This window comes from Oryctolagus cuniculus, chromosome 12, assembly GCF_964237555.1.
Source record: "Oryctolagus cuniculus chromosome 12, mOryCun1.1, whole genome shotgun sequence".
Classification (NCBI taxonomy): Eukaryota; Metazoa; Chordata; class Mammalia; order Lagomorpha; family Leporidae; genus Oryctolagus; species Oryctolagus cuniculus.
The window spans coordinates 55,511,506-55,583,337 of record NC_091443.1 but is presented as its reverse complement, the minus strand read 5'-3'; the positions used below and the strand labels follow the sequence as shown (position 1 = coordinate 55,583,337).

The following is a 71,832-nucleotide window of genomic DNA, read 5'->3' as shown; positions in this document are numbered from 1 at the left end:
CAAGAAAATTAAATAGACTCTGCAAAGGCCACAGTTGAATCAGAAAATCTGCCTCAATACCTAAAAACTATTATAAAGATTTGTTTGGCAGAGTATCAGATATTTAGAGGCAAAAGCATTGAGGAACACTCTTAAAGAGGTGGATTCAGGAATGAAGTCAAAAACAAGGAGTATTATTTCTGGTAGCTCTTTTTCTTGAATACTTACTTTATTTCCCAGACCCTAGGGTTTGCTTGTTTTCCTTTTCTGAACCTGCCCAATGCATATATCTAGAAAATAATAAATATTCATTATACATTTTAGTCTGTTTTGTATGTGTGTAAATGGCAGAACAACAAAGATGATTTCCATTAAAATAATTAAGAAGATATTTTCATAAACTATAGAACTTCATCTTTGTCTCAGATCCTGAGGTATGGAAATAACACGGTAAAGCTTATTTATTCCTGATTAATTTCTCCCCAGGTGACCCATTAACTGCCTCCTCCTATGTTGCTCTGGGAAAACAGTATCACTCTAAGAGACCGCTCCTAGCAGACTGGCATAGACTGGCCTTTCTTGTTCTATCTGATACCATTTTTGCTACTATTTGTGTTGCTCATTACTTACATCTTTTCTCTTCTGGGATAATTTCAAATAGTTCCATATACCAGGTGTGATTTCTGGAGATGCTGTTATCTCAGATCTGCTGGAGAACAGGTGGGTAAGAAGTACAGGAAGAACAGACCAGGTCACGATGTTATGTTTTGTGGACTGAGGAGGGGATTAAATAGATTTCCTGGTAATGAAATCACAGTTTGAAATTGCCATTGAGTATAGCAGAAGAGGGTGCCCAGAGGAGAAAGTGTTGGGAACAGAAGTTGAGTTCAGCCAGCAGAAATTGACAAATACTCGGCAAAGAACCCATCATGGTGTTTAAACAGGGAGAAGGAGAGCCCAGGTATTTAGGGATAAGAACCACAGGGAGGGTGTCAGGTACGAGCCAAGAGCACACAGGGTAGTAAGTCACGTTAAGACATTTGGATTTAGCTCCTGATTCAGTAAGCACCCACTGCAAGTCAGTAATTGTATCTGGTCTTGAAGACAGCTTCTACGTGGCTCATAAATGGAATTACAAAAGTCAGGCAATGTTTGCCAAAGCAGCAGAACTGTATGTTTTTCCTCTCATGATGATCATTTAGTCAGTCTACGTAGTAAATAACCCGAGAGAACAAATCTGAAGTGATTGCTGAATGCAAATACTTTATCTAAATTTCTTATTGGGACCTCAGTTTTTATGAAATTTTCAAGAACCTTGACATCTGGATTAGGTTCACTTTTATTTGTACACCCACTATTTAATCCAATAAAGCACTTCTTCAGCTCCTATTATGTTCCCAGTACTGTGCTGGGTGCCCAGAATACATAGAAAAAGAGATTCTTCCCTCCCTGGGCTCATAGCCTGTTGTGGCAGGGAGAAACAGAAAGCTACATTGCCTTACTGTACAGACAACAGGAACAAATGAGAGGCAGGCAGTTAGTAAGGGAGGAATGTCCCTTAGGGAAATGTCCCATTAGGAAAGATGCACAAGAAATGGGGAAAACTTAGGTTTCAAATTAAGGAATGCCATTTTGTATCCCACAAGGTTTCCGATGGATGCGATATATTGTGTTTTCTGAGAAGGAAAAGTCAGATCTTGTCTATATGATTAGCTTTTCCCTCTGAAAATGTTCACTGGGTGTGTGGGTAGTGCTGTTTGGGATTCTGAAGATATAACTTGTTTTAATTACTGTGTTCTATTTGGGAATGTTAATCAGTCTCAGAACTTGAGGAAAATTTTGTTTTCCTTTTTAAAGATTTATTCATTCATTTAGAGAGTCAGAGTAACAGACAAGTACACAGAGAGAGAGAGAGAGAGATTGATTGATCTTCCATCTGCTGGTTGGATTGGAAGTTGATCAGACTTGAATCTCGCACTCCAGTGTGGGCTGTGGGCATGCCAAGCAGTGTCTTAACTACTGCACCAAATGCCCACTCCGAATTGTTTCATTTTACACAATTCACTCAAGATTTCAAAGGAATTAATTCAAGTTAAGTAAGCATAAATATGGACTTCCTAAAACCGTTAATTGTGTCCTCTAAAACAGTCCTATGATTGGAGGTGAAGACAGAAGTGATAATACAGGAGCCCTGTCTGCTGGCGCTCAGAAGCAGAGGAAATAAGTCATGCACATGTAGCTCAACACCACGGGTCAAAGGTGTTAAATACAAAGTGCTGTGGGAACAGGGGGGACACCTTTTCTTTTTTTCTTGGCTAGGAGAGTTGAGGAGGTTTCAAGAGGTGAGTAGTTTTTAAATGGGGTTATGAAAAATGGGCAAAATTCAGAATGGATGGGGCAGGCTATTTTTTGTAGAAAGGATAGTTTGAACCAAAGGGGAAGAGGCAAGTTTTACAGATGGCTCGAGAGCTGGCTGGGTCTAGAGTAGCACCACTGTTCTTGAGCCAGTGTGGAACCATCAGCCACTGGGGGATTATTTGTGGTAGTAGAGAGGCATGGCTTGTGTTTTCAGAATATTAATCTGTTATGGAATGGGCTGAGGGGGGCACAGGCTTGGGACTGTGTCAGGCACTTTGGGTTTTTCAGAATTCTTATATTTCTCAACTTTGGGTTTTTCAGAATTCTTATATTTCTCAATTCTGGCTGGCTAATCATTATTTATTTATTTTTTTTGACAGGCAGAGTGGACAGTGAGAGAGAGAGACAGAGAGAAAGGTCTTCCTTTGCCATTGGTTCACCCTCCAATGGCCGCCGTGGCCGGCGCGCTGTGGCCGGCGCACCATGCTGATCCAATGGCAGGAGCCAGGTACTTATCCTGGTCTCCCATGGGGTGCAGGGCCCAAGCACTTGGGCCATCCTCCACTGCACTCCCTGGCCACAGCAGAGAGCTGGCCTGGAAGAGAGGCAACTGGGACAGAATCCAGTGCCCCGACCGGGACTAGAACCCTGTGTGCCGGTGCCACAAGGCGGAGGATTAGCCTATTGAGCCGCGGCGCCGGCCCACAAGAAAAATTTTTTTATATAAAATATTTCTTTGTATTTTCATGTATACTTTTTCTTTTCCTTTCTTGATTCAGAGTAACATACAAACCCTCTTATTTTGCAAGGCTAAGTCTTCTTACATTTTTAAAAAGTGTATTTAGTTTTTATTTTATTTTATTTTTTGACAGGCAGAATTAGATAGCGAGTGAAAGAGAGAGACAGAAAGGTCTTCCTTCCGTTGGTTGACCCCCCCCCCCCCAAACAGCTGCCACGGCCAGCGTGCTGTGCCGATCTGAAGCCAGGAGCCAGGTACTTCCTCCTGGTCTCCCATGTGGGTGCAGGGCCCAAGCACTTGGACCATCCTCCACTGCCTTCCCTGGCCACAGCAGAGAGCTGGACTGGAAGAGGAGCAACTGGGACAGAATCTGGTGCCCCAACCAGGACTAGAACCTGGGGTGCTGGTGCCGCAGGTGGAGGCTTAGCCTAGTGATCCGCAGCGCCGGCCAGTTTTTATTTTATTTATGAGAGAGAGATAGAAAGAGAGAGAATGTGAGAGAGTAAGCTTTACTATTCAAATGCCTATAATGGCCAGGGCTTGGCCAGGCTGGCAGCTGGCAGCCAGAGACTTAGTACAGGTCTCCCAGGTAGGTGGTAGGGTGAGGGGGTGGGTGGAGGGCTCAAACATTTGGATCATTACACACTGTCTCCCAGGGTGCACCTTAGCAGGAAGTTAAAATGAAGAGTGGAGGTGGGACTCAAACCCTAATGCTCTGATGTGAGATGTGGATGTCCCAACCAGTGTTGTAACTGCTAGGCTAGATGTCCTCTCCAATTCTTCTTATCTTTATTTTTGATTTAACTCATTTCTGATATTCCATAATCTTAAGATAAATTAACTCTTTGGCCGGTGCTGTGGCTCACTAGGCTAATCTTCTGCCTGCGGTGCCGATACCCCAGGTTCTAGTCCCACTTGGGATGCTGGATTCTGTCCCAGTTGCTCCTCTTCCAGTCCAGCTCTCTGCTGTGGCCCAGGAAGGCAGTGGAGGATGGCCCAAGTGCTTGGGTCCCTGCACCCGCATGGGAGACCAGGAGGAAGTACCTGGCTCCTGGCTTTGGATCGGCGCAGTGCACCAGCCATAGCAGCCATTTGGGGGGTGAACCAATGGAAGCAAGACCTTTCTCTCTGTCTCTCTCTCACTGTCTAACTCCGTTTGTAAAAAAAAAAAAAAAGATAAATTAACTCTCATTCCTATGCTCTTTCATATTCTTTCCCACTGGCTCCTAAAACATGCATTTCTCTTGTTTGAGTTGCTAAAATGTTCTGTATCTTTCTTTCAGTTTCTAATTGTATGGCCTTAATAGGCCAACTCTCTCTCTCTCTTCTTTTTTTAAGATTTTCTTTGTTTACTTGAAAGTGTTACAGAGAGGCAGAGGCAGAGAGAGTGAGAGAGAGAGAAAGAGAGAGAGGGAGAGAGAGAGAGAGACAGAAAACAGAGAGGTCTTCCATCTGCTGGTTCACTCCCCAGATGGCTGCAATGGCAGGAGCTGTGCTGATCTGAAGCCAGGAGCCAGGAGCCAGGAGCTTCTTCCAGATCTCCCATGTGGGTACAGGGGATGCAAGGAATTGGGCCATCTTCTATTGCTTTCCCAGGTCATAGCAGCACAACTCTCTTAACAATCACTTTTTCTTTAACCCTGGGCAATCCAAGTTTTTATCATCATCATTCATTCATTTATTCCATAGATATTTATTGAAGATATATGATGTGTTAGGTACATTCTAGGCATTGAGAACACATAAGTGAGGAATTCCTACAAGGTCATTGTCTTCGAGCTCATTGTTTCTTATTAATAAGCCTATAAACACTGAATTAATCCTAATTCTTCCCCTGAAACACTCTTTACCTTCTTGACATAATTGGTTTTCCCTAGATTTCCTTGCTTAACTAGGATAGGCAGCTAGAGAGAGATTCTTTTGCAGGATTTGGAGGACAGAAGCGGAGCAGCAGCTGGATCAGTAGCTCACACATGTTGCTATTTATCTGCTAGCTTGTCTTACTGGTGTGAGGCGGTAGCTGGGCCTGCAACTGCCACACCTTCCTTTGGGTTCTCCCTTACATTCATTGACTCATAGACCAAGGTGAGTGCTTCTTCCTATGATCAAGGATACTGGCTTTTGCAATACAACTATATCATCAAAATCAGGAGCAAGATTTGAAGAGATTTGAAGTAGGTTTCAGTCTGTCCTTGTGGACTTCAGTTCTTGATTGTGGGTTCCAGTTTTTTTTTTTTAAGATTTATTTATTTATTTGAAAGTCAGAGTTACACAGAGAGAGGAGAGGCAGAGAGAGCGAGAGCAAGAGTGGGAGCGAGAGGTCTTCCATCCGCTGCTTCACTCCCCAATTGGCTGCAACGGCTGGAGCTGCGCTGATCCGAAGCCAGGAGCCAGGAGCTTCCCCTGGGTCTCCATGCTGGTGCAGGGGTCCAAGGGCTTGGGCCATCCTCCACTGCCCTCCCAGGCCACAGCAGAAAGCTGGATTGGAAGAGGATCAGCCGGGACCAGACCGGTGCCCATATGGGATGCTGGTGCTTCAGGCCAGGGAGTTAACCCACTGCACCACAGCACCAGCCCCTCCAGTTTATTCTTAACTTTCCCCAACTTTACATTCACTTTTCTTTTCTGAATGCCTGACCTGAGGACTTCAAGCTACGACATCCAATATAAGAACCTTGACCTGCTGAACCAACTTCTGTGATTATGTAAGGTCAACTTCCTATAACAAATCCATTAGTGTAGTATATCCAAGTTGTTCGCTAATGGAACCCTGAATTTTACAGCCAGTAATTCCACGTTCTTACTTCTCCTGTTCTTTCAGGAAAATTTGGAGCCAGAAATGATTGAGACCGTAGCGGGAGGAAATGATTCAGTGGTGTCTGAGATTGTGTTGGTAGGACTCACCCATTCTTTGGAGATGCAGCTTGTCCTCTTTCTGGCCTTCTCTGTGTTCTACACAGCAGGTGTTTTAGGAAATCTCCTCATTGTCCTCATGGTGACATCCGACTCTCATTTACACTCCCCCATGTACTTCCTGCTGGCCAATCTCTCCTTTATTGACATGTGGGTTTCCTCCATTACAGTTCCCAAGATGATTTCTGATCTTTTCAAGGAGAAAAAAATAATCTCTATCAAAGCTTGCATTACGCAGATGTTCTTCATTCATGTTACGGGAGGAACTGAGATGGTGCTGCTCATAGTGATGGCCCTTGACCGATATATTGCTATATGTAGGCCTCTCCACTACCTGACCATCATGAACTTCCGAACTTGTGTTATACTTTCAGTGGCTGCCTGGACTATTGGAATCATCCACTCAGTGATCCAACTTGCATTTGTTGTAAAACTACCATTCTGTGGTCCCAATGAAGTGGACAGCTTTTACTGTGATATTCCTCGATTTATTAAACTTGCTTGCACAGTCACTTACAGAATGGAGCTCATGGTTGCTGCCAACAGTGGGTTCATCTCCCTGGGAACGTTCATCATTTTGATGATCTCCTATATCTTCATCTTGGTCACTGTCTGGCAACACTCTTCAGGTGGCTTGTCCAAGGCTCTCTCTACATTGTCTGCTCACATCACAGTGGTGGTCTTGTTTTTCGGTCCATGCATCTTTGTGTATTCATGGCCATTTCTCACAGTGCCTATAGATAAATTTCTTGCCATTTTTGATGTGATAATTACCCCATTTCTGAATCCTGTCATCTACACTTTAAGGAACAAAGAGATGAAGGTGGCAATGAGGAGAATATTCAGCCAGCTGCTGTGTTTCCAGAAGTTGTTTTAACTTAGTGATATCAAGAAAGAAAACATCTCTAACATTCCCTGTCCATGCTACAAATACAAATCCGATGAAACACAGTACTGTGAAAGCTTTACTTACTAGTTCAATGTGCAGAATTTTCTTAGTGTGCTTTCTGACCCTAACTGAGGAGGAGATACTATTCTTTCTTCTTCAATGTGTTAAAATAGGAAGTATTAACATAGGACTGTTTCCACATTTTTCTGATAAGGAGGATTCTGGACAGGCCTGAAAATCCTTCTGTGTGTTCTGAGGAGGATCTTCTCTTGTCATACTGATTTTTGGGGCTTTGTGCAGAATCTGAAGAAAAGTGCTTTGGAAATATGTAAACATTTACTGTTCTTAAGGATGACTTTTGTTTTTTCAGTCTTGGGGTGAGATATGAGGGAACACATGTAATGTGTGAAGAAAACAGATGAAATGTAAAGAGGATTTTAAAGAGAAATTGTTTGTATATTTTTACACTATCACATTTATTACCTTTCAATAAATGAGAGAAAAGAGCTAAGGTTATTTTGAAATTATTTTGAATTTTTATCAGCCTAAAATTGGATCAGTGGGTTATGCCTTCTTATGCATTTCTGCTAATATGCCCAGTAACTATAGATAAAGCCCTGTAATTATTCCCGTTTTTCCCAAAAATGTGTTTCTATACTGTTAGGAGACTTTTTAAAAATTTATTTATTTTTGAAAGTCAGAGTTACAGAGAGAGATTGATCTTCATCTGCTGGATTACTCCCCAGATGGTCACATTGGGCTGGGTTAGGCTGAAGCCAGGAGCCAGGAGCTTCTCCCAAGTCTCCTACATGGGTGCAGGGTTCCAAGCTCTTGGGACATGCTCTGCTGCTTTCCCAGCATGTAAGCAGGCAGCTGGATTGGAAGTGGGGCAGCCGGGACTTGAATTGCTATGCCATAATGCTAGCCCCTAGCTTAGCTGTTACATCACCTGTGCCTCACATTATACCTGATTCTGGATTCTGATTCCAACTTTCTGCTAATGTAGATCCTAGGAGGCAGTGGTGATGGCTTAAGTAATTAGATCCTGCCACCTATGTGGGAGACCTGGGTTGAGTTCTTGACTCCTGGCATTGGTCTTGGCCTAGCCCATTGCTGGCATATGGGGAGTAAGCCAGCATATGGTAGCTGTCTCTGTCTATCTATCTCTCTAAAACTAAAAAAAAAAAAATAGAAAAAGAAAAAAAGAAGTAATACTTGCTGTTTTCCTACTAGGACTAGAATAATAAATTATTTCAAATGACTAAAATTTCTTAATAGAGAGGCTACAAAGTGTCACAATCCAATTTACTTTCTCATATGCAAAATCATAATTCTATGATGCTTTTTACTGTGTAGAAGTTACAAGCTGATTAGGTTACAAAATCTCATGGAAATTTAGGTGATGTAAAAAAATTGCATGCTCATTATGTTTTTTTTTAAGATTAAAAAATTATTTATTTGAAGCAGAGTTACAGATAGAGATACAGATATAGATAGAGAGAGAAAGAGAGAAAGGTCTTCCATCCACTGTTCACTCTCCAAATAGCTGCAGTGACTGGAGCTAGGCTGATATGAATCCAGGAGCCAATAGCTTATTTTAGGTCTCCCACCTGAGTGCAGGGGCCAAAGCACTCGGGCCATCTTCTACTACTTTCCCAAGTCACAGTCAGAGAGCTGGATCAGAAGAGGAGCGGCTGGGACATGAACTGGTGCTCATATGGGATGCCAACACTGCAGGTGGAAGCTTAGCCTACTATGCCACAACATCAGCCCCAACTGTGTTATTTTTTCTTTCTTTTTTTTTTTGATAGGCAGAGTTAGACAGTGAGAGAGAGAGAGACAGAGAGAAAGATCTTCCTTCTGTTGGCTCACCCCCCAAATGGCTGCCATAGCCGGTGCGCTGCGCCAATCTGAAGCCAGGAGCCAGGAGCTTCCTCCTGGTCTCCCATGGGGTGCAGGGCCCAAGCACTTGGGCCATCCTCCATTGCCTTCCCGGGCCACAGCAGAGAGCTGGACTGGAAGAGGAGCAACTGGGATAGAATCCGGTGCCCCAACTGGGACTAGAACCCAGGGTACCGGCACTGCAGGCGGAGGATTAACAAAGTGAGCCGTGGCGCTGGCCCCAACTATGTTGTAATTCTTGTGCCAACAGCTTTAGAAGACTGTGTTAAAAATCTACAAACTGTGTGGTGTGCTGCTGTGTTGAGTGCATTACAGTGAACTCTTAATGTGGAGTGGTGAACTGTGTGTGGTTTTACTGTTATTTGGGGATCATGCAAAGACCTTTGCATCTCAAGAGGGTGATGTACATGTTAGCCACAGAGCCAACCCCAGGCATATGGTGCTGGCAAGATAAGGACCAAGTGGATGATCTGCCAGCTCAAATACTAGGTGGATCTAACACACCTTATGAGAAAGGTTTCAAGCTGGAAGTTATTATTCCTGAGAAGTTTCCTTTTGAACCTCCTCAGATCTGATTTCTGACTCCAGTCTATCATGTGAACATTGATTCTGCTGGAAGAATTTGTCTGGGTGTTCTCAAATTGCCACCAAAAGGTGCTTGGAGACCATCTCTCAGCATTGCAACCGTGTTGAGCTCCATTCAGCTGCTCACATCGGAACCCAATACTGATGAACTGCTGGTGGTTGACATTTCCTTAGAATTAAACTGTAATATGCCATTCTTCCTCAAGTATGCCAGGCCATGGACAGAAAAACATGCAAGACAAAAACAGAGTCAAAGGAAGACGTGCTTGATAATCTACAAGAGGCAGATGACTCTGAAGTGCACAACTCAACACAGAAAACGAAAACCATGCAGCTAGAAGGGATAGAAAAGAAATTTCACTTTGATGTTTTGGGGATTTGTCCTGGTTCATCTTAGTTATAGTTAATATATTCTTTGATGACATGGTCTAATTTACTTAATTCTCTTGAAATTTTTTTTTTAAATCGAGAGACATAATTTTTGTATCCTGTAAAAGACCCTGTGTATTTTTGTATCCTACTCTATGGTGATTCTCTGTAGTTTGTTTCATTCATCTTGTGCATACATATTTTGAAGCCTTTTCAACATGAAAAATAAATTATCATTTAATGTTGGAAAAAAGAAATCTACAACATGTTTGTAGGAAGGGATAGTAATAAGGGATAATCCCTGAGATGAAAAAAATTATTGCAAATAGTTAAGGGGTAAAATTAGATGGGCAGACTAAAAAAAATGTTTTGAGCAGAGGGGGTTCATGGATTGGTGAATGTTACAGAATGGGGCTAGAATTTATCCTGACCATCTGAGACAAGTGCATACCTTGATAGGAAAGAAGCTCATGGCAAGCTCTGGAGGCTAAAGGTAGCAGACACCATAGCCTGCTGGGGAGATCAGATGCCTACGCTACCTCATTGTCTTTGCCAAGGTCCCTAAAAGCCTGTCACGCTCTGGCCCCACCAATCTCACTGAGCTTTTCTTCATTTCACTCTCTTCCTTGCTTGCTGTGCTTAACCATCTTGGATTTTCTGTTATTGTGACACCAAGCTTGTGGCCTCCTGAGACTTGAACGCTGGCTCTTCCTTTTCTCTGCAGAGCACTTTTGCCAATGTGTGCAGGTTAGTCTCCTCACCATGCAGGTTTCATTGTGTGAAGTCCAACGAAAGACTTCCTAGACGACGACATCCCCTCGTGTCGTTCTCTATCATATACTTCAATGTCTTCACAACTCTAGTCTCCATTTAAAAAAAGATTTATTTATTTGAAAGGCAGAGAGAGAGAGAGAGAGAGAGAGAGACCGACCTAGTGACTGAAGAACTCTCTCTGTCCTTCTTTGCTCTGCCTTTCAAATAAATAAAAATAAGAAAATAAAATTTAAAAAAGTGATATTTGCTGTAGATTTTTTTCTTTTTTTTTTAACGTTTATTTAATGAATATAAATTTCCAAAGTACGATTTATGGATTACAATGGCTTCCCCCACATACCGTCCCTCCCACCCACAACCCTCCCCTTTCCCACCCCCTCTCCCCTTCCATTCACATCAAGATTCATTTTCGATTATCTTAATATACAGAAGATCAGCTTAGTATACATTAAGTAAGGATTTCAACAGTTTGCTCCCACACAGAAACATAAAGTGAAAAATAATAGATGATTTTTTTTAAGTGATGATGAAATCAGATCAGACCTATTGTCATGTTTAATCCCAGTGAGAGTCAAGTTGGGAGTTGATAGTTTCTTTTTTTTTTTTTTTTTACAGAGGATCAGTTCAGTATACATTAAGTAAAGATTTCAACAGTTTGCACCCCCATAGAAACACAAAGTGAAATATATTGTTTGAGTACTCGTTATAGCATTAAATCTCAATGCACAGCACATTAAGGACAGAGATCCTACATGAGGAGTAAGTGCACAGTGACTCCTGTTGTTGACTTTACCAATTGACACTCCTGTTTATGGCATCAGTAATCTCCCTATGCTCCAGTCATGAGTTTCCAAGGCTATGGAAGCCCTCTGAGTTCTCCGATTCTTATCTTGTTTAGCCAAGGTCATAGTCAAAGTGGAGGTTCTCTCCTCCCTTCAGAGAAAGGTACCTCCTTCTTTGAAGACCTGTTCTTTCCACTGGGATCTCACTCACAGAGATCTTTTGCCAGAGTGTCTTGGCTTTCCATGCCTGAAATACTCTCATGGGCTTTTCAGCCCAATCCGAATGCCTTTAGGGCTGATTCTGAGGCCAGAGTGCTATTTAGGACATCTGCCATTCTATGAGTCTGCTGAGTATCTCACTTCCCATGTTGGATCACTCTCCCCTTTATTTATTCTATCGGTTAGTGTTAGCAGGTACTAGACTTGTCTATGTGCTCCCTTTGACTCTTAGTTCTTTCATTATGATCAATTGTGAACTGAAATTGATCACTTGGAATAGTGAGATGGCATTGGTACATGCCACCTTGATGGGATTGAATTGGAATCCCCTGGTATGTTTCTAACTCTACCATTTGGGGCAAGTCAGCTTGAGCATGTCCCAAATTATACATCTCTTCCCTCTCTTATTCCCACTCTTATGTTTAACAGGGATCACATTTCAGTTAATTTTCAACACTTAAGAATAACTGTGTATTAATTACAGAATTAAACCAGTCATATTAAGTAGAGCAGACAAAAAAACTACTAAGAGGGATAATGTATTAAGTTGTTCATTAACAGTCAGGGCTATGCTGATCAAGTCACCATTTCCCATAGTGTCCATTTCACTTCAGGAGGTTTCCTTTTTGGTGTTCAGTCAGTTGTCACCGATCAGGGAGAACATATGGTATTTGTCCCTTTGGGATTGGCTTATTTCACTCAGCATGATGTGTTCCAGATTCCTCCATTTTGTTGCAAATGACTGGATTTCGTTGTTTCTTACTGCGGTATAGTATGCTAAAGAGTACATATCCCATAATTTCTTTATCCAGTCTACCGTTGATGGGCATTTAGGTTGGTTCCAGGTCTTAGCTATTGTGAATTGGGCTGCAATAAACATTAGGGTGCAGACCGCTTTTTTGTTTGCCAATTTAAATTCCTTTGGGTAAATTCCAAGGAGTGGGATGGCTGGGTCGAACGGTAGGGTTATCTTCAGGTTTCTGAGGAATCTCCAGACTGACTTCTATAGTGGCTTGACCAGTTTGCATTCCCACCCACAGTGGGTTAGTGTCCCTTTTTCCCCACATCCTCGCCAGCATCTGTTGTTGGTAGATTTCTGAATGTGAGCCATTCTAATCGGGGTGAGGTGAAACCTCATTGTGGTTTTGACTTGCATTTCTTTGATTGCTAATGACCTTGAACATTTTTTCATGTGCCTGTTGGCCATTTGGATTTCCTCTTTTGAAAAATGTCTATTGAGGTCCTTGGCCCATCTCTTAAGTGGTTTGTTTGTTTTGTTGTTGTGGAGTTTCTTGATCTCTTTGTAGATTCTGGTTATTAACCCTTTATCTGTTGCATAGTTTGCAAATATTTTTTCCCATTCTGTCGGTTGTCTCTTCACTCTCCTGACTGTTTCTTTTGCAGTACAGAAACTTCTCAATTTGATGCAATCCCAGTAGTTAATTTTGGCTTTGACTGCCTGTGCCTCCCGGGTCTTTTCCAGAAACTCTTTGCCTGTGCCAATATCTTGAAGGGTTTCTCCAATGTTCTCTAATAACTTGATGGTGTCAGGTCGTAGATTTATGTCTTTAATCCATGTTGAGTGGATTTTTGTGTAAGGTGTAAGGTAGGAGTCTTGCTTCATGCTTCTGCACGTGGAAATCCAATTTTCCCAGCACCATTTATTGAATAGACTGTCCTTGCTCCAGGAATTAGTTTTAGATCCTTGATCAAATATAAGGTGGCTGTAGATGTTTGGGTTGATTTCTGGTGTTTCTATTCTGTTCCATTGGTCTATCCATCTGTTTCTGTACCAGTACCATGCTGTTTTGATTACAACTGCCCTGGAGTATGTCCTGAAATCTGGTATTGTGATGCCTCCGGCTTTGTTTTTGTTGTACAAGATTGCTTTAGCTATTCGAGGTCTCTTGTGCCTCCATATAAATTTCAGCACCATTTTTTCCAGATCTGAGAAGAAGGTCTTCGGTATCTTGATTGGTATTGCATTGAATCTATAAATTGCTTTTGGGAGAATGGACATTTTGATGATATTGATTCTTCCAATCCATGAGCATGGAAGATTTTTCCATTTCTTGGTATCCTCTTCTATTTCTTTCTTTAAGGTTTTGTAATTTTCATCGTAGAGATCTTTAACGTCCTTGGTTAAGTTTATTCCAAGGTATTTGATTGTTTTTGTAGCTATTGTGAATGGGATTGATCTTAGAAGTTCTTCCTCAGCCATGGCATTGTCTGTGTATACAAAGGCTGTTGATTTTTGTGCATTGATTTTATACCCTGCTACTTTGCCAAAATCTTCTATGAGTTCCAATAGTCTCTTAGTAGAGTTCTTTGGGTCCCCTAAATAATCATATCATCTGCAAAGAGGGATAGTTTGAGTTCTTCCTTCCCAATTTGTATCCCTTTAATTTCTTTTTCTTGCCTAATAGCTCTGGCTAGAACCGCCAGAACTATATTGAATAGCAGTGGTGAGAGTGGACATCCCTGTCTGGTACCAGATCTCAGTGGAAATGCTTCCAACTTTTCCCCATTCAATAGGATGTTGGCTGTGGGTTTTTCATAGAGTGCTTTGATTGTATTGAGGAATGTTCCTTCCAAACCCAGTTTGCTTAGAGTTTTCATCATGAACGGGTGTTGTATTTTATCAAATGCTTTCTCGGCATCTATTGAGATAATCATATGGTTTTTCTTCTGCAGTCTGTTAATGTGGTGTATCACATTGATTGTCTTGCGCACATTAAACCATCCCTGCATACCAGGGATAAATCCCACTTGGTCTGGGTGGATGATCTTTCTGATGTGTTGTTGCATTCTATTGGCGAGAATTTTATTGAGGATTTTTGCATCTGTGTTCATCAGGGATATTGGCCTGTAATTCTCTTTCAGTGCTGCATCTTTTTCTGGCTTAGGAATTAAGGTGATGCTGGCTTCATAGAAAGAATTTGGGAGGATTCCCTCTTCTTCGATTGTTCTGAATAGTTTGAGAAGAATTGGAGTTAGTTCTTCTTTAAACGTCTGGTAGAATTCAGCAGTGAATCCATCTGGTCCTGGGCTTTTCTTTGTTGGGAGGGCCTTTATTACTGTTTCAATTTCTGTCTCAGTTATGGGTCTGTTTAGGTTTTTGATGTCTTCCTGGTTCAATTTAGGTAGGTTGCATGTGTCCAGGAATCTATCCATTTCTGATAGGTTTCCCTGTTTGCTGGCATACAAGTCCTTGTAGTAATTTCTGATGATTCTTTTTATTTCTGTGGTGTCTGTTGTTATGTTTCCTTTTTCATCTCTGATTTTATTGATTTGGGTCTTTTCTCTTCTTTTTTTAGTTAGTTGGGCCAATGGGGTGTCAATTTTGTTTATTTTTTCAAAAAACCAGCTCCTCGTTTGGCTGATTTTTTGTAATGTTTTTCTTGATTCAATCCTGTTGATTTCTTCTCTGATTTTAATTATTTCTCTTCTCCTACTAGATTTGGGTCTGGTTTGCTGTAGGTTTTCTAGATCCTTGAGGTGAATTGAAAGCTCATCTATTTGGTGCCTTTCCAGTTTCTTGATGTAGGCACCTATTGATATAAAATTTCCTCTTAACACTGCTTTTGCTGCGTCCCATAAGTTTTGGTATGTTGTGCTGTTATCCTCATTTGCTTCCAGAAAGTTTTTTTTTCTCTTTTGATTTCTTCTATGACCCATTGTTCATTCAGGAGCATGTTGTTCAATCTCCATGTGTTTGCGTATGCTCTAGGGATTCCTGAGTTGCTAATTTCCAATTTCATTCCTTTATGGTCTGAGAAGCTTCATGGTATGATTCTAATTCTTTTGAATTTGCTGAGACTTGCTTTATGGCCTAGTATGTGGTCAATCCTAGAGAAGGTTCTATGTACTGCTGAGAAGAATGTAAAATCTTTAGCTGTAGGATTGAAAGTTCTGTATATATCTGTTAGATCCATTTGGGCTATAGTGTCGTTTAAATCTACTGTATCCTTGTTGATCTTCTGTCCTATTGATCTGTCTATTTCTGAGAGTGGAGTATTGAAGTCCCCCAGTACTATTGTATTGGGGTCTAAGTCTCCCTTTAAGTCCGTTAACAAATCTTTTAGATAAACCGGTGCCCTGTAGTTAGGTGCATATACATTGATAATTGTTATATCTTTCTGTTGAAATGATCCCTTAATCATTATGTAGTGTCCCTCTTTGTCTCTCTTAACAGTTTTTGTGGTAAAGTTTATGTTGTCTGATATTAAGATGGCTATGCCCGCTCTTTTTTCATTTCTGTTGGCATGGTATATCTTTTTCCAGCCTTTCGCTTTCAGTCGGTATGGATCTTTGTTGGAAAGATGTGTTTCTTGTAAGCAGCAAATAGATGGGTTTTGTTCCTTAACCCAATCAGCCAATCGGTGTCTTTTAACTGGACAGTTCAGGCCATTCACGTTCAATGTGACTAATGATAAGTGGTAACTTTGCCCTGCCATTTGCCAAAGATAAGTTCTAATATATGCTTTGAATTCCCTGTGATCTTTTGCTGTGAGGTTTCCTTCCTTGGTTTCCTTCCTTTACCTTCTTTCATATTGATGACCATGTTTCTTTGTTTCTGTGTGTAACACATCTTTAAGCATCTTTTGCAGGGCTGGACGAGTGGCAACAAATTCTTTCAATTTCTGTTTGCTATGAAAAATCTTTATTTCACCTTCATTCACAAATGATAGCTTTGCAGGATATAATATTCTGGGCTGGCAGTTTTTCTCTCTTAGTACCTGGGCTATATCTCGCCATTCCCTCCTAGCTTGTAGAGTTTCTGATGAGAAGTCAGCTGTGAGTCTGATTGGAGATCCTCTGAGAGTAATCTGATGTTTCTCTCTTGCACATTTTAGGATCTTTTCTTTATGTTTCACTCGCGTTCCAGCGCTGGTGTGTTGAGTCTGCCGCTGGTGTCCCGAACTGTGGGCTCCCACGCTCTCCACGCAGGTCTGCTCCCCTTCCGATGTGTGGACTCGGAGCCCTGGACGTCCCAAGTCTCTCCGCTGTTGTCTGTGTGGCACGCACTCCCCTTTGAGCACTGGCCTGCTGTAGACTTTTTAGGCTAATGAAATTCTTTTTATATACTTTAGCTATTTTTCCTCCTTTAAATCACGAATAGGTGTGAATTTTATCTAATGCTTTTTGTTTGCACTTACAAGATGATTTTCTTTTTAATCTATCAATATAGTTGCTTCCACTAATATATTTTCTAACTTTATGTCAGTCTTACACTCCTGGCATAAGCACAGCTTATTCATGATGTATTTTTCTTCTTATACACGACTGGATAATCTGTGTTTATGATTGAGATTGGCTTATCATTTTTCTTTTTCATATTCTCTTTGGTGTTGGTAAAAAGAGTGGGAATAGGAGAGGGAGGAGGATGGGTGGGAGCATGGGTGGGAAGGAGCATAGGGTACGAAGTATATGTAAATATATATTTCAAGTATATGTAAATACTTGAAATTTGTATACTTTAAGTAAAATTTAAAAAAATACAGTAAAAAAATTCAGCTGCTGTAGCAGAGCTGTACAATAACAAAATAATGTGAGGTACATACACCTATGCAATTAAAATTTTTCTATTAGCCATGAAAAATAGAAAATGGGTGAATTAAAACAAAGTCATCTTTAAACTACTGGTAATTTACTTTTTAACAATGTTTATCTTTATTTAGAAGTTATTTTTGTTTTATTTGAAAAGCAGAGAGACAGAGATAGGCACAGAGACAGATGGGAAGAGATCTTGCATCTGTTGTTTCACTTCCTGAAAGTCTGCAATAGCCAGGACTGGGCCAGGCTAAAATCTGGAGTCTGGAACTCCATTCAGGTCTCTCATGTGAATGGCATGGACTCAAATACTTGAGCTGTCATGTGCTGCCTCACAGGATGCATTAACAGGAAGTTGGATTAGAAGTGGACTCAGGACTGGAACTAGGCATTCCGATAAGGAATGTGACCAACCCAAGTGGTGACTTAATCCCTCTGTGAACTCCTGCCTCCTAAAATGAATATTTATTGAGTATTGACTGTGTGCTGTGCATTGTGGACCATTGCATACTCGCCTTTACTGATCAGGTGATGGCAGTGTGTGGCAGTGATGTTGGAGTTGATCAACTAAGTTTTTTGTAACAGTTAAGTGAGAAAATAATATCTGAAGAATAATGACAATAGAAACAGAGATAATGATCACAGGAGTATGAAAAAAATAGGAGAACGTTTATTAAATGTGGTAAAGGAAGATTTTCTGGACAAGCTACATTGATTGGAAACTTTCTGGCACAATTCTTCTACTACAGTAATTCACACTTTTAACTTGACAGCACCCGCTAAGATTTCTGTGGTTTAAGGTCCTGGGGTTTGAGCCTCATGGGGTTGCAAAGCATGTAGAAAATCAAAATGGCTAACGAAGCAGATGTTCTATGGCTTCTAATTTCCCATTACCTCCTGGTCCTCATCAAAAAGAATTTTTTTTCCCCTCCATGAAATCTCTACTTAGTACTGGAATGGAGGTGCTGTTCTCTGTCCTTCTAGTTTTGCTTCTCAAGAATCTTAAAGTGTTGGATTTCCCAGTTAGATTCTTTATTTTTTCATTTTAAAGTAAAGACCCATCTAAAGCACCATTACCTTAAGTACTCCGAAGGTACATTTCTTTCTACTGTTCCCTTGTATTTTTATTCCCTGGGTGAAAATCAGTGTGGACTCTGAGGTATTATTCCCAGGAAAATCTAATCAAGGAAGGACCGGCTGTTCCCCTGACTCAGTACTGTCATTGGTCACCAGTACCAAAGTTCCTAATTAGAATCTGATTTACTTGAGAAAAACAACATCAGCCTCTTTGTTTTGGAGGAGTTTGCAGTGTCATTCAGAACGTGAAATACTTTTTGGAATCTGGAAAAATATTCCTGCTTCAAGAACTATCATGTAAAATATATGTAAAAGAAATATTTGACAGTTTAGCAGACTGGACATTCATCCAACATCTCTTGGTATAGTTGATATCTTCAATCATTGCTCAATAATTATTTCCCTCTCTTAATTTAATCTGCAATTTTGCCCATTTGTTCTGGACAAGTCATGGAGAAGAGTATAAAGAAAAGTAAGATACAGATTTTACTAATGATATTAAAGAAGACATTTTTTGGGAGCAGAAAACAGTAAATAGAATGTTGAATGAAAGGTGGAATTTTGACCAGAAGATGATGTTTTAGGAGGAGGAAGTAATGCATTTTTTCTCCATAATTTATGCTGCTTTTTTTTTCATTTTCAATTCTCTTTATATACAGAAGATCAGTTTAGCTTTTTTGCACTTATATTCTGCATTTTCTTTTAGTTTTTCATGGTAAATAAATTCCCAAGTGATGTTTTCATTTTCTGTTTTATAAACTCAATGTCTGTCATTTGGTTCTCAGCATCACTCCAATTCTTATCTTTCTTTTTAGAAATGTTAGTTTCCATGTAATTGAAACTTTTTATCTTCTCACAAAATTTGGAGGGGATTGATCCATCATGTGATGAGAACCGATTAGATGCTTTGGTCTAATTCAGGTAAGAGGGAGTTCTGGTTCTTATTGCTTTTATTTGGCAGCAAGATTATTGAAATTTTTATCATTGAGCATGAGTCATTTCTAAGGCTCAGAGGAGATTCACCTTTTTTTTCCCTCTAAATTTAAGCAACATTGATGAAGCATGCAACAAAATACAGTAAACTGGATTCTCATTTGAAAATTTTGCCATAGAGGGCTAAATTAGATACTGGTAACATTTTAGAAACTGAGTGCTAAATTGTTGATTTCCTTCTTTTTGGTGTGCAAGGAAGGCAGGGTGAGACTTGGAGAGTTGTAGCTGCCTGGAATAGTCAAGAAGTATAGCACCATTAGGAATATCTGTAATTAAAATAAAAGTATGATGGCAGTCTAATTTATATAAAATCGGGGAACTGTATGGCTTTACTCCTAAGTTCAGGTAGAACTGGTTCAACATGTAAGCAGTTTGATTGGAGGGGGGTCTAGAAAGCATAATTCTGTAGGCTAGAAACTTGGAGAAGACTACATCCGTGAAATGAAGAGGACTTCAGACCACCAGAGGGACACCTGAGTACCACTTGATGGCAGTATGACAGAGAAGGTATAGGAAGAGGTCTGGTGTAGATGTCAAAGAATCACCTTATCACCTATGAAATTCAGATATGTTGACAGTAAAAGATATTTCCCCATGAACCTGAAAATTATCTTTTCTTTGAAAGATTTGTTTCAGAGCCAGATAGATAGAGAGAGACAGACAGACAGACGAGTGAGAGATTTTTCAGCCATTGGTTCATTCCCAAAATATGTGCAACATCCAGGGCTGGGCTGGGATGAAGCTATAAAACTCCATCAGGGTCTCCCACACGGTAGGCAAGAGCGCAAGTATGTGGGCTACTATTTTCTGCTGTCCTAGGCACATTGGCAGGGAGCGGGATTAGAAGCAGAGTAGCCAGGACTCAAAGTATGTGTTACAGTGGTGGCTTAACCTGCTGTATCAGAACTCTAGACACCTGAAAATTATCTTTGATTTAGTGTTGTCCATGGCATACAAAATAGTATCGTGAAGAACACTTGGGTGCTGATGTCAACTTGTCTTTTAATATATATTAAAAGATGTACATATAAATAAAAATAAATATAAAATAAAAATTTCACATTTTTTTTCAGCTACTCTCTTACTCACTTGTATTTAAAAAATAATTGCAAGATTGGGTTTGAATTTGTTACTTCATTGTACAAAATCAGGCAACTCAATTAACTTCTATGAGTCCTTCTTTTCTAATCTGTGAATAGGGATCATATCATCTTTCCTACACTCTTTACCAGATGCTTGCCACAAAAAAAAAAAAAAAAAGAAAGAAACTTTTGTTAAGCTTCTATGGAGTGGCAAATTAATGTTATAAGTAGTGGTGTTTCTATACTAGAGGATATGATAACTAAATAAGAAAACAAATATACAGCAGCATTTATGGTAGGAAAGAGGTCATAGAAATTGTCTCATTTGCAATTATGTAGGAGAAAGGGAATATTTTCAGTTTAGTTGACTTTCTAACTCATAGAGGTAATCATCAGGCCTGATGCTAGCCTGACATCTGATATTCTGATTTACACAGAAGATATATTTCATCTATATTATAATGTTTTGAAATCCAGTATGAAGTCAGAACTAACAGAAATATTACCTGCAAAACTCAGGAAATAATTGAATTGTGTTTGTAGTTAGACTGGTCTTTATTAAAGTTTTTTAACCCAGACTCATTAGCACATTAAGGAAATGATATATAGGATGTGAAGATGGTCAGAGAAGAATCATTAGCATGTTAAAGTTTGAGAAAGGAGTGTCATTAATAATAAAAATTTTGTTTATTCTGGATATCATAAATTAAAGAGAGATGAAGATATGTTTTGAAAATTAAATGACTAGGGTGGGTGTTGGGTCCAGTAGTTGAGACCGTGGTTAAGATGCCCATGTGTAGTATCTGGGTTTCATATCTGTCTCCAGCTTCTGAATCCAGCTTCTGATAATGCAGACCCTGAGAGGCAGTGATAGGCTCAAATGATTTGAATCCTGCCACTCACATGGAGGCCTGTGAAATGTTGCTTAAGTGTAGAGCATACAGGGGAGTAATACTGGAAATACAGTAAGGAGCAAGATTATAGCAGCATAGATTGTATTAGGAATTAGTACTTTTGGAGGCACTAAGAACCACTCAGCATTTTTTGGTGTTGCTACTTATATAATCAAAATGTTCCTTAGAAAGAGTAATTTTTTTTTTTTGACAGGCAGAGTTAGACAGTGAGAGAGAGAGAGAGAGAGAGAGAGACAGAGAGAAAGGTCTTCCTTCCGTTGGTTCACCCCCAAAATGGTCGCTATGGCTGGCATGCTGCGCCGATCCTAAGCCAGGAGCCAGGTGCTTCCTCCTGGTCTCCCATGTGGGTGCAGGGCCCAAGGACCTGGGCCATCCTCCACTGCACTACCAGGACACAGCAGAGAGCTGGACTGGAAGAGGAGCAACTGGGACACAATCCGGCGCCCCAACTGGGTCTAGAACCCGGGGTGCCGGCACCACAGGCGGAGCATTAGCCAAGTGAGCCGCAGCGCCGGCCCAAATGATAGACTTTTCAGAATTTATGTTGTCTTTCACATGGTGGTCAAACTTTTGGGGAAGGGAGAGTAGTATCAAAGAGAGTCCTTTAGGTGAAGAGAAAAAGGCAAGGTCCTAAATAGGGTTCTTATATATATAGTGGATGAAGGATGAAAAACTGGAATGGCAAAAGGAGGAATCTGAGAATTAGATTTACCACGAGAATTTAGGGAACTTCTATTTCTTATTTTTTCCAGAATTTTGAGTTTTTCATATGACTGAAACATTTCATAAGATTTAATTTGCTTTAACACATAAGTAAGACAATTAAGTAAACAGTACTTCCCTTATTAATACATACTAAACAAAAAGATAAGAATTAAAAAAATCATAGAGGCTTGGGGTCTTATAACTAGTTCTAAACCAAAAGAAATAAAATTTAACTTTAAAATTTTTCTTTTAAAATATTACCTCATTTAAGATTTTATTTTTTTAAACACTTGCTTATTGATCGACGGAGTACCTCTTCCAAAGTTGGCACCCTTTTCTTCAACAATATGATTAACTGGGCACAACCCTTAATTCAAGCTAAGCCTCTGCTTCCATTCTAAATTAGTACAATTCAGAGCTGTAATCCAATAGCTACACTTTGAAAATATTCCAGGAGAACCAAACTATGTAGCAATGAATGAACATGCGTGAAAGAATTTGTGTATTCAACATATCTGGCAGGAAAACTATAGTTAAAATGCTGGATATTGAAAATTGATCTTATGTTTTTTAAAATAATTTATTTTGCTTAAGGAATACAACTTCATGCATTTAATATATGCAAATTTGGGAACGTGATGCTTCTTCTCCCTTACCTACCTCCCTCCCATACGCCCACGCTTCTTCCTCCTCCCACTTCCCTTCCCGTTCTTATTTTTTATAGAGATCAATTTTCATACCCATAAGATTAGCCCCATGGCGGGTGCCGCAGCTCAATAGGCTAATCCTCCACCTGCGGTGCCGGCACACCAGGTTCTAGTACTGGTTGGGGTGCCGGATTCTGCCCCAGTTGCCCCTCTTCCAGTCCAGCTCTCTGCTGTGGCCCGGGAGTGCAGTGGAGGATGGCCCAAGTGCTTGGGCCCTGCACCCCATGGGAGACCAGGAGAAGCACCTGGCTCTTGGCTTGGGATCAGTGCGGTGTGCTGGCTGCAGTGGCCACTGCGGGGTGAACCAACGGTAAAGGAAGACCTTTCTCCCTGTCTCTCTCTCTCACTGTCTACTCTGTCTGTCAAAAAAAAAAAAAAAAAAAAAAAAAAGATTAGCCCTACACCAAGTTGAGAGTTCACCATTTTTTTTCTTTTCTATATCTGTTGTTGGTATTTTGATTGAGAACCCATTGAATCTATAAATTGCTTTTGATAGTATGGACATTTTGGAGATATTGATTCTTCCAATCTATGAACAGGGAAGGTTTTTACTTTTTTTTATGTCTTCTTCTATTGCATTAATATTTTGTGATTTTCATTGAAGAGATCTTTGACATCCTTGGTTAAATTTATTCCAAAATATTTAAATATTTTTGTAATTTTTGTAGTTATTATGAATAGGATTAATCTTAGAAGTTCTTTCTCAGCTATGTAATTATCTGTGTGTACAAAGGCTATTGATTTTTTTGTGTGTTGATGTTATAGCCACCTACTTTACCACTCTCTTTTATGAGTTTTAGTAGTCCGTTTGTGGAGTCTTTTGGGTTTCCTATGTATAGAATTATATCATCAACAAATAGGGATAGTTTGTATCCAATTTTGTATCCCTTTGGTTTCTTTTTCTTGCTTGATTGCTCTGGCTAAAGCTTCCAGGATTAAATTAAATAGCAACGGTGAGAGTGAGCATCTTTGTCTGGAGCCAGATCTTTTTTCTTCCTTCCTTCCTTCCTTCCTTCCTTCCTTCCTTCCTTCCTTCCTTCCTTCCTTCCTTCCTTCCTTCCTTCCTTTTCTTCTTCTTCTTCTTCTTCTTCTTCTTCTTCTTCTTCTTCTTCTTCTTCTTCTTCTTCTTCTTCTTCTTTTACAGGCAGAGTGGACAGTGAGAGAGAGAGAGAGAAAGAGAGAGAAAGGTCTTCCTTTTCCGTTGGTTCACCCCGCAATGGCCACTGTGGCTGGTGCGCTGTGGCCCATGCACTGCACTGATCTGAAGCCAGGAGCCAGGTGCTTCTCCTGGTCCTCCATGCGAGTGCAGGGCCCAAGCACTTGGGCCATCCTCCACTGCACTCCTGGGTCACAGCACAGAGCTGGACAGGAAGAGGAGCAACCAGGACAGAATCTGGCGCCCCGACCAGGACTAGAACCCGGGGGTACTGGTGCCGCAGGTAGAAGATTAGCCTATTGAGCCATGGCGCTGGCCTGGAGCCAGATCTTAATGGGAATGCCTCCAATTTTTTTCCATTCCATAGGATGTTGGATGTGGGTTTGTTATAAATTGCTTTGATTATGCTGAGGAATGCTTCTTCTATACCTAATGTGCTTAAGATTTTCATCTTAAAAAAAGGTGTTGAATTTTATCAAATGTTTTCTCTGCATCTGATGGGATAATCATATGGTTTTTGGACTTCTGCTCATTAATGAGGTTAATCACGTTTATTGATTTTCAGATGTTGAACCAACGCTGCATACCAGGGATAAATCCCATTTGATCTGGGTGGATGATCTTTCTGATGTGTTGTTGGATTCAGTTGGCTAATATTTTGTTGAGGATTTTTGAGTCTACATTCATCAGGGATATTTGTTTATAGTTCTCTTTCTTTGTCTTATCTTTTTCTTGCATAGAAATTAAGGTGATTCAAGCTTCATAGAAGGAGTTTGGGAGGATTCCCTTCATTTCAATTGTTTTGAATAGCTTGAGAAGAATTTGAGTTAGTTCTTCTTTAAATGTCTGATAGAATTCAGCCGTAAAGACATGAGGGCCTGGGCCTTTTTGTTGGAAAATTCTTTATTACTGATTCAATCTTCATTTTGGTTATTGGTCTCTTTAGGTGTTCTGTGTCTTAATGACTCAATTTAGGTAGGTATATATGTCCAGGAATCTATCCATTTCTTCTAAGTTTCTCAATTTGTTGATATACAGCTTTTAGTAATTCCTGATGATTCTTTTTTATTTCTGTGATATCTGTTGATATGTTTTCTTTCCCATCTCACCACACCAGTTCAAGCAGTTTTGTCATTTGGGCCATTATTATTCTATAGCAAGTATGTCTCTTTCAATTAAAATATTTTGTTTTGTTTTTTTCCTCTCGTGCGTTGTTTAGGTAACTTCAGGTTGAACTTGCATATGAAGTTGATGGATGGAGGAAATCACTCAGTGGTGTCTGAGTTCTTGTTGCTGGGACTCACCAGTTCTTGGGAGATTCAGATTCTCCTCTTCCTGTTTTTCACAACATTTTATACAGCAAGTATGCTGGGGAACCTTCTCATTGTGCTCACAATCATCTCAGACCATCACTTACATTCCCCAATGTATTTCCTGCTGGCGAATCTCTCATTCATTGATACAGGTGTTTGCAGCATTGCAACCCCAAAAATGATCTACGACCTTTTCAGAAAACACAAAGCCATCTCCTTGAAAGGGTGCATCACTCAGATGTTCTTCATTCACACTGTTGGGGGGACAGAGATGGTGTTGTTGATAGTCATGGCCTATGACCGATACGTGGCTATCTGTAGGCCCCTCCACTACCTGACCATCATGAGCCTCAGAATGTGCACTTCTCTCTTGGCTGTTGCTTGGACCATTGGGCTCATCCACTCTGTGGCCCAGCTGGCTTTTGTGGTGAACCTCCCCTTCTGTGGCAGCAACCAAATGGATAGCTTTTATTGTGATTTTCCTCGGTTCATCAAACTTGCATGCACAGACACATACAGGCTGGAGTTTCTGGTCACTGCCAACAGTGGTTTCATCTCCATGGGCACCTTCTTCATCTTGATTGCGTCTTACATCTTCATCCTGGTCTCGGTTAGTAAGCACTCTTCAGGTAGTTGCTCCAAGGCCCTCTCCACACTCTCAGCTCACGTTACTGTTGTGGTTTTTTTCTTTGGACCTTGCATTATTGTGTATGTGTGGCCATTCCTTACCCATAGACAAATTTTTAGCTATATTTAATGTTGTTATCACCCCTTTTATGAATCCTGTCATTTATACATTTAGAAATAAGAAGATGAAGGTGGCTATGCAGAGACTGTTTGTTAAGGCTTTGTATTTTGGGAAGAGTTCTTTCACGCATGCTGCAAGAAATTCAGTGTCATCTTGAGTCTTCTGGAAATTAATGCCTTTAACAACAGTTCATGCATGTTTTCAGTTAAGCTAATGTTTTAATGTCCACTGTGAAATCTGTCTGTGAAGTCTCTTCTGATCTGGTGAATTCATCATAGGGAACCCTTGGTAACCTTGAGGAGTGAATGCGACCTGGAAGTATCATTTGTGTCTTTGGTATTGCAGACTTTGTTGATGGTGTTGGCTGTAATCTCGTATACTAGTCATGTTTCCTATCAAATGTCTAACGTCAAATGTTAGACACTACTCTCTGTGACACTGGGTCTCTGAGACATATCTCTTCTAATTCACCTGTGTACCTGTATTCATGCCTTCTTAGTTTCTCAGCGTCTGTATATGTGGAGAAATAAACAAAATGAAGATAATTACCTAGGCAGCTTTGAGAATTTGAAACTTTTATCTTCTGAATTTGCTCACTGAGTTTTAGTTAGTACTAGCTAGTTAAGGTTTTGAGATTTTATTAGATGTGGAAGATGAAACTGGAGTATATCATAGAGATGCCTCAGGAATTTTATATGGAGTTAAAAAGGCAAGGCATTAATTTACAAATAAATGAATAAAAATGCAAAGTCTTATGTTTCATGTGAACCAGATGTATGCCTAAGTAAAAACAAGTATAAGGTGTAGAAATTAAAATTCTTTTATAAAACTGTCTATAGGGGCCGGCACTGTGGTGTAGCAGGTAAAGCTGCTGCCTGCAGTGCCAACATCCCATATGGGCACTGGTTCCAGTCCTGACTGCACCACTTCTGATCTAGCTTCCTTCTAATGTGCCTGGGAAAGCAGTGGAAGATGGCCCAAATGCTTGGGCCCCTCCACCCACATGGGAGACCCAGAAGAAGCTCTTGGCTCCAGGCTTCAGCATCACCCAGCCCTGTCCACTGGGGTCATCTGGGGATTGAACCAGTGGGTGGAAAATCTCTCTCTCTCTCTCTCCCCCTGCTTCTGCATCTCCCTCTCTGTGTAACTTTGCCTTTCAAATAAATATATAAATCTTTTTTAAAAAACTGTCTATACAGAAAGGGTTAGAAATTTATAAAGAATAATTATATTTTTCTTTTTTTAACTTTTATTTAATAAATATAAATTTCCAAAGTACAACTTTTGAATTATAGCGGCTTTTACCCCTCATAACCTGCCTCCCACTCGCAACCATCCCATCTCCCACTCCCTCTCCCACCCCATTCTTCATCACAACTCATTTTCAATTATCTTTATATAGAGAAGGTCAACTTAATATATACTAAGTGAAGATTTCAACAGACTGCACCCACACAGACATGCAAAGTATAAAGTACTGTTTGGGTAGTAGTTTTACTGTTAATTTGCATAGTATAACACATTTTTTTTTGTTTTGCTTTTTCTTAAGTATCTTTTCAAGAACACTGAATGAAGTGGTTGGGAAGCCAATCAATGAATTCAGCAGTTCCGATTTATAAATCCTTACATATTTTCTAAACCACATGTGGGACTGAAAAATGTGAGCAAGAACAAAGATGTCTTACCCCCTGCAATGACAAAATGGCTTAGGGCATTTTTATTTCGGTACACATTTAGACTAGTGTTCACTGTGTTGAATATGGTCACGAACACCGCGGGTCTCCAGCTCCAGCGCCAGCCGTACCGAACGAAACCTTGCGTGGCAGCGGGGTGAGCACTTTGCACAGCATCAAACCGGTTGTGATAAATTTGTGCCTGGCTCTGCTCAATGTAGCATTTTTTTAGCATGAATAAAAGCTGGTATTCTACCATAAGCCCAGCCAATGATGCCTGCTGAAATTGCCGCCCTATAGATATTCTCAAGCTCCTTTGACGTCCTCTGCTGTTCATTTTACTCTTTAACAACAGCTCCCGGAGACGGTCCCATCCGGTTCCGGGTAATAGCGTTCGGGGACGTAGGAAGGCAGCTTCCCATTCTCTGCCAGGGCTTCCGAATCGGCAGCCACATTCTCAGCCGCAAAGACTCGGGGAAATGGACCCAGGGTTCGGTAAAGGAAGCTCCACGGAGCCGGCGGCGGCACCTCCATTGCCCTCTCCCGATCTTGGGGCAGACACGCTTGGGCGCTCAAGGCCCCAGGACCGCCAGCAGGTGACATGTGATGGACTGAGGATAACTGCAGGAGTGAGTGAGTGACTCATGCACGAAACCCGGGCTAATCCGCTGGCACAACCGCCGCAACAGTACTGCACATGGTTGTCCTCATGACAGGCTCTCACTTTGGAAGCCCTAGGACACCAGTATAACACATTAAGGACAGAGATCCTACATGGGGAGTAAGTGCACAGTGACTCCTGTTGTTGATTTAACAATTGACACTCTTATTTATGATGTCAGTAATCACCCTAGGCTCTTGTCATGAGCTGCCAAGGCTATGGAAGCCTCTTGATTTCACCAACTCTGATCTTATTCAGACAAGGCCATAATCAAAGTGGAAGTTCTCTCCTCCATTCAGAGAAAGGTACCTCCTTCTTTGATAACCCTATTCTTTCCGCTGGGATCTCACTCACAGAGATCTTTCATTTAGGTCATTTTTTTTTTTTCTTCACCAGAGTGTCTTGCCTTTCCATACCTGAAATGCTCTCATGGGCTTTTCAGCCAGATCTGAATGCCTAAGGGCAGATTCTGATGCCAGAGTGCTGTTTAGGGCTTTTGCCATTCTATGAGTCTGCTGTGTATCCTGCTTCCCATTTAATTCTAACAAGTATTATTTTCAGACACTGGCCTTATTTATGTAATCCCTTTGACACTTAATCTTAACTTTTTGATCAATTATGAACTTAAACTGGTCACTTTAACAAGTAAGATGGCATTGAATTGGAATCCCCTGGCACATTTCTAGCTCTACCATTAGGGGTAAGTCCGAATGAGCATGTGCCAAACTGTATATTAACCCATCCATATGATATATGTAATAATTAAAAAATCATATTTATAAATAGTGTTAGTAAGTATTCAAAGAGTTATCTTCCTATTCTCTCTGAGTTATGAAACTTGTGCGGGCATGTGCCACACGAACATACTGTTATTTAAAGGTGGGTTATACAATGTGTTAGGAAACTGTCGGTCCACTCCTGAGTTCTAGCAATCCTTGTGATGGCTGCAATAGATTGTTAATAAAAGAATAAGGCAAAAAGCAGAAATTAATATTTCTGACAAAGCATTCCCTTTCCCCTGTGCAAATCTGCTACTGACTCTTAGCTAAAAGGTTGTGGTAGCAACTATTGTTGTTGTGGTAGCAACTATTGTTGTTCTTGCCTTTAGTGTTAAATATTTTATCCTAAGTATTGCATGTCATGAAATATCCTTCCAAATTTCAAATACTGGTCCTGAATTCTCTGTTGAACTCCAAATGACATAACTGAAAGAGAAAGTCCACATATAAGTTTTATGTAACTTATTGCTTTCCCTTGAAACTGTTTCTTCTGCATTTCTTCCCTAAATTTGAGGGTGCCATCCAGTCTTTTCAAGGTAGGACTCTGGAAGATATACCTAAATTCTGCTCCCATCCACTAAAATCCAGCCTACTCTTCTTTTCAATATTGCATTTACTTGTCCCTTCCTTTCCTATTTCAGTGGCTTATCCTTTGTTTTATTCCTCACCTGCTAATTAGTCTCTGGGCATTGAGCCTCCTCTTCCCTCCAGAGTCTCCCTCACAAAGCCTTTCTTTAATGTGCATCGATGATGTGCCTGTTCTCAGGAACCACCTCCTGTATGGGGGTTGGACTTCTTTTCTCTCCATATTTCTCGTATAGAGGTGATGAAATCTTGATGTTTGTATTATCTTGGGTATTTTGATTTCACATTTTGGTAAAACTTGTAAACTCTTTTATATCTGACATGCATAGTGACCTTTAAAAACTGACAGTTCTGGTCTGTATCATAGCATGGAGTGGCTGCAAAGAATTTCAGGTCACAGAATGGAACTTTGGAGTACAAGCACAGAAAATTAACTTTACGGGGGCTGGCACTGTGATGTAGTGGGTAAAGCTGCTGCTTGCAGTGCTGGCATCCCATATGGGTGCCAGTTCAATTCCTGGCTGCTCCACTTCAGCGGGAAAGGTCATGATTATGAAATACCAATGTGGTGCTCGCTTCGGCAGCACATATACTAAAATTGGAACGATACAGAGAAGATTAGCATGGCCCCTGCGCAAGGATGACACGCAAATTCGTGAAGCGTTCCATATTTTTACTGTTGAAATCTTTACTTAATGTATGCTAAACTGATCTTCTGTATATAAAGAGAATTGAAAATGAATCTTGATGTGAATGGAAGGGGAGAGGGAGTGGATAAGGGGAGGGTTGCGGGTTGGAGGGACGTTATGGGGGGGAAGTCATTGTAATCCATAAGCTGTACTTTGGAAATTTATATTCATTAAATAAAAGTTAAAAAAAAAGAGAAATACCAATGTGAAGACCTCTTATTAAAGTTGGTGAAGGGGCCGGTGCCGTGGCTCACTAGGCTAATCCTCTGCCTGTGGTGCCGGTACCCCGGGTTGGGGCGCCGGATTCTTTCTTGGTTACTCCTCTTCCAGTCCAGCTCTCTGCTGTGGCCCAGGAGTGCAGTGGAGGATAGCCCAAGTGCTTGGGCCCTGCACCAGCATGGGAGACCAGGAGGAAGCACCTGGCTCTTGGCTTCGGATCAGTGCAATGCTTAACCACCACTTGGGGAGTGAACCAACGGAAAAAGGAAGACCTTTCTCTCTGTCTCTCTCTCACTGTCTAACTCTGCCTGTCAAAAAAAAAATGCCCATAAAATTGGTGAAGGAAGGCTTTTGTGACGGAGATTTACTTATTTAAAAACTTTCTGACATAATTCTACTATAGGGAGGGGGGAAGAGAGAGAGAAAGAAAGGGGAAGAGAAAAAAAGGGAGAGAGAGAGAGAATGAATCCCTTCCATTTTTCCGGTTTACTCTCCAAATGGACACAACAGCCAAGCATGGCCAGGCTGAAGCAAGGAGCCAGGAGCTTTCTCCAGGTCTCCTACGTGGGTGCAGGGGTCCAAAGAGTTGGGCAATCCTCCTTTGCCTTCCCAGCACACTAGCAGGGAGTTGGATAGGAAGTAGAGCAGCTAGTACTCAAACTGGCACTCACATGGGATGCTGGTGTTGCAGGTGGCTTAATCCGCTATGCCCCACACTTTTAACTTGACAGTGCCTTCTGATATAAGATTTCTGTAGTCTGTGGTCCTATGGTTTGAGCCTTGTGGGGCTGCAAAGCATGTAGAAAATCGAAATTGCTAAATTTAAAGATACATTTCTTTCTTCTGTTCCCTTGTCCTTTTTATTCCCTGGGTGAAAATCAGAGGGACTCTGAGGTATTGTTCCCAGGAAAAATCTAATCAAGGAAGGACAAGCTGTTCCCCTGACTCAGTAGTATCATTGGTCACCAGTACCAAGGTTCCTAATTAGAATCTGATTTACTTGAGAAAAACAACATCAGCCTCTTTGTTTTGGAAGCAGTTACAATCTCTGTCAGAATGTGAGATGCTTCTTGGATTCTAGAAAAACACATGTGATTCAAGTGCTATCATGTACAATGTATGTAAAGGCAATGTTTGACAGTTTAGCAGACTGGACGTTCATCCAGCATCTCCTGGGATAGTTAATGTCTCCAGTCATTTTCTCAGTAATTATTTCTCCTTTTAATATAATCTGCAGTTTAATTCTTATTTGACATGTTTTTGTATATGTATTCTGGACAAGGAATGGAGAAAGAAGTGTATGAAGATGAGGCGGTTATGGATTTTGCTAATGATACTAAGGGAGATTTTTTTGAGAGAAGTAAAGACTAAACACCCTAGAAAGCAGGGTGGAATTTTGACTAGAAGATGATATTCTGGGAGGATGGATCCGCACAATATTTTCATCCTTTCTGTTCTTTGCTGTAACCTTATTCTGCATTCTCATCTAGTTTTTCATGGCAGATAAATTCTGAAGCTTTCAATTCCTGTTTTATAAACAGTTTCAACTTCTGTCATTTTGCTTTCAGCATTTGTCCAGTGAATTCTTATCTTTCTTTTTAGAAATGTTAGTTTGTATGTGATTGAAGCTGTTTATCTTCTGGCAAAATTTTGGGGGGTTGATCCACCATATGATAAGAATTGATTAGATTCTATCATCTAATAACTCAGGTAAGAGAGTTTTGGTTTTCATTGCATTTACTTGGCAGCAATATTAATGAAATTTTCCTCATTGATCATGAGTCATTCCTAGGGCTCAGAGAAGATTAGACATTTTTCTTTATCTAAGCAACATTGAAGGATGAAATACTAGAAACTGGATTTTGATGTGTGAATTTTACCAGAGGGAGCTAAATCAAGTACAGGCAATATTTTGGAATTTGAGTTGCTGATTTCCTCCTTGGTGTGCAAGGAGGGCAATGTGAGAATTGGAGTGTTGTAGTAGCCTGGAATAGCCTGGAATAGTCGGGAAGCAGCATGGTTAGGAATATCTGTGACTAAAATATAAATTTGATGAGTCTGTTTTAGATAAAATCAGGCAACTGTACTGATTTTTCTTATAACCCCTTATATTGAACTTTCTCAATATGTAAGCAGTTTAATTGGAAAGGATCCAGAAAGGATAATTCTATGGGCTAAGAACTTGGAGAAGACTGTATCTGTGAAAAAATGATACAGAAGAGGACTTCAGACAGTCAGAGGGTGGTAGGAAGGTAGAAGATACCTGAGTAAGAGTGGATGGCAGTAAGTCAAGAGACAGTAGAGGAACTAAAGATGAGGTGAAGCCACCAAGGGACCATTTTACTTCCCGTGAAATTCAGATACTCTGAGAGATAGAGAAACTTCCTCATGTCCCTGAAAATTATCCTTGACTTTAGGTTGTCTGTGATTTACAGAACAGTGTAATAAAGAACACTTGGTAGCTGGAACCAACTTGTCTTTTAATATTTTCCCTGAAGAGAAATGCATGTGCCCAATAGAAAATTTATAAGTAAAACTTGAATGAAAAGAAGATAATCACCCATAGTCCCTTCATAAAATTTTGATATCTTTTAAGGCCTTTTTTCACTCACTTGCATTGAAAAGTAATTGCAAGACTTGGGTTTGTTTTGATATTTCACTATGCAAAATCAGGTGAATCATTTAACTTCTCTGAGTCCTCTAATCTGCAAAATATGAATCATATTATCTTTCTTACATTCTTCTTCAGCTATTTTTCAGGAAAGATACAAAAATTTTTAGAGACTGTAGATTTCTAGGGAAATGGCAAATTAATGTTATAATTTTTGATATTTCTATACTGGAGAAAATGATGAATAAAAAATAACAAATAAACAGCAGCATTTATAGTAGGAAAGAACATAAAGAAGTTGTCTTAATTGCAATTATGTCAGAGAATGGGAACATTATCAATTTATTTTTTAATATGTATTTTTATTATTTATTTAAGAGAGGTACACACAGAGATAGGAGAGGCAGAGAAAGAGGGAGGTTTTCCATCTGCTGGTTCACTCTCCAGTTGGCTACAATGGCAGGAAATGGGCAGATCCGAAGCCAGGAGCCAAAAGCTTCTTCCAGGTCTCCCACGTGGATGCAGGGGCTCAAGGACTTCAGCCATCTTTTACTACTTTCCCAGGCCATATTGGAGAGCTGGATTGGAAGTGAAGCAGCCAGGTCTAGAACTGGTGCCCATATGGGATGCTGGCACTGCAGGTGGCAGCTTTGCCTGCTACACTACAGCACTGGTCCCACATTATCAATTTAGATGATTTTATAACTCATAGTGCTAATAGTCAGACCCTTAGATTTCCAATATATGATATGTTGATTTTTAGAGGATATAATACAACTGTGTTATAATATTAATGTTTTGAAGGCCAATATGAGATCAGAACTAAGAGAAATATGACTTAGGAAATAATTAGATTATATTTATAGTTAGACATGCCCTTATAAAGTTTCATAATGCAGATTTATTAGCACATTAAAAAACTCATGTGTAGCTAGTGAACTTGGTCAGAGAAGAACCACTAACATATTAAAATGATTTGAGACAGGAGGTATCATTAATAATAAAATTTTAATTATTTTATATATCATAAACTAAGGAGAAGTGAATTGTTACTTAAAAAAATTATGTGGCTGAGGTTGTGTTTGGTTTAGTGGTTGAGATGCTGGTTAAAATGTCCACATCCACATTACAGTGCTCCTGCTCCTGAGTGCAGCTTTCTGCTAATGCAGACCCTTAGAGGCAGAGGTCATGTCCAGATAATCTGGTTCCTGCCACATACAAGGAAGACCAAGATTAATTTTTTTTTTGCTCTTGCCTCTGGCCTCAGTCCTGGTCCAGCTGTGGATTTTGGGGTCATTTGGGGATTGAGCCAGCAGATAGGAGCCGTCGTCTGTGTGGATTTTTCATTTTCTCTGTTTCTCTGCCTCTCAGGAAAAATCATGCAGCTGGGCTATTGATCAGTAGATTCAGGTGATCGCTCCTTTGAAATGCCTTCACAAGTACAGAGATCAGTATCTAGTAGATAATGATTTCACCTCTCCAGAGGATTTAGCAGAAGTTAATAGTGTTAAATAACCATCCTAAGTTAATTGTATCTGAGGGTTTGGAGAGGGGTGAAGGAAACCATTTAAACCATTTATGAATCACTCAAGAGAATGCCAAAGCAGGTTTTATTTGCATATTTAAAGTTAAGCTGTGCACTATACAATAGTCCTTTCAGAAGGATAATAAGAAACTAAATAATTTAAACAGGGAAGTGAGAATATTCTTAAGGTTTTATCTTAGTTGGCATTGATAAAAAATAGGAAGGCAATAGGCATGATCTTCCCTGTAGTCTCTAAGCTATGGTCATTTATGTTTTTCCTTAAGTTAATGACTCTAGTTAGAATACTTTGAAGAAGTATCTTCTTTAGGTCCAGCCTGTGGAATATATATTGCCAATAGCCAAAGATGACAATGCCTTTGCACCTTCTGTTTGGAATGTTTCTCAAAGTAGGAAATAATGAGCAGTGAGAAGAGAGGTTATGAGGATGAAGATTTAGCTGCTACCAGATTTTGGTGATTCTCCTGAGACCAGTTTTGCCAGGGAGAGGGGACAACTGTCAAGACTGCAAAGAGTTAAGGAACAGGTCACTGATGGAGAGTGAAGCAGATACTATTATGGGGGATGAAATATATCTTAAATGTAGGAATATATAAAGATTGAATACTGGAAATACTATATGGAGCCGATTTATAGCAGTACATTTTCTAGATTAAAAATTTATAATTCTAGAAGCAATAAGATCCATTTAACATTTTTTGAATGGTACTAGTTTGTGTGTGTATGTGTATGAGTGTGTGTGTGTGTGTGTGTGTGTGTGTGTAAATGATCTTTGCTACAGGCTGTGAGAAGAAGCAGATGCTAATCTCAACAAAATAGAATAGTAGCATGTAATGAGATTTAAGACCTTCTGGATCTGAACAATTCAGAAGATGAATTTAAAAAGAGAATGATAATTCTTGAAACTCAAATTTGAGTCTAGAAGATGTGAAGTAAAAGATATTTGAAAGCAGGTATAATAAATAAATAATAAAGCAAATGAGATATAATTCATGAAAGAAAAGCAAATAGGATAGATTCAATAGGCATAATGTGTAAAACCAATAGTACTTTTAGGAGGATAATTAGGAACTAAATTAATTTAAAAAGGAAGGCGGGAGTATTCTTAAGGTTTTATCTTAGTTGGCATTGATAGAAAATAAGAAGGAAATAAAACATTTTGATAGGGGAAATAGCTATTATCTTACTGTAAAATAGGAGTGAAGAAATATGTCAATGGAGAGGGGATGGTAACCATGGAAATAATAGAAAAGCATAGTAGGACTTCCATGTTAATAAGGGAGTAATGAAGTGAATACCATCTTAATCAAAGCAGCAATTTAAAAAAAATGTAATTAAGGTATACAAATTTCATAGCGATACTTATCACCCTACCTTTTCCCTCACTCACGCTTCAACCCTTTTGGTTTCCTTTCTCTCTTATTAGTCTCTTAGTTTTTATAATTATCTACTTTAAGTTTACTTTATACTCATAAGATTAATCTTACACTAAAAATGAGTTCAAAATAGTATAAAGAAAACAACACTCTTCCTCAAAGGTAGAGACAAGGGCTGTAAATGATCATTGAATCTCAAAATGTCAATTTCACTCCAATACATTACATTTTAGGTACTTTGTTAGTTACCGCAAATTAGGGAAAACATACAATATTTGTCTTTTTGGGACATGTTTATTTCACTAAGTATAGTGGTTTCCAGTTTCATCCATTTTGTTGAAAAAGACAGGATTTCATTTTTTAAATCACTAAGTAGTATTTCATAGTGTAATATACCATAATTTCTTTATCCAGTTACCAGTTGATGGATATCTGGGTAGATTCCATAGCTTAGCTATTGTGAATTGAGCTGCGGTGAACTTGGGACTACAGATAATTCTTTCATCTGTCGATTTCATTTTGAATTGGTAAATTCTCAGGAATAGGATTTCCAAAGGAGCAAAAATTAAAAAAGAAAATGTTACTTTTTTTTGCTAATGACAGTTTGGTAAACCTAGAAACTCAGAACATTTCAGTAAAAAGCTACAGAAAATGTGGCTACATATAGCATACAAAAATAGATAACTTCTTCATTTTATTACATTTGTCTTCTGTGGCATTTTTGCATGTAGAAATTAGGAAATATCAGTCTTTCCTACCTTCTGATATACCTCTTCTTAAAATCTTACAAGCCTTTGTTTACATCTTCCTTCTTCATTGTGCACTAGAGCCAACTAAATTTGAGACTACAGAATTAAATACCAAAGGTCTAGGGCCGGCGCCGCGGCTCACTAGGCTAATCCTCCGCCTAGCGGCGCCGGCACACCGGGTTCTAGTCCCGGTCGGGGCGCCGGATTCTGTCCCGGTTGCCCCTCTTCCAGGCCAGCTCTCTGCTGTGGCCAGGGAGTGCAGTGGAGGATGGCCCAGGTGCTTGGGCCCTGCACCCCATGGGAGACCAGGAAAAGCACCTGGCTCCTGGCTCCTGCCATCGGATCAGCGCGGTGCGCCGGCCGCAGCGCGCCGGCCACGGCGGCCATTGGAGGGTGAACCAACGGCAAAGGAAGACCTTTCTCTCTGTCTCTCTCTCTCACTGTCCACTCTGCCTGTCAAAAAAAAAAAAAAAAAAAAAAAAAGAATTAAATACCAAAGGTCTAGACATGGAAAAAATTCTGGGGATGATTCTTTGAGTTTTGTACCATGTAAACCCTGTGTGACATGGCATGTAATCTTTAGCTTTTGACATTGAATCATCATTCTACAGCTAGGATGACTCTTGAAATTAAAACTGTTTTTTCTCTCTGTGTTCAGGGTGAGCTTACATATGAAGTTGATGGATGGAGGAAATCACTCAGTGGTGTCTGAGTTCTTGTTGCTGGGACTCACCAGTTCTTGGGAGATTCAGATTCTCCTCTTCCTGTTTTTCACAACATTTTATACAGCAAGTATGCTGGGGAACCTTCTCATTGTGCTCACAATCATCTCAGACCATCACTTACATTCCCCAATGTATTTCCTGCTGGCGAATCTCTCATTCATTGATACAGGTGTTTGCAGCATTGCAACCCCAAAGATGATCTACGACCTTTTCAGAAAACACAAAGCCATCTCCTTGAAAGGGTGCATCACTCAGATGTTCTTCATTCACACTGTTGGGGGGACAGAGATGGTGCTGTTGATAGTCATGGCCTATGACCGATACGTGGCTATCTGTAAGCCCCTCCACTACCTGACCATCATGAGCCTCAGAATGTGCACTTCTCTCTTGGCTGTTGCTTGGACCATTGGGCTCATCCACTCTGTGGCCCAACTGGCTTTTGTGGTGAACCTCCCCTTCTGTGGCAGCAACCAGATGGATAGCTTTTATTGTGATTTTCCTCGGTTCATCAAACTTGCGTGCACAGACACATACAGGCTGGAGTTTCTGGTCACTGCCAACAGTGGTTTCATCTCCTTGGGCACCTTCTTCATCTTGATTGCGTCTTACATCTTCATCCTGGTCACGGTTAGTAAGCACTCTTCAGGTAGTTGCTCCAAGGCCCTCTCCACACTCTCAGCTCACGTTACTGTTGTGGTTTTTTTCTTTGGACCTTGCATTATTGTGTATGTGTGGCCATTCCCTACCGTACCCATAGACAAATTTTTAGCTATTTTTGATGCCCTTATCACTCCTTTTATGAATCCTGTCATTTATACATTTAGAAATAAAGAAATGAAGGAGGCCATGCAGAGACTGTTTGTTAAAGCTTTAAGATTCAGAAAGAGTTCTTTCATGCACAGAGCAGGAAATTCAGATTAATTTTGACTCTTCGTGGAAATTAACCCATTTAAGCACTCCATATGTATTTTCAGTTAAATGAATGTTTTCAATATCCACCGTGAAATCTCTCCATATGGGCTCTCTTCTGATCTGGCAAGTTTATCATGAGGAGCGCTTGCTCTAATGGCCCTGAAAGCATGGAGATGAGTCAACTCTCATTAGGAATGTTCTGTTTGTGTGTGTTATTGAAATCTTTGGTGGTAGTGCTTGCTGATACTTCACATACTCAGCATGGGTTACGTTGACAGTAAATGTTGGAGATTTTCTTTCCGGCATTGATTCTCAAAGAAATATCTGTTTGAATTTTCATATGTACCTATATTCTTGTCCTCTGTGTTTCTCAGTGTCTAGATATTTAAGGAGTAAATAAAATGAAGATAATTGCCTAATAAGTTTGATAATGTGAGGCTTTTAACATCTGAATTTGCTCACTGAGATTTAGTTAGTGGTAAGTTTTAGATGTAGTTAGGATTGGAAGATGAAATTTGGGGTAAATCAAGACATTCATCTCAGAAACATTTAGGTAAGGATTCCTATACAACTCAACATATATGACTTTTACTTTTACCCCAATTATTTGCTAATTAGTAGTCATTATTGTTGTACATCAAAGAAAACTATGTGAATATTAAATAATTTTGAATAGATTTAATATTTTGGAGCTAAACAGTCCTAAAGGGACAAATATCACATGTTCTCCCTGCTCTGTGACAACTAACTGAGCGCCTAAAAGGAAACCTGTAGAAGTGAAATGGACACTGTGAGAAATAATGACTTGATCAGTCCTTGTCCTGTCAAGAAACAACTTAATATTTTATTCCCTTTAGTATATTTTTGTTCTACCTAATACCATTGAACTATTTAATTAACACACAATTATTCTTAGGCCTTTAAATTTAACTGAAAAGTGATCCCTGTTAAATATAAGAGTGGGAATAAGAGAGAGAGGAGATGTACAGTTCGGCACATGCTCAATCAGACTTACCCCTAATGGTAGAGCTAGAAATGTGTCAGGGAATTCCAAATCAATCCCATCAAGGTGACATGTACCAATGCCATCTTACTAGTCAAAGTAATCAGTTTAAGTTCATAACTGATCATAATGATAGGATTAGGTGTCAAAGGGATCACATAAACAAGCCTAGTGTCTGCTAATACTAACTGATAGAATTAAAAACGAGAGTGTGGGGAGCAACCGAGACTAGACTAAATTACTGGAACTGCTAAGACTAATTCTATGCATCTGATCTCCCACCATATGGCGCTGAGAGAGAGTAAACAACTTCCACACAGCTGCCTCACCAATTCGACTAACAAGCTGCAGGAGCTGATCCTGCTCCTGATTGGAGGAGAGCAGCGTACTCAGTGCGTGGGGAGAGAACGCCAGCAGAGTTGGGATTGGTGGAAGAGGACTATAAAGGAGGAGAGAGACAACATGCACCAGGAACATCTGAGGAACATCTGAGCAACCCCTGAGAGAGCCGGCCAGTGGTGTGCCGCCCCTCCCCAGAGGCAGGGGGGAGCGACAGCAAACCCAGGAAGGACCGGGGAAAGAGAACAGCGCAGGGTCCGGTGTTGTTCCTCCGCGAGTGAGGGAGCAACAGAGAGAACGATCCAACATGGGAAACAGGATACACAGCAGACTCATAGAATGGCAGATGTCCTAAACAGCACTCTGGCCTCAGAATCAGCCCTTAAGGCATTCGGATCTGGCTGAAGAGCCCATGAAAGTATTTTAGACTTGGAAAGCCAAGACACTGTGGCAAAAAAAAATGACCTAAATGAAAGATCTCTGCAAGTGAGATCCCAGTGGAAAGAATGGGCCATCAAAGAAGGAGGTAGCTTTCTCTGAAGGGAGGAGAGAACTTCCACTTTGAATATGGCCTTGTCTAAATAAGATTGGAGTTGGCGAACTCAAGAGGCTTCCATAGCCTTGGCAACTCACGACAAGAGCCTCGGGTGATTACTGACATCATAAATAAGAGTGTCAATTGTTAAATCAACAACAGGAGTCACTGTGCACTTAGTCCTCATGTGGGATCTCTGTCCTTAATGTGTTGTACTATGCGAATTAATGGTAAAACTACTACCCAAACAGTAATTTATACTTTGTGTGTCTGTGGGTGCAGTCTGTTGAAATCTTTACTTAGTATATACTAAGTTGACTTTCTGTATATAAAGACAATTGAAAATGAATCTTGATGTGAATGGGATGGGAGAGGGAGCGGGAGATGGGATGGTTGTGGGTGGGCAGGAGGTTATGGGGGGAAAAGCCTCTATAATCCAAAAGCTGTACTTTCGAAATTTATATTTATTAATTAAAAGTTGAAAAAAATGAAAAAATATTTTTGAGCTAAAAAAAGAAGGCGTTGGTTTTTGAATAAATGAATGAAATTTCAAAAGTCTTTTCTTTTGTGTGAACCAGATTTATAGCTAATTAAAAGCAAATATAAATTTTAGAAATTATAAAATAAAGTTTATTATAAAACTGTGTGTAAATGAACAGATGTAAATTTGTGTTGAAATCCATTAAACTTTTCACATGATAAAATATATAATTATTAAAAATAAACATACTGTTTCAGAAATAGTATAAATAACTATTCAAAAAGCATATCTTACTTGTCTTTCTCAGTTACCAATTGAGTAGGGTCGATGTCACATGAACATATTTTTATTTAAGTTTGGGTTACAAAATCTGTTAAGAAACTGTACTGTCACTCATGTATCCAGAATGATTTGTAGGAATTCTTGTGATTATTGTTATTAAAAGATTGAATAGCCATTTGGGGAATGAACCAATGAATGGAAGACCACCCTCTCTGACTCTTCCTCTCTCTAACTACCACTCAAGTAAATAAATAAATCTTAAAAAAATATTGGGAGAATAAGGTTAAATGTAGCAATTAATATTTTCAACAGAACTTTTCCCTTTCCCCTACACAAATCTGCTACTGAATCTTAGCTAAAAGGTTAAGCTCTGTCACATTTGAGGTTAGTTGTGGTAGCACTCCTCTTTTGTAGTTCTTTTCTGTGTATTAAAAATCATGCACTGAGTGTTGCAGGCCTTGAAATACTCTCCCAGATTTCCAAAACCTTGCCTGAATTCTCTCTTGAACTCCAGATGTTACAACTTGAAAGTTCCACATGTAAGTTTTATTAAACTTGTTGCTTTACAAAAAAGATTTGTTTATTTATTTGAAAGATAGAACAACCCCCTCCTCTGTCCTTCTGAGAGGAAGTCTCTGAGAGGGAGTTTCTATCTACTGGTTTACAAAGGACTGCAATGGCAGGGCTGGGCCAGGCCGCAGCCAGGAACTGGGAACACCATCCTGGGCTCCCATGTTGGTGGCAGGGGCCCACGTACTTCAGCCATCATCCACTGCTTTCCCAGGTGCGTTAGTAGAACACCCAGGACATGAACTGTTACCTAGCTGAGGTGCTGGCATCGCAGGTGGTGGCTTTACCTTTTAATACTGGCTCTGGCATTTTGTATTTTAAAAATTGAATAATTTGTTTCTGTGAGTTTTTTGTTTAAATATTTATGTATTTGTTTGAAATTCAAAGTTACACGGAGACAGAGAGAGATCCTCCATATGCTGCTTCACTCCCCAACTGGCCACAGTAGAGCTGTGCTGATCTGAAGCCAGGAGCCAGGAACTTCTTCCGGGTCTCCCACACAGGTGCAGGGGCCCAAAGACTTTGGGCATATCTGCTGCTTTCCCAGGCCATAGCAGAGAGCTGGATGGGAAGTGGAGCAGCCGGGACTTGGACTGGCACCCATATGGGATGCTGGCACTGCAGGTGGCAGCTTTACCCAGTATGCCACAGCACCAGCCCCTCTGTGAGTTTTAAGAGTTCTTTCTTGTGGGCTGGTGCTGTGGTGCAGTGGGTTAAAGTCCTGGCCTGAACCAGCAGATGGAAGACCTCTCTCTCTTTAACTCTGTCTTTCAAATAAATAAAATTAATCTTTAAAAAAAAGTTCTTTTTTGTGTTTTGGATAGCAGTCATTTATCATATATACCTTTTGCAGCAATTTTCTACTTGTCTGTGTCTTGTTTTCCCATTGTGGTGGCCATGTCTTTTGTGCAAAGAAATTTTTATTTTTAAAAAAATTTTTATTTTTAACTAAGTCCAGCTTTTCAGTTTTTTTTTTCATGAATTGTACCTTTGCTGTTGTATTAAAAATATTTTCTGTTTTCTTACAGATGTTTTGTGTTTGGCTGGTTTTGAGTTAATTTTCGTGAAAAGTGTAAGGTCTGGGTATAAATTTGATTTTTGCATGTAGAAGTCCAGTTATTCCGACACCATTTATTTAAAAGATTACCCTTGGGGCCGGTGCTGCGGCTCAATAGGCTAATCCTCCACCTTGCGGCGCCGGCACACCGGGTTCTAGTCCTGGTTGGGGCGCCGGATTCTGTCCCGGTTGCTCCTCTTCCAGGCCAGCTCTCTGCTGTGGCCCAGGAGTGCAGTGGAGGATGGCCCAAGTGCTTGGGCCCTGCACTCCATGGGAAACCAGGAGAAGCACCTGGCTCCTGGCTTCGGATCAGCGCAGCGCGCCGGCAGCAACGCGCTGGCCGTAGCAGCCATTGGAGGGTGAACCAACGGCAAAAGGAAGACCTTTCTCTCTGTCTCTCTCACTGTCCACTCTGCCTGTCCAAAAAAAAAAAAAAAAAAAAAATTACCCTTGGAGGCAGCTCTATGGTTAAGTGGGTTAAAGCCCCAGCTTGCAGCTCTGGCATCCCATATGGGCCCTGGTTTGAGTCCCTAATACTGCAGTTCTTTTTCTTCTTTATCTTCTTCTTCTTTTTTTTTTTTTTAAGTTTATTAATTTGAAAGTAAGAGTTACACAGAGAAAGGAGGCGAGGCAGAAAGAGAGAGAGAGAGATCTTCCATCCTCTGGTTTACTCTGCAATTGGCTGCAACAGCCAGAGCTGTGCTGATCCGAAGCTGGGATGCAGGAGCTTCTTTCTGGTCTCCCAGGTGGGTGCAGGGGCCCAAAGACTTGGGCCATCTTCTGCTTTCCCAGGGCATAGCAAAGAGCTGGATCAGAAGTGAAGCAGCTGGGACTTGAACCAGCTGCCATATGGGATGCTGGCACTGCAAGCGGTGGCCCCCTAATACTCCACTTCTGATCCAGATTCCTGCTAATGCACCTGGAAAAGCAGCAGAGGATGGCCCAAGTCCTTGGGCCCCTGCACCCACGTTGGAGACCTGGAAGTAGCGCCTGTCTTTGGAATGGCTCAGCTCTGGCTGTTGCGGCTTTTGGGGAGTGAACCAGTATATGGAAGACCTCTCTGTCTTTACCTCTCTCTGTAACTCTTTCAAATAAATTAAAAAATAAATCTTTTAAAAAAAGGATTACTCTTTCCCCAACTGTATTATTTTGATTCCTTTATAAATGACCAGTTGAGTGTATTCACATGGGTCTATTTCTGGAATTCCTATTTTGTTCTATGAATCTAGATTCATGTCCTTTTGTTAATATTGCTGCTTTCTTGATTATTGTAGCTTTATAGTAAGTCTAGAAGTCAGTCCCCATCCTCCAACTATGTTTTTTTTTTCCTGTAATATTGTGTTATTTATTCTGGGTCTTGTGTTTCTCCACAAAAACTTTATAATCATTTTGTTAATATACACAAAGTAATTTGTTTTGGCTTGATTGGGATTTGTATTGAATCTGTAGACTAAGTTGAGATGAAGTGATATCTTGACAATATCGAATTTTTCTACCCATGAATATGGAATATTTCTCAGTGTAGTTCTTTGATTTCTTTCATTAGAGTTTGTAGTTTTCCTAATTTAGGTCTTATACATATTCTGTTACATTTATACACAACTTTCATTTTTTGTGTGTTAATATAAATGGTATTGTGTTTTTAATGTCAAACTCCACTTGTTCCTTGCTAGCATATTGGAAAATAACTGATTTTTCATGTTAATCTTGTATCTTGCAACTTTAGTATAATCACTCATTAATTCCAGGAGTTTTTTTTTTTTGCCAGAATTTTAAGATTTTCTACAAGATGATCATGTTTTTCACGTTTTTTTTTTAATTTTATTTAATGAATATAACTTTCCAAAGTACAGCTTATGGAGTACAATGCCCCCCCCCCCCATAACTTCCCTCCCACCTGCAACCCTCCCCTATCCCACTCCCTCTCCCCTTCCATTCACATCAAGATTCATTTTCAACTATCTTTACATACAGAAGGTCAAGTTAGCATATATTAAGTAAAGCTTTCAACAGTTTGCACCCACACAGAAACACAAAGTGAAAAATACTGTTTGAGTTCTCGTTGTAACATTAAATCACAATGTACAGCACATTAAGGACAGAGATCCTACATGAGGAGTAAGTGCACAGTGACTCCTATTGTTGACTTAACAATTTTGACACTCTTGTTTATGGCATCAGTAATCACCCTAGATTCTTGTCATGAGTTGTCAAGGCTATGGAGGCCTTTTGAGTTCGCGGACTCTGATCTTATTTAGACAAGGTCATAGTCAAAGTGGAAGTTCTCTCCTCCCTCCAGAGAAAGGTATCTCCTCCTTTGATGACCTGTTCTTTGCACTGGGATCTCACTCACAGAGATTTTTCATTTAGGTCATTTCATTTTTTTTTTGCCACAGTGTCTTGGCTTTCCATGCCTGAAATACTCTCAAGGGCTTTTCAGCAAGATCCGAATGCCTTAAGGGCTGATTCTGAGGCCAGAGTGCTGTTTAGGACATCTGCCATTCTATGAGTCTGCTGTGTATCCCACTTCCCATGTTGGATCGTTCTCTCGTTTTTAATTCTATCAGTTAGTATTAGCAGACACTAGGCTTGTTTATGTGATCCCTTTGACTCTTAGTCCTATCATTATGATCAATTGTGAACAGAAATTGATTACTTGGACTAGTGAGATGGCATTGGTACATGCCACCTTGATGGGATTGAATTGGAATCCCCTGGCACATTTCTAACTCTACCTTTTGGGGCAAGTCCAATTGAGCATGTCCCAAATTGTACATCTCTTCCCTCTCTTATTCCTACTCTAATATTTAACAGGGATCACTTTTCAGTTAAGTTTCAACACTTAAGAATAACTGTGTATTAATTACAGAGTTCAACCAATAGTATTAAGTAGAACAAACAAACAAAAATACTAGGAGGGATAAAGTATTAAGTTGTTCATCAACAGTCAGGGCAAGGGCTGATCACTTCACCGTTTCTCACAGTGTCAATTTTACTTCAGCAGGTTTCCTTTTTTGGTGCTCGGTTAGTTGTCACTGATCAGGGAGAACATATGATCTTTGTCCCTTTGGGACTGGCTAATTTCACTCAGCATTATGTTTTCCAGATTCCTTCATTTTGTTGCAAATGACCGGATTTAAATTTTTTTTTTTACCGCTGTGTAGTATTCTATAGAGTACATATCCCATAATTTCTTTATCCAGTCTACTGATGATGGGCATTTAGGTTGATTCCAGGTCTTAGATATTGTGAATTGAGCTGCAATAAACATTAAGGTGCAGACAGCTTGTTTGTTTGCCAATTTAATTTCCTTTGGGTAAATTCCAAGGAGTGGGATGGCTAGGTTGAATGGTAGGGTTATCTTCAGGTTTCTGAGGAATCTCCAGACTGACTTCCATAGTGGCTTAACCAGTTTGCATCCCCACCAACATTAGGTTAGTGTCGCTTTTTCCCCACATCCTTGCCAGCATCTGTTGTTAGTTGATTTCTGTATGTAAACCATTCTAACCGGGGTGAGGTGAAACCACATTGTGGTTTTGATTTGCATTTCTCTGATTTCTAGTGATCTTGAACATTTTTTCATGTGCTTGTTGGCTATTTGGATTTCCTCTTTTGAAAAATGTCTATTGAGGTCCTTGGCCCATCTCTTAAGTGGGTTGTTTGTTTTGTTGTTGTGGAATTTCTTGATCTCTTTGTAGATTCTGGTTATTAATCCTTTATCTTGCATAGTTTGCAAATATTTTTTCCCATTCTGTCGGTCAATCTTTACTTTCCTGACTGTTTCTTTTGCAGTACAGAAACTTCTCAATTTGATGTAATCCCAATAGTTAATTTTGGCTTGGACTGCCTGTGCCTCCAGGGTCTTTTCCAAGAAGTCTTTGCTGGTGCCAATATCTTGCAGGGTTTCTCCAATGTTCTGTAATAATTTGATTGTGTCGGGTTGTAGGTTTAGGTCTTTAATCCATGTTGAGTGGATTTTTGTGTAAGTTGTAAGGTATGGGTCTTGCTTCATGCTTCTGCATGTGGAAATCCGATTTTCCCAGCACCATTTATTGAATAGACTGTCCTTGCTCCAGGAATTGGTTTTAGATCCATGATCAAATATAAGTTGGCTGCAAATGGGTTGATTTCTGGTGTTTCTATTCTGTTCCATTGGTCTATCCATCTGTTTCTGTACCAGTACCATGCTGTTTTGATTACAACTGCCCTATAGTATTTTCTGAAATCTGGTATTGTGATGCCTTTGGCTTTGTTTTTGTTGTGCAAGATTGCTTTAGCTATTCGAGGTCTCCTGTGTCTCCATATGAGTTTCAGCATCATTTTTTCCAGATCTGAGAAGAATGTCTTTGGTATTTTGATTGGTATTGCATTGAATCTATAAATTGCTTTTGGGAGAATGGACATTTTGATGATATTGATTCTTCCAAACTATGAGCATGAAATATTTTTCCATTTTTTGGTATCCTCTTCTATTTCTTTCTTTAAGATTTTCTAATTCTCATCATAGAGATCTTTAATGTCCTTGGTTAAGTTTATTCCAAGGTATTTGATTGTTTTTGTAGCTATTGTGAATGGGATTGATCTTAGCAGTTCTTCCTCAGCCGTGGCATTGCCTGTGTATACAAAGGCTGTTGATTTTTGTGCATTGATTTTGTATCCTGCTACTTTGCCAAACTCTTCTACGTGTTCCAATAGTCTCTTAGTAGAGTTCTTTGGATCCCCTAAATAAAAAATCATATCGTCTACAAAGAGGGATTGTTTGACTTCTTCCTTCCCAATTTGTATCCCTTTAATTTCTTTTTCTTGCCTGATGGCTCTTGCTAAAACTTCCAGAACTGTATTGAATAGCAGTGGTGAGAGTGGGCATCCCTGTCTGGTACCAGATCTCAGTGGAAATGCTTCCAACTTTTCCCCATTCAATAGGATGTTGGCTGTGGGTTTTTCATAAATTGCTTTGATTGTACTTAGGAATGTTCCTTCCAAACCCAATTTGCTTAGAGTTTTCATCATGAAAGTGTGTTGAATTTTATCGAATGCTTTCTCTGCATCTAATGAGATAATCATATGGTTTTTCTTCTGCAGTCTGTTAATGTGGTGTATCGCATTGATTGATTTGTGAACATTGAACCATCCCTGCATACCAGGGATAAATCCCACTTGGTGTAGGTGGATGATCTTCTGATGTGTTGTTGTATTCTATTGGCCAGAATTTTATTGAGGATTTTTGCATCTGTGTTCATTAGGGATATTGGTCTGTAATTTTCTTTCAATGCTACATCTTTTTCCGGCTTAGGAATTAAGGTGATCGTGGCTTCATAGAAAGAATATGGGAGGATTCTCTCATTTTTGATTGTTCTGAATAGTTTGAGAAGAATTGGAGTTAGTTCTTCTTTAAATGTCTGGTAGAATTCAGCAGTGAATCCATCTGGTCCTGGGCTTTTCTTTGTTGGGAGGGCCCTTATTACTGGTTCAATTTCTGTCTCAGTTATGGGTCTGTTTAGGTTTTCTATGTCTTCATGGCTCAATTTAGGTAGATTGTATGCGTCCAGGAATCTATCCATTTCTGATAGATTTTCCTGTTTGCTGGCATACAACTCTTTGTAGTAATTTCTGATGATTCTTTTTATTTCTGTGGTGTCTGTTGTTACATTTCCTTTTTCATCTCTGATTTTATTGATTTGGGTCTTTTCTCTTCTTTTTTTAGTTAGCTGGGCCAATGGTATGTCAATTTAGTTTATTTTTTAAAAAAACTGGCTCTTCGTTTGGCTGATTTTTTGTAAATTTTTTTTATTCAATCCTGTTGATTTCTTCTCTGATTTTAATTATTTCTCTTCTCCTACTAGATTTGGGTCTGGTTTGCTGCAGTTTTTCTAGATCCTTGAGATGCATTGAAAGCTCATTTATTTGGTGCCTTTCCAATTTCTTGATGTAGGCACCTATTGCTATAAACTTGCCTCTCAATACTGCTTTTGCTGTATCCCATAAGTTTTGATATGTTGTGTTGTTATCCTCATTTACTTCCAGAAAGTTTTTTTTTCTCTTTTGATTTCTTTTATGACCCAGTGTTCATTCAGGAGCATGTTGTTCAATCTCCATGTGTTTGCATACTCTCTAGGGATTCCTGAGTTGCTAATTTCCAATTTCATTCCTTTATGGTCTGAGAAGCTTCATGGTATGATTCTAATTCTTTTGAATTTGCTGAGATTTGCTTTATGGCCTAGTATGTGGTCAATCCTAGAGAAGGTTCCATGCACTGCTGAGAAGAATGTAAATTCTTAAATATAGGATTGAAAGTTCTATAGATATTTGTTAGCTCCTTTTGGGCAATAGTGTCGATTAAATCTGCTGTTTCCTTGTTGATCTTCTGTCCTATTGATCTGTCTATTTCTGATAGTGGAGTATTGAAGTCCTCCAGTACTATTGTATTGGAGTCTAAGTCTCCTTTTAAGTCCCTTAACAAATATTTTAAATAAACCGGTGCCCTGTGATTAGGTGCATATACATTGATAATAGTTACATCTTCCTGTTGAATTGATCCCTTAATCATTATGTAGTGCCCCTCTTTGTCTTTCTTAACAGTTTTTGTTTTAAAGTTTATTTTGTTTGATATTAATATGGCTACACATGCTTTTTTTGGTTTCTGTTGGTATGGAATATCTTTTTCCAACCTTTCACTTTCAGTCTGCATTCATCTTTGTTGGAAAGATATGTTTCTTGTAGGCAGCAACTAGATATGTTTTTTTCCTTAACCCATTCAGCCAGTCTGTGTCTCAACTGGAGAGTTGAGACCATTAACATTCAATGTGACTATTGATAAGTAGTCCTTTGCCCTGCCATTTGCCAAAGATATTTTCTAGTATATGCTTTGAGCTTCCTATGATCTTTTACTGGGAGGTTTTCTTCCTTTACCTTCTTTCATATTGATGGCCATGTTTCTGTGTTTCCGTGTGTAGCACATCTTTTAGCATCTTTTGCAGGGCTGTATGAGTGGCGACAAATTCTTTCAATTTCTGTTTGCTATGAAAGGTCTTTATTTCACCTTCATTCACAAATGATAGCTTAGCAGGATATAATATTCTGGGCTGGCAGTTGTTCTCTCTTAGTACCTGGGCTATATCTCGCCATTTTCTCTTAGCCTGTAGTGTTTCTGATGAGAAGTCTGCTGTGAATCTGATTGGAGATCCTCTGAGAGTAATTTGACGTTTCTCTCTTGCACATTTTAGGATCTTTTCTTTATGTTTCACTGTGGTGAGTTTGATTACATCATGTCGTGGTGAGGATATCTTTCAGTCACATTTATTAGGGGTTCTATGAGCTTCCTGTACCAGGATGTCTGTCCTTCTCCAAACCTGGAAAACTTTCTGCTAGTATCTCACTAAAAAAGCCTTCTAATCCTTTCTCTCTCTCCATGCTTTCAGGAACTCCTAGAACCTGAATTTTTTTTTTTAATAGTATCCTGTAGATTCCCGACAATATTTTTTAGATTTCTAATTTCCTCTTTTCTTTGGTTTGACTGTATACTTTCCTGTGCTCTGCCTTCTAAGTCGGATATTCTCTCTTCTGTTTCACTCATTCTGTTTTTAAGGCTCTCTATTAGTTCTCACAGATCAGGGAGGACATATGGTATTTGTCCATTTGGGACGGGCTTATTTCATTAAGTATGATGTTTTCCAGATTCATCCATTTTGTTGAAAATGACAGGATTTCATTTTTTTTTACTGCTGTGTAGTATTCCGTAATGTACATATCCCATAATTTCTTTATCCAGTCTTTGGTTGATGGGTGTTTAGGTTGATTCTGTATCTTACTATTTTAATTGAGTTGCAGTATACATGGTGGTGCAGATAACTCCTTCGTGTACTGATTTCATTTCCCTTGGGTAAATTCCCAGGAGTGGAATGGCTGGGTCAGTCATACGGTAGGTCTATATTCAGATTTTTGAGGTATCTCCATACTGTCTTCCATAGTGAATTTACCAGTTTACATTCTTTCCAACAGTGGATTAGGGTACCCTTCCCCTACATCCTTGACAGCATTTGTTGTTTGTTGATATCTGTATGTGAGCCTTTCTAACTTGGGTGAGGTGAAACCTCATTGTGGTTTTGATTTGCATTTCCCTGACAGCTAGTGATCCTGAATATCTTTTGCACATGTCTATTGACTATTTGGATTTACTCTTTTGGAAAATATCTGTTTAAGTCCTTTGCCCATCTCTTTTTCCCATTTTTTTTAATTTAGTAAATATAAATTTCCAAAGTACAGTTTATGGATTACAATCACTTCCCCCCCATAATTTCCCTCCCACTCTCACCCCTCCCATCTCCTGCTCCCTCTCCCATTCCATTCACATCAAGATTCATTTTCAATTATCTTTATATACAGAAGATTGATTTAGTATATATTAAGTAAAGATTTCATCAGTTTGCACCCACACAGAAACACAAAGTGTAAAATACTGTTTCAGTACTAGTTATATCATTACTTCACACTGGACAACACACTAAGGACAGATCCCACATGAGAAGTAAGTACACAGTGACTCCTGTTGTTGACTTAACAATTTGACACTCTTGTTTATGGCATCAGTAATCTCCCTAGGCTCTAGTCATGAGTTGCCAAGGCTATAGAAGTCTTTGAGTTCACTGACTTTGATCTTATTCCAGCAGGGTCATAGTCAAAGTGGAAGTTCTCTCCTCCCTTCAGAGAAAGGTACCTCCTCCTTTGATGACCTGTTCTTTGCACTGGGATCTCACTCACAGAGATCTTTCATTTAAGTCTTCTTTTTTTTTTTTTTTTTTTCCCCAGGGTGTCTTGGCTTTCCATGCCTAAAATACTCTCATGGGCTCTTCAGCCAGATCCGAATGCCTTAAGGGCTGATTCTGAGGCCAAAGTGCTGTTTAGGACATCTGCCATTCTATGAGTCTGCTGTGTATCCCGTTTCCCATGATGGATCGTTCTCTCCCTTTTTGATTCTATCAGTTAGTATTAGCCTTCTGACTACTTCTAAGTGATCCTATAAATAATTTTTTGTGCTCCATTTCTGATATTTATTCAGTCTCTTCATCTCCACATTCTAGTATTAAAGTGTTGTGTTCTTTTGGGGTGTCGTATTGTCTTCCTTATTCTTGTTTCTGGAATTGCTGCAGTTATATTAGGCATTTGTGGTGATACTTGGTATTTTTGCCCCAGTGATGGCTTTAACTTTGGACTATGCCTCCATGGCTTAGTGGAGTGTCTGCTCTTTCAGTGAATACCTAGAGGTGTGTGCTGGGTGTGTTCAGGGAGCTCTTCTCAGTGCTCTATGGTAAGGGGAGCGTCCAAGGTGCCAGCTGAGTTGAGTGTGGTAAATTTTTTTTAAATAAGAGGGGAGGTTTGTTGTGACCTGTTGGCATATTCTCATGTTTACTTCCTCTCCTCAAAGGAGACCAATGCCTGGCATTGGCCCCATTGAGTTCAGTTTTCATCTGCTGCCATAGGAACATCACAAAGGATCTGTGCATTCCTCAGCGTGAGCAGCAATGCCTCTCATCAGGGATTCAGGGGTCCCTGAGCATGTGGACCACCCACAGTTACTACCCAAAGTCCCAGCCACACCCTGTTCCCTCCCATGTATCCACCGTGTTTTCAGAGTCGCAGCATACAAGGCTCCCACAGTCATGAGCACCCAGTCCCCTATCAATTCTTCCAGTCAGACTTAGGCATCTGCTCTCTGCTGGTTGCTGGGTGTGTGGACACGTGCAGGCACAGATGTATGTATGTCCAAAATAGTGTCAGACCAGTCTATGTTAGTTACAGGACACTGGTGCTAGGTGGTTGGGGAGAGAGAAATGTGCTCTGTCTTTTCCCCCTCTAGGTTGGCAAGTACACTGTCCCTCACAGGGCTCCAACTTGGGCCCATTGCAGGATCTTCCTGCAGCTTTATCAACAGTGGCTTGGGTTGATGCAGTCTGGTCTCACCTCACTCCAAAGCTGGTGCTGAGGCTCTTGGCTATTGTGGTCCCAAGCTGTGCAAGTCCCTAACCTCCATGTAGGTTCACAGTGTCCCCCGTTTGTGTGGAGCTTCCTCTGCCATTTTCTCCCTAATCCTTCCCAGGGATAGCACTCTATCCACTTTTTTAAAGCTATACTTCCCTACACTAGAGCAGTAAGCTACTTTCCCATTCTGCCATCTTGAAAAAAGCCTTTGGTAAGGTTTTTTTTTTTTGGCATGTTTTGGTAACATAGAGAAAGATTTAATTCCTTCAGGTTCAGTTTATTTTTTGACTTATTAAGTCAAACTATTTTATTAAATTCAAATTTTCTTCAATTTTTATTGAACTGTATTATCTATACTATTTCCAAATTTGTGCAATTTACTGTGATATAATATGTAGTCACATATATAATTTCCATGGATACTTGAAAAGAAGGTATGGTTTCTGTTTGAGGTTTCAGGGTATGACATCACTTAGTTCTATCTTATATAATTTATGTTTTACATTCATATGTTTTTATTCCCTACTTCCTCATATTTTGTGATGTATTTGTAGCTTCCTCTCTTGGCTTCCTAGGACTCTGAATGACAATTCCCCTGGATGAATGAACTCATATTCATGATCCTGTGTCTCCAAGGAATCATTTGGTCAACACTCCTCTTTGTGCCAATTAGCAATAACTCTCACTGTAACAGCATTTTTATACTTGTTTGTGCTTGAACTAATACTAGTTGCAGTGATGGTAAGTCTCTGGAAATACTCATACCTTTGGTATTTGAATGAATTGATGGCAAATATAGAAACAGTGTGCAATGTTGAAGTCTACAAGGGCCAATGTTGAACAGATGGATGTGGTGACGGGACTCTTCCATATTGAAATCAATTAAAAGATACTGTGCACAAGGGAAGCAGCTTCTGTTGAGCTTAATGAGCAAGAATCAATACAAATGAAAAGGAAAAAATGAAATGTCCTTTCTTTTTCATTACTATCCAAGATTGAGATCCAAAAAGGACATCAGAATGGTTAGGAGGTGGTCCGTGCGTGGGAATAGAATCTGGCTTGCTTTAGGACTGGCCTTTATTTCATTCTTGACATGGAGACAGAGCAATTTTGCTTTTTTTATTCATTAGAATGGTGAGAACTGAGTCTCTTCTGTGGGAAACTGAAGTGTTTCATGTTGATCAAGGTAATGAATATCTGGGAACATAACCGGGTTTCTTTGAGCTGCAGGTATTCCGTGATTTGCCTTCTCTTATGTTTATTCAAAAAGCTAGGTTGAATTATAAAAATATTTAGAGTATTTTATGAAACCTAGATGCATGTGAATACTTGAGGACAAATCGTATTTCCTTTCTTGCTTAGATCTGCTGAGGGTTCTAAGACTGAAAATGAGGCACCCAGAAAGAGACTAAGGTGTATAACACAATTGAAAAGTCATGAGAAAAGAGCCAAGCCTTTTCTACATACTGGGTAAGAGGCAGACCAGACTCAGTAGAATTTCTGCACTTACTATTCCAGCTTGTTTTTTTCTCCTCTCTTGATCTTGACTTCATTAAATGTAAAATAAGTCAATAATAGAAATTTTAATGGTTTTTCTAGTATGAAACAAGATAGTGTAGGTACAGGAGTTTCTGTGGTGTCCTGTGCAGGTAGCCACTGTTCCTGTTTCAGTTTTGCTTTTCATAATTGCCTTAAGTAGCTCATCAACTACTACTCCAAACTTGTAGATATTCCCTGAGAGTGTCTCAGTAATTCTGTAAGCTCAGACATGAAACTGTATATTGAAATAAATTAGATCCAGCTCTTGAATTGCAGCATAGGTTCTTATTTTTTTGTGATGACAGCCCTGATCACCCTGGCTCATGGGCATCTTTTTTGCCTCAAAAGTGTTATGATCTACCACTTATTCAATGTTTTTTATGCAATACATCTTTTGTTATTTATATTTTTTGATATGAGCTAAAATGTAAAACCCATAATGGTAGTGAATGTTAAGTTCATATTGTCTGTTGTGCAGACTTATTATACATAGTCTAGTAAATACTAAAATGAATTACGCAACAAATTTGTAATAATATATTGAGTTGTAAAATGAATAACAGAAGAGGGAGATTGATGTGAAGAGAGGGTATCTATGTGATATGGGATTGATAACCAATTGCAAACAAGGGAAAACTTCAAATATGGTTGCAGTCAGTGCACAGGGTATCATCATTATGGTGTTTTTCATTGCATACTGGACTAGCCTTGTATTACAGGATAATAGAAGTGTTGGACTTAGAAGGATTACTTAGCATCACCATCTTTTATCTAAAAGTAATTAAAAAAGAATTCAAGAAGATAGTTGAGTAGATAAGGTGGGAGAAAGGACTTACTCAAATTCTCATGGGTTGGCTGGCGCCGCGGCTCAATAGGCTAATTCACAGGTACACCGGGTTCTAGTCCCGGTCGGGGCGCCGGATTCTGTCCCAGTTGCTCCTCTTCCTGTCCAGCTCTCTGCTGTGGCCTGGAAGTGCAGTGGAGGATGGCCCAAGTGCTTGGGCCCTGCACCCGCATGGGAGACCAGGAGAAGCACCTGGCTTCTGGCTTCGGATCAGTGCGGTGCGCCGACCACAGTGCACCGGCCGCAGTGGCCATTGCGGGGTGAACCAACGGAAAAGGAAGACCTTTCTCTCTGTCTCTGTCTTTCTCATTGTCCACTCTGCCTGTCAAAAAAGCATTCTCATGGGCTTAGGAATAGGTTTGAACCCCAGAACTTCTGATTTCAAGTACAAAATTCTTTATACCATCACACGAACTATGAAAAGTTAATATGGTATGAACAATGCTGCATAGATATGAATCACGTGGAATTTGGTTTGCTACCTTTTTTTTTTTTTTTTTTGACAGGCAGAGTTAGACAGTGAGAGAGAGAGAGACAGAGAGAAAGGTCTTCCTTTTCCGTTGGTTCACCCCCCAAATGGCTGCCACGGCCAGTGCACTGCGCCGATCCTAAGCCAGGAGCCAGGTGCTTCCTCCTGGTCTCCCATGCAGGTGTAGGGCCCAAGCACTTGGCCCATCCTCCACTGCACTCCCTAGCCACAGCAGAGAGCTGGACTGGAAGAGGGGAACTGGGACAGAATCCGGCGCCCCGACCAGGACTAGAACCCGGGGTGCTGACACCGCAGGCGGAGGATCAGCCTAGGGAGCCATGGTGCTGGCCTTTGTTTGCTACCTTGCATTCACTTTATCCATGTTTAGTTTGGCAGCATTAATCTGTTTTCTAACTCTGCCATAGTGGTCACTTTGTGACCGCTTCCAAGCCCTAATTAAGCTACAAAAGTGGGATACTTTCAGGATTTCCGTATTCTCTTTGCTGCTTATCAGAAAAAAATCTTTAATATGACTTGATCAAATTGTAATAGCACAAAACTAAACAGGAAGAGTATTAATGAGTCAGTGATAGCACTGTATTTAGGAGTGATCAAAGGGTAAGATAACTAAAGGTCTTCAGAAATTTCTTGACATTTATAGAACTCCACCAGCAGGAGTAACTAATTATGAGGGAAAAAAAACCAATATTCATGTTATTCCATGGAATTGCTAACTCTCTTATTACCCTTTGTCTAATGTAGCATTTGCTGCTGTCTGATCTTTACGTATCAACACCTTGAAGATTTTAGGGTCTGGGGAGTTAGAAGAAGTGCTTGGAAGTGATAAATTATAGCCTATTTCCTGCAAGTACAATTTATAGGTTAAATAAAGGAGTTTTGATTTTGTGAGACAGAGTAACTTTTTTTTTCTCTACAGTTTGAAACTCATGCAGTTAATGACTCATACAGGCTTGATTTTCTCTTTTTCAGGTCTTGTTAGGGTCAGCTATGCTCACAAGATAATGGCTGGAGCCAACCACTCTATGGTGTCTGAGTTTGTGTTCCTGGGACTCTCCAATTCATGGGAGATCCAACTCCTTCTTTTCCTTGTTTCCTCCATGTTCTACATGGCAAGCCTGATGGGAAACCTCCTCATTGTGTTTTCTGTGACCTCTGACTCCAACTTACACTCCCCCATGTACTTCCTGTTGGCCAACCTCTCCTTTCTTGACCTGGGGGTTTGCTCTATTGCAGCCCCCAAAATGATGTATGACCTTTTTAGAAAGCACAAAGCCATCTCTTTTGGGGGTTGTATAACTCAGATCTTCTTCATTCATACTATTGGTGGCACAGAAATGGTGCTGCTCATAGCCATGGCCTTTGACAGATATGTAGCCATCTGTAAGCCTCTACACTACTTGACTATCATGAGCCCAAGAATGTGCATTTTAATTTTGATTGCTGCCTGGATCCTTGGCCTCATCCACTCAGTGGCCCAGTTGGCTTTTGTTATAGATTTACCATTTTGTGGCCCAAATGTATTGGATAGTTTTTACTGTGATCTCCCTCAGCTCATTAAACTTGCTTGCACAGAGACCAATAGACTTGAGTTCATGGTCACAGCCAATAGTGGACTCATCTCTGTGGGGTCCTTCTTCATATTAATTATTTCTTACATCTTCATTCTGGTCACTGTTCGGAAACATTCTTCAGGTGGTTTATCCAAGGCCCTCTCTACCTTGTCGGCTCACGTCACTGTGGTGGTCTTATTCTTTGGGCCGTTAATCTTTTTCTACACCTGGCCCTTCCCCTCATCACACTTGGACAAATTTCTTGCTATCTTTGATGCAATTCTCACTCCTTTTCTGAATCCAGTCATCTATACGTTCAGAAACAAGGAGATGAAATCAGCAATGAAGAAACTTTGCCGTCAGCTTGTGAGTTACAGGAAGCTGTCCTAAATAATCTAAAAATGTAGTTCTATAAGCTCAATAAAAAGAGACAAAATAAAGTCATCAAAACTTTAGATCTGTATTAATTTTATATTTTAGGTTACATTTAAGCATTTACCATGTTACTGTGTATCTCTAGTATCCCAATCAATAAGAATAAAGGGAGTTAACATTGAACACTTCCATGTTTCTGAAACTGGGTTTATTCAACAAAATTATTTATGATAATTGTGCGATATTTTTACCTTGATAATTTTTTTATAATTAAGAAATGCTTTCTGTTTATTCTCCTTATGGCTTCTATGTAAAGTATTTCAACCCAAAACCAGTATTCACCTAATCCAACACTTTCAATAGCCTCCTCCCTCAAAAGGTGCCAAATGTAGAAAATATTAAATAATTTAGTGCTGAAAATTAGTGTATTATTTATTTCACTGTTAGATTTTCTCTTGAGAGAGAGAGAAAGAGAAAGAGAGATGCCCAATATTCCGGTTCAATCCCTGTATGCTTGCAATGGGTGAAGTCAGGAGCTAGAACTTGGTAACTTGAGTCAACACCACTACCTCCCAGAATTTGCAGTAGTAGGAAGCTGGAGTCATGAGCTGGAGTTGGGTGTTGAACTCAAAAAATTGGATGTGGGCCATGGGTGATGTCTTAACTGCTACTAACTGCCTGTCACACTTCCCTTGTTTTGAATTGATTAGTGTTCTTTTCTCAGACTATTAAAGTGCCATAATACCTACTTGTTTTGATTTTTTCCACCTCCTCCTTTAGTGTCTGCTTGCTTCTTAGATCTTTTGATTCCTTAAAGAACTGTTGATTACATAATACATTTGTGGAATTTTAGATTTGGAATTTGAGAGATTACGAATCTCAACTAAGTTATTTTATAGATGGTAATACTCAGGATAAGGTATTAGATAACATATATATATATATATATATATAAAGTTGAGAATCAGGTTTCCTTATTTTTGATTTAAAAAAATTAAAATAAACTCACTTGTTGGTTGGGATTCTTGAGACTTTCGCTAACAGATTATACTGCTAGCTTTATATTGCTTTTCTATTTCTAGCTCCAGTTACAGCAGAAGTGACATTTTTGAGATTATTATTTTTAAAGTGGACATCAGTTTCATATGATTATTTGTTGTTTCCAAGTTCTTTATTTATATGCATACTAACAAGAAATTTCTGGAACCAAGTCCAAATTATTTTATAACTATGTTCTTATACCATCACTCATCCTATCCATGGCTTTTATTTATGTCACTTACTCAAACATCCATAATTAAGATTTATTTATTTGAAAGGCAGAGTTACAGAGAGCAGAGGTGGTGGGGGAGAGAGAGAGAGAGAAAGAGATGGGGGAGAGAGAGAGTGGTCTTCCATCTGCTGCTTCACTCCCCAGATGGCCTTAATGGCTGGACCTGTGCCGTTCCAAAGCAGGAGCCAGGAGCTTCCTCTGGGTCTCCTACATGGGTGCAGAGACCCAAGGACTTGGGCCATCCTCTACTGCTTTCCCTGGCCATAGCAGAGAGCTGGATTGGAAGTGGAGCAGCTGGGACTTGAACTGGCGCCCATAAAGGATGCCGGCACTGCAGGCGGCAGCTTTAACTGCTATTGCCCCATATATTGCTACCTTAATGAACACTTTAAAGGCCATTCACCAGGCCGGTGCTGTGGCTCAATAGGCTAATCCTCCACCTGCGGCACTGGCACACCGGGTTCTAGTCCTGGTTGGGGCGCCGGATTCTGTCCCGGTTGCCCCTCTTCCAGTCCAACTCTCTGCTGTGGCCCGGGAGTGCAGTGGAGGATGGCCCAAGTCCTTGGGCCCTGCACCCGCATGGGAGACCAGGAAAAGCACCTGGCTCCTGGCTTCGGATCAGCATGCTACGCCGGCTGCAGCGGCCATTGGAGGGTGAAACAACGGAAAAGGAAGACCTTTCTCTCTGTCTCTCTCTCTCACTGTCCACTCTGCCTGTCCAAAAAAAAAAAAAAAAAAATTGCATTAAAAAAAGCACCATTCACCATCATTTTCTTATTACCCACCAAGATTTGGTCGTTATTTTAAGTAAAGTTCAGTAATTCGGGGTATGAAGATTACATTTATTTATTTGTATGAGTGGATCATGATTCCCATGACTGAACACTTGGGGCACTTTAGAAAATTTGGAACCCAAAGATAATGTAAACCAGAGATAGAATCTTTCTGTTCTATAAGCAAATATATTGGTTTATGAACTAATAACCAAGATAATGTTACACTAACGTCTACTTATTTTAAAGATTCTTAAAAATGTCCCAAACGTACTTTCATCATTGTGAGTTAGTGATTTTTGATAGGTCCTTATAGCAAATCCATCTTTTCCAAGCATCAACAAATTTCAGACTTCTTTTAGGAGGTCATTTTACTCTTTCGTATATGCCTTTCTTATTTAAATTGGGTTTTAAAATTGTTAACTCACTCATAAGATATCTATTTGCTAGGGCAAATACAGACCAAGACATTAACTTAGCCAGGTACAGGATATTTCTGTCTAATAAAATTATCCATTGGCTGGGCATTGTTTATGTATGAAATTGTTCCTCTTTCCACTTAATAAATTTTGTTTGTGTGTCTCTTTCTCCCGATGGCCTCAAAGTGCCTCTTTGACTATTAGCCTCAAAAATATTATATGATTCCCTGATTTTCTGTTTGACAAAAGGAAACTTAAAATTTTTTTTGATTTAATGAATGCATTTTTTCATAGATACAACTTTAGGAATATACTGGTTCTTTCCCCCAGAGGCCCCCCTCCCCCCAAATCCCATCCCACCTCCCTCTCCCTTTCCCATCTCCTTCTTCATTATGGCTCATTTTTAGTTTGACTTTATATACAGAGGACCAACTCCATGCTAAGCATAGACTTCAACAATTTGCACCCCCCCCAACATATAGAGCACAGTTTGGGAACAAAATTTGCAGTTGATTCTCGTAGTACAACTCATGGATGGAGGTCTTATATAGGGAGTAAGTGCACAGTGACTTCTGTTGTTCCTTTAACAATTAACACACACTCTTATTAACACTCTTATTTGTAAAAGGAAACTTAAACATGCAATTATTAGAAATAAAATTCAGATCAGACTTATTATCATTCAGCGTGCTCTTAACTTTTTTTTTTTTTTTTTTTTTTTTTTTTTTTTTTAGCCAGGCAGAGTGGACAGTGAGTGAGAGAGAGAGAGAGAGAGAGAGACAAAGGTCTTCCTTTTCTGTTAGTTCACCCCCCAGTGGCCGCTGTGGCCGGTGCACTGCGGCCAGCGTGCTGTGCTGATCCGAAGCCAGGAGCCAGGTGCTTCTCCTGGTCTCCCATGTGGGTGCAGGGCCCAAGCACTTGGGCCATTCTCCACTGCACTCCCTGGCCACAGCAGAGAGCTGGCCTGGAAGAGGGGCAACCGGGACAGAATCCGGCGCCCCGACCAGGACTAGAACCCGGTGTGCCGGCGCCGCAGGAGGAGGATTAGCCTAATGAGCAGCAGTGCCGGCCGAGTGCTCTTAACTTTCATTTTTAAACCTTGTAAAAACTGCCACAGCTCCTTTATCATCTATCCGTGTTCTTTCTGTTCTCCCAAGATATTTAAAGTCCATTCATTGCTTTTGCCCAGCTACCAATACCTCTACCACCATCTATAACATTAATTGAACATATATAATGTTATGAGTATTATTCCAAGTTGTTTTTATACATTAACTCATTTAATTCTAACAGCAGCCAAGTAGGTAATGTTTTCATTCTTATTTTACATCTTATGTAACTAAAGCAAGGAAAGATTTAGTAACTAGCCTAGGGACACGCAGCTGAGAGTGGTAGGGCTGGATTATAAAGCCAAGCAGTTATTTCTCTGTTCTAAATCACCATACTCCACAGCCTCCCAGGATGGTAGGTCTCTCTTACGTGTATTGCTAAAATCTGGACATATTTTTTCTCTACTTACTTACCAGCATAAAGTAGTAAGCATAAAACATGCAGCAACTAGATAAAATGTGATGTTGAAAATTTGTGGTCTGACATTTTAGTGTTTCGTTAAAATATTTATCTATTCACTATTTACGAAGTTTAAGATTCAGGTAGTTACGTAATAAATGACGCAAACTTTTTTTTTTGAATCCTAAAAAGCAAAAACCACAGAATCCTAATGACTTTATTTAGTCTCGTTCACCAGGTGTGTCAGCAGAGAGTATTTCTTCCAGTTCTTTTTTGGTGTGTGTGTGTAACTGAAATAATTTTTAAAAAAGATTTATTTATTTGCTTGAGAGGCAGAGTTGAAGACAGAAAGAGGGAGAGACAGAGAGAGGTCTTCCATCTGCTGGTTCACTCCCCAAATGGCCCCAATGGCTGGAGCTGGGCTGATCTGAAGCCAGGAGCCAGAAGCTTCTTCTAGGTCTCCTATGTGGGTGCAGGGGCCCAAGCACTCCATCCTCTACTGCTTTCCCAGGCCATAAGACGGGAGCTGGATTGGAAGTGGAACAGCTGGGACTTGAACTGGCTGCCATATGGGGTGGTGGTACCGCAGGCAGATGTTTAACCTCCTATGCCATACTGCTTGCCCCTAAAGTCATTTTTTAAAATTTTATTTAAGCTATACAAGTTTCATGTATTTCATTTATACAGGTACTCCTACCCATGCTCCAACCCTTCTTCCTCATCCCTCTCCTATTTCCACTCTTAATTTTTATAGAGATCCACTTTCAGTTTACTTTATACTCATAAGTTTAACCCTACACTAAGTAGAGTTCAATAAATAGTATGAAGAAAAAAAAACACTGTTACAGACTTCTTATATTGACATTATTATGTATAATAATCTACTCCTTGGATACTAGTTCATGATAGGGTCTTGTGGTTTGAGGAAGAGATTGAAGCCGTGTGGACACCATGCTAGGAGCAGGTAAAAGTGCAGGTAAAAGCTTCTGACATGCAGGCATAAGTTTATAGGAATATAAACTTAAGGACTTGAAGTGGCCATGGTAGGGCAGGGATGAGTTGAGGACAAGCTAAAACCTTCTCTACAATGATTCATTCATTTTGTAAACCTGGGCCTTGAATATCTTGTGATTAGAAAGATGATACACAGCAGACTCATAGAATGGCAGATGTCCTAAATAGCACTCTGGCCTCAGAATCAGCCCTTAAGGCATTCAGATCTGGCTGAAGAGCCCATGAGAGTATTTTAGGCATGGAAAGCCAAGACACTCTGGAAAAAAAAAAAGACCTAAATGAAAGATCCCTGAGAGTGAGATCCCAGAGGAAAGAATGGGCCATCAAAGAAGGAGGTAGCTTTCTCTGAAGGGAGGAGAGAACTTCCACTTTGAATATGGCCTTGTCTAAATAAGATTGGAGTTGGCGAACTCAAGAGGCTTCCATAGCCTTGGCAACTCACGACAAGAGCCTCGGGTGATTACTGACACCATAAACAAGAGTGTCAACAACAGGAGTCACTGTGCACTTAGTCCTCATGTAGGATCTCTGTCCTTAATGTGTTGTACAATGTGAATTAATGTTATAACTAATACTCAAACAGTATTTTACACTTTGTGTTTCTGTGTGGGTGCAAACTGTTGAAATCTTTACTTAATATATACTAAATTGATCTGTATATAAAGATAATTGAAAATGAATCTTGCTACAAATGGAATGGGAGAGGGAGCAGGAGATGGGATGGTTGCGGGTGGGAGGGAAGTTATGGGGGGAAAAATCCATTGTAATCCGTAAGCTGTACTTAGGAAATTTTATTTATTAAATAAAAGTTAAAAAAGGATTAAAAAAAGGTGATACAGTTGGCTGGCGCCGCAGCTCACTAGGCTAATCCTCCACCTTGTGGCGCCGGCACACTGGGTTCTAGTCCAGGTCGGGGAGCCGGATTCTGTCCAGGTTGCCCCTCTTTCCAGGCCAGCTCTCTGCTGTGGCCAGGGAGTGCAGTGGAGGATGGCCCAAGTGCTTGGGCCCTGCACCCCATGGGAGACCAGGAGAAGTATCTGGCTCCTGCCATTGGATCAGCGTTGTGCACCGGCCGCAGCATGCCAGTCACGGCGGCCATTGGAGGGTGAACCAACGGCAAAGAAAGACCTTTCTCTCTGTCTCTCTCTCTCACTTTCATTATGAAAGGGAAGCTCAGAAAAAAAGTCTGCTTCTTCTTTCTTGATTTAACATTCACCCTTATTCTGGGTCTATTTTGCCTTCACTTAGGATGGAGGTGTCTTTTCTTTTGAAATTAAGAAAAGTTATATATAAAGTATTTAAAAATTACAGATTATAGTAGTCCTGAAATTCAGTTCCTAAGGAATAATATTTTTGTGTAGTAACTATTAAAAATACCTAAGAAGGCAATGATCCTCAAGACTTCACAACATGAAAGAGTGTCTTTAATTAATTTAATCCAATATGAATACATGTTAGCTTGACTACATGTGTAAAGAGCCTATTTGCAAATAAGTTCACATTCACAAGTACTGAGTGTTATGACTTCCAAATATCTCTCTGTTGGGCACAAGTCAATACAGAACAGTAGTTTAGGTAATTTAGGTATCAATTACAAAATGTTGTAGTGTAGTTACCTATTTATCACAGTACAAATATATTTAAAATAAACATATAAATGACTTTAGTTCTTCTATAGGCAAATAACTATTGTTAAGAAATGGGGTATATAATGTCAGAATAAAGCACAAGAAGTTATTTCTGTGAGTTATAGAATATCTGATAACTAGGAAGATTACATCAAAGGCAAAGAATAACATTTTTTTTCTAGTTAAGAGAAGGAGGAAAAACACAAGATAAATTTGTCATGTCATTCTAACAAAAACAAACAAATTGTAGTCTTACTTTAATAAAATATTTGGAGGAAAACGCAAGAAAAAAAGAAGTAAAAAATTGGAAATAAAGCATTCTTTTTTTTTAGTAAACAAATCAAAGCTTTACTGTGAAATATCTGCCAAAATTTTTACATGTAATTTCTTCTGAGATTCCCTGTTTTATATATGCATGTACACATACATATATATATATGTATATATATATGTAAATGAACAGGTTTTACTTTGATTTTCTACAAATTTATGTTTTTTAGGATTCATTTTATTTGTTTGAAATGCAGAGTTACAGAGAAAGTGGAAGGGAGAGGGAGAGAGAGAGAGAGAGAGAAAGAGAGATCTTCCATCCACTGTTCACTCCCCAAATGGCTACAATGTCTTGGGCTGGGCCAAACCAAAGCCAGGAGTCAGGAGTTTCACCCAGGTCTTCACCATGTATGTGCAGGGGCCCAAGCTCTTGCAACGTCTTTCCATATTTCCCCAGGGCATTACCAGAGAGCTGGATGAGAAGTGGAACTGATGGCTGGTGCTGTGGCAGAGAAGGTTAAGCTGCTTCCCACAGTACTGGCATCCTTTATATGGTGACAGTTTGTGTCCTGGCTGCTCCATTCTGATCCAGCTCCATACTAATGCACCTGGGAAAGCAGAGGCTGGCCCAAGTCCTGGGACCCCTGCACCCATGTGGCAGATGTGGAGGAAGCTCCTGGCTCTTAGCTTGGGACTGGCTCAATTTTAGCCATTGTGACCATTTTGGGGGTATACCAGTGGATGGAAGATCTCTCTCTCTCTCTCTCTCTCTCTCTCTCTCCTTCTCTCTCTCTGTAGCTCTGTCTTATAAATAAATAAACCTTTAAAAACAAGAAAAAAAAAAGAACTGGAGTAGCCAGGATGTGGACCTTCACCCTTATGGGTTGCTGGAGTCACAGGTGGCAACTTTACTCACTATGCTACAGTTACTGGTCCCTCTACAATTTTTTATTTTTCTTGGTTTTTGTGTTTTTACTATTATCTTTCTTATTTACTCCTCTTATTATCTAAAATTTGAATTCTGTACCTGTTTTCAAAGAGATATGGCAGCTCATTTTCTTTGTTGTGGTTGTTATCCATTCTTGCTTGGTATTTTTGATTTTTGGCTTATAAAATATGTTGAGCTACAAGTGAGTTTCTTTCTGTACTTATGTTAAGAGATATCATGTAGGGAAGAACAAGAAAGGGTTTTTTTAAGATCTGGTTTTAAAGATGAAAGCATGGTATATTATCTGTTTAATTTGGTTGAATAACAAATTGAAATTATGTATTGATGGAAATACTTTTCAATGCTATTTTGAGCAGTCAATAAAATAAGAATATTAATTTCCACATTGAGGAGTCAATAAGATAAAAAATTAATTTCCATAATCATTTTATTTTTATATTTTAAAATGTTATCTTTTAAATAAAGGCTCATACAACTCTGCCTCAAGTTTTAAATTATATGTTTTTCGAATCTTAAAATGATTATATACTATAAGTTAGCATACAATGATTTAAAATGAAAATCACTTTAAATTTTGTTGTGGAATACATCTTTAGTCACCATAAAATAAAGGTTCAAGATAGAGGAGTGATGGTAAAATTGATTTTCATTTTTTTTGTATGCTGGTCTTTATCTTATAGTCTACTTTCCAGAGGAACCAACCTTTGATGAGTTTTCCTAATCACTCTTGTTCTTGAGGTCATTGGGATTACGTAGAACATTGTGTTGCTCCATTGCTGTAATGACATCATTCTGAGTTGACCTGGTGAACAGGCTGTATATTTGCTAGATGTGTTATATATGCTTTTAGCATATATGCTAAAAGATGGAAGGTGGATCCTGTAAATGCTCAGGGGTATCCCCCATCAGTGACATCTGTAGGTCATTTGGGGCATGCCAGAGTATCTCTCTTCTTGCACTTCGTAATACCCGCTACAGGGAAACTGGTCTTATTATTGGTCACTTTCTTGGGATTTGGGAGGCAACATATACCCTACTTGAATGGGTCATTCAAACCCATCTATTAGGAAGTTCATAAGGCTGCCAGTTTATTTATTTTTTATTTAGTAAATATAAATTTTCAAAGTACAGTTAATGGATTACAAAGGCTTCCCCTCCATAATTTCCCTCCCACTCATACCCCTCCCATCTCCCGCTCCCTCTCCCATTCCATTCACATCAAGATTCATTTCAATTTTCTTTATATACAGAAGATCAATTCAGTATATATTAAGTAAAGATTTCATCAGTTTGCACCCACACAGAAACACAAAGTGTAAAATACTGTTTCAGTACTAGTTATAGCATTACTTCACACTGGACAACACACTAAGGACAGATCCCACATGAGAAGTAAGTACACAGTGACTCCTGTTGTTGACTTAACAATTGGGCACTCTTGTTTATGGTGTCAGTAATCTCCCTAGGCTCTAGTCATGAGTTGCCAAGGCTATGGAAGCCTTTTGAGTTCGCCGACTTCGATCTTATTCCAACAGGGTTATAGTCAAAGTGGAAGTTCTCCCTTCAGAGAAAGGCACCTCCTTCTTTGATGGCCCCATTCTTTCCACTCCACTGGGATCTCACTCGCAGAGAAGGCTGCCAGTTTTGAGGTGGCTCTGGAGCAACAGAAAGCTGTGTGGACAGTGTGAAAGACAAAATTAACCTGCAAGTGCCAGGAGCTCAGACTTCATAGTTTTCTCCTCTTTTAGTACATCTTTCTATTTCAACACAAGTTATTCTCTGTGTCCAGTTAACAATGGAGGAGAAAACATGAACTTGAATGATGAATAGATACACATGCTCTATCTAGAAGTGAATGTTCACTGCATTCATCCAATGCAGAGCCCGCACAATTTCCAGCAGGAGATTTAATTCCTCCTGCATAATGGAGGCCAAGACCATTAAATCCAGAATGCAGAGAGGTGCTTCTTACGCTTCTTTGTCTAATAGTTCTCGTCAGTGGAAAACAATGACATCCCACTAGATAAATGATCACCTGTGGCTGGTATCTGATTGGAGTAAAGCTTATTTCTCCCCAGGTGGAGTCCTCTGTCCAGGCTAGATGCTGGTTGCAAGTAAGATGATCTCAGGGGAATTGTGTTATCAACATAGACCTCCTGACCAACTGTGCAACTGCTGATTTTGACAGCTGGGTTTCATATTAATTATTTTCTTATGTCCTTATTTTATTGCTTGCTAATTCATATGGACACTGGTAGAGGCTAATATTTAGTATTTTTTTTAAAAAAAGATGTATTTATTAATGTATTAGAGAGAGAGATCTTCCATCTACTGTGGGGAGCAACTCGGACTAGACTAAGTTACTGGAATTAAGACTTATTCTATGCATCTGCTCTCCCACAATATGGCGCTGGGAGAGAAGAAAACAGCTTCTACACAGCTGCCTCCAGTTCAGCCAATAAACTGTAGGACTTGCTCCTGATTGGAGGAGAGCAGCGAACTCGGCGTGTGGGCAGCTGAGTTGGGATTGGCAGAGGAGGACTATAAAGGAGGAGAGAGATGGCATGCACCAGGAACATCTAAGGGGAACATCTAAGGGAAACACCTGTGCAGCCCCCGAGAGAGCCGGCCGGCGGTGTGCCGCTCCCCCGCGGAAGTGGGGAATGTGGCAGGGGGAACCGCCCTTCTACGGAGGTGGAAGGGATGGTAGCCAACCCGGGAAGGACCAGCAGCCAACCCGGGAAGGACCAGCAGCCAACCCGGGAAGGACCAGCAGCCAACCCGGGAAGAACCAGCTGCAAACCCGGGGAGGGCGGAGCAGACGAAAAAACAGCGCAGGGTTTAGTGTCGTTCCTCCACGAAGACGGGGAGCGACATAATGGTGCCGTGACTCGGATAGGAAACCTAAGAGGGAAGAAACGGGAAGAAGTGGAAAATGCCGGAGAGAGAGACTAGCAAACAGCCTAGGGAAAAGCCGGACAGAAAAGGTGCCGGAAGAAGCTATCGAAAGCCTAGGCATAGACTCGGATATGGACTGTGGGAAAGAAGTTAGGATTTAAAGTGAAAGCAAGAAGAAACTTAGACTCAGATACGGACTGCAGGTTGAAAGTGAAAGTGAAACCTATAAGAAACTTAGACTTGGATACGGACTGTGGGGAGAAGCCAGGAGAAATGAGGGAGGAATATTGTTGGAAGAAAACTTAGGGAAACATACCGGGTAGAGAAAAATGTTAGGGAGGATGAAGCCGCGAGTGCAGGCCGAGGCGGAGACGTAAGCCATCTTGGAATTCTTCAAGTCAGCCCGGGGAGCAAGAGGCGAAGATCTGAAACCAGAGGCAGAGACGTGGGCCGCCAGGTTGGAATTTGCCAGGTTAGTCCGGGGAACTTGGATTGAATGCTAGTGGCGGAGACGTAAGCTACGCTGTGTGACTCGCGGAAGCCGCCGCGTGCAGAGAGAGCACGGGGCGTGAATAGATAGGGAACGCGGGGCTGGCGCGAGGCCGTGGTGCGGACGCAAAGGGCGTGGAGACCGCGGAGTGTGCGCGCGAAGCTGAGCCGCGCAGAGCCGGGAGCCCGCCGGCGGGGCGAGGTGCCGAGAAGCAGCCTCGGGGCGGGCGCCGGGAAGCCGCAGGGATAAGAGAAACAGAAGTTTAGAAGTAAAATGAGAGAAATAGGAATGCTGGTAGATAGAAGTAAAATAGGAGAGATAGGAATGCCCGGAGATAGAGAAATAGAGAAGTAAGGCCTCCCCACAGCACGGCAATGAGAGGCTTGGATTCGGTCTGCCTGATTAGTGAGGCGATGAGCACCTGCGGGCGGCTAGCAGCTTATGCGCCGCAGGTCACCGAAGACAGGCACGTTATTAACATCAATCGTCTCCCCACAATACCGCAATGAGAAGGCTTGGATTCGGTCTGCCTGATTAGTAAGGCGGTAAGCACCAGCAGGCAGCTCGACCAGAGTATGAGCTGCAGGTCACCGAAGATAGGCACGAATCAACACCAGTAAGTTTCCCCACAATATGGCAATGAGAAGGCTTGGATTCGGTCTGCCTGATTAGTAAGGCGGTAAGCACCAGCAGGCGGCTTGACCAAAGTATGAGCCGCAGGTCACCGAAGACAGGCACGCATCAGCACCTAAAAACCTCCTCACAACATGGCGAAGAGAGGACCCGGATTCGGTTTGCCTGATTGATAGGACTTGTAAGAACCTGTGGCAACTCTAGCAAGTAGAGCAGAGTGTGTGCCGCGGGACACCGAAGACAGGCGCGTATCAACACCAAAAAATAAAAAGAAAGGGGGATCTGTGGGGAGCAACTCGGACTAGACTAAGTTACTGGAATTAAGACTTATTCTATGCATCTGCTCTCCCACAATATGGTGCTGGGGGAGAAGAAAACAGCTTCTACACAGCTGCCTCCAGTTCAGCCAATAAACTGTAGGACTTGCTCCTGATTGGAGGAGAGCAGCGAACTCGGCGTGTGGGCAGCCGAGTTGGGATTGGCAGAGGAGGACTATAAAGGAGGAGAGAGATGGCATGCACCAGGAACATCTAAGGGGAACATCTAAGGGAAACACCTGTGCAGCCCCCGAGAGAGCCGGCCGGCGGTGTGCCGCTCCCCCGCGGAAGTGGGGAATGTGGCAGGGGGAACCGCCCTTCTACGGAGGTGGAAGGGATGGTAGCCAACCCGGGAAGGACCAGCAGCCAACCCGGGAAGAACCAGCTGCAAACCCGGGGAGGGCGGAGCAGACGAAAAAACAGCGCAGGGTCCTGTGTCGTTCCTCCACGAAGACGGGGAGCGACATAATGGTGCCGTGACTCGGATATGAAGCCTAGGCAGGGTTTAGTGTCGTTCCTCCATGAAGAGGGGGAGCGACAATCTACTGTTTCACTCCCCACGTGACTGCAATGGCTCTGGCTGGGACAGGCCAAAGTCAGCACCCAGAACTCCATCTGGCTCTCCTGTGTGGGTGCTAGGAGCCCAGGTACTTGAACCATCTTTGCTGCCTTCCCAGGTGCTATAGCAAGGAGCTAGAAAGGAAGCAGAGCAGCTGAGACTCAAACCAGTGCTCTGATACGGGATGCTGGCATTGCCACAGCAGCGTAACCTGCTGTGCCACAATGCTAGTCTTGAATTGTTTGCTATTTAGATTACTCTACAGAGGTATGATAACTACTCGTATACAATACTAACTTTCTTCTACTCTGATATTATTCATCTAACCTGTTTGTTTCTCAGATGAAAGTCAAGAGTGATGAGGAGAGTAAAAGGGCAGCGTCCATGTGTTTCTCAAGTCTCACTTCGAAGCCTTCCCCAGCATGCTCTGTGCCTGAATAAAATGCTTCTCTAATGATCTAATTGGAGTGTGCTGTCTATTGATGTGGCAAGTTCTTGACTGATGTGTGTTAAATACAAAGCCAAAATCTATATATATTTTATTATCTGAAAGTTTCATTGTCCAAAACTTCTCTCTGAAAAGTTTAGTGTCTGTCCAGATATGTATATATATGTACAGTGACATGCTGTATGCAGTTTTGCTATCCACTGTTTCAACAGCATATTGTGATTGCCTTTGGAGTTTGAACTTGCTTCTCAGTAGTGTCAGAGAATTTCACTTTATGGATGTATCATAATCCATTTAATTTATCATGAATAGATAGATATTTTAGTTGTTTCATTTACTTTAAAACTCTATTCACTAAAATGAGCTTTGTACAGTTAAATGTTAGGCACACACCTGTAATTACATGAGATATGATTGTGTAAAAATGAAGACTTCATGAACATTCTTCTACTAGTGGAAGTATACTAAAATGTAGCAGACTGGCTTTTCTGGAATTGATCAAGGGATTATAATTTTTTGAATTTATATTTAACAATTTCCAGGGGATAACTGCAATGAATATCAGTATGTATAAAATACCCAAGAAAATAGCACAAATATGTTAAGCAGAAATATTCCATGTTATTTTATTTTTTCTCTGTAGTGTGTCATTGTTAGTTTTTGTGGGTGCTTTGGCCAAAGCAAATAGTTCTCTAGGGGCAAAGTCACTGATCATGAACTCCTTCTAAAGGATTACATTCAGCACAGCATCATTTGGTTATTGTCCTCTTGAGCTGTAATTAGCTCTATAAATATCAAAGGGCAGGGTATTATGTGGCACTTTGTGCTAGACCACACAGGATGAACTCAGCATCCCTAAAGATAATGTTCTTTTCATACAGGTAAAATGGAAGCATATAAATAAATCTAATAATCAGAACAGTGGCTTTAATTTCAGATACTGTTGTTGGAATTGCTATGGACATGAGTGACACAGATGCCATAATAGAGAAAAGTAGACAGTGTACAGGATAAGAGTAACTGTGAAGGAGACTTCAGGCATATTGTAAAGGACAACTGACCTTGACTTTGAGAGTGAATCGCATTGCACTTAGGAAAATGTGAATGATGTTAGAAAAAAATCAAATGGCTTTGTAATATTTTGGATTCTGCATTGACTGCCATCATTCATGGTTTTCAGTGAAGATTGTATGAATGCTTCTGACCTATTTGCACATGAGAACTAGGAAAGAAACGCTGATGTAACATGAAGCTAAAAAGCAAAAGTGGCTAGTTTTTCTCTCCATTAGTGTCCAAAGGAAATGGGCTTAAACTAATCAATTTATGTAAAAAG

General features: G+C 40.3%; 3 protein-coding genes, 1 non-coding gene and 3 pseudogenes across 4 annotated transcripts in view; 6 read left to right on the top strand and 1 right to left on the bottom strand.

Moving 5' to 3' along the window:
* Positions 1–6,866, top strand: part of LOC100355813 (olfactory receptor 4F15-like) — a 52,128-nt gene extending 45,262 nt beyond the window's left edge. Inside the window, exon 3 of the mRNA XM_008269585.3 lies at positions 5,898–6,866. Within this exon, the coding sequence (XP_008267807.2) occupies positions 5,898–6,866 (969 nt within the window). The remainder of the gene's footprint in view (positions 1–5,897) is intronic.
* Positions 6,867–9,151: 2,285 nt separating this feature from the next.
* LOC100356060 (ubiquitin-conjugating enzyme E2 T pseudogene) lies at positions 9,152–9,762 on the top strand (annotated as a pseudogene).
* A 15,185-nt stretch (positions 9,763–24,947) lies between these two features.
* On the top strand, positions 24,948–25,914 carry LOC100356904 (olfactory receptor 4F3/4F16/4F29-like; annotated as a pseudogene).
* A 1,432-nt stretch (positions 25,915–27,346) lies between these two features.
* On the bottom strand, positions 27,347–28,346 carry LOC100357158 (complex I assembly factor TIMMDC1, mitochondrial pseudogene; annotated as a pseudogene).
* Positions 28,347–30,023: 1,677 nt separating this feature from the next.
* LOC127483867 (U6 spliceosomal RNA) lies at positions 30,024–30,130 on the top strand. Its single transcript, XR_007910661.1, has one exon. It is a non-coding gene; the product is annotated as a U6 spliceosomal RNA (small nuclear RNA).
* Positions 30,131–37,180: 7,050 nt separating this feature from the next.
* Positions 37,181–40,348, top strand: LOC100357414 (olfactory receptor 4F3/4F16/4F29-like). Its single transcript, XM_070054872.1, has one exon. It carries the CDS (start codon positions 37,314–37,316, stop codon positions 38,286–38,288), a length of 975 nt encoding a protein of 324 aa, XP_069910973.1. The 5' UTR covers positions 37,181–37,313; the 3' UTR covers positions 38,289–40,348.
* Positions 40,349–55,679: 15,331 nt separating this feature from the next.
* LOC100345101 (olfactory receptor 4F15-like) lies at positions 55,680–57,334 on the top strand. The gene has a single exon (XM_002718018.3). It carries the CDS (start codon positions 56,321–56,323, stop codon positions 57,332–57,334), a length of 1,014 nt encoding a protein of 337 aa, XP_002718064.2. The 5' UTR covers positions 55,680–56,320.
* Positions 57,335–71,832: the final 14,498 nt, after the last annotated feature.

Excerpts from the sequence above, each read along its gene's own strand:
- LOC100357414 (XM_070054872.1), top strand. The coding sequence starts at position 37,314 with ATGAAGTTGATGGATGGAGGAAATCACTCAGTGGTGTCTGAGTTCTTG.
- LOC100345101 (XM_002718018.3), top strand. The coding sequence starts at position 56,321 with ATGCAGTTAATGACTCATACAGGCTTGATTTTCTCTTTTTCAGGTCTT.